Here is a 72,089-nt window from a genome sequence, read left to right as displayed (position 1 = left end):
ATACATCGAGTGTAACTTAGCGTTCGCAAACTCAGGATTAAGATCCATCACATAAATGGGATCGCGAATGCATTTGAAAGTTTTCATATCGGTTTCTCTCTGAGAGCCTAGTGTGGCTGTCGACACAGCATTTAGCACCACCTGATGGACGTGTAGCTGATCTTCGAAGCAATACAATGAGTGTAACTTAGCGTTCGCACCTTCAGGATGAAGATGCAACACAGAAATTCCGATGCGTTTCAATACGTAAGTTTCCATGGCGGCTTCTCTCCGACAGACTAGTGTGGCTGCTGTCACAGCATGTAGCACCACCTAATGGTCGTCTATCTGAACTCCGATGCAATACAACAAGTGTAACTTAGCGTTCGCAAACTCAGGATTAAGATCTAACACATAAATTGCTTCGTGAATGCACACGTAAGTTTTCTTATCGGTTTCTCTCCGAGAGGCTAGTGTGGCTGTTGACACAGCATTTAGCACCACCTGATGGTCGTCTAGCTGATTTTCGAAGCAATACAATGAGTGTAACTTAGCGTTCGCACCCTCAGGATGAAGATGCAACACAGAAACTCTGCCGAGATTCAATACATAAGTTTCCATGGCGGCTTCTCTCCGACAGACTAGTGTGGCTGCTGTCACAGCATGTAGCACCACCTAATGATCGTCTATCTGAACTCCGATGCTATACAACGAGTGTAACTTAGCGTTCGCAATCTCAGGATTAAGATCCAACACATAAATTGCGTCGCGAATGAATACGTAAGTTTTCATATCGGTTTCTCTCCGAGAGGCTAGTGTGGCTGTTGACACAGCATCTAGCACCACCTGATGGTCGTCTGGCTGATCTTCGAAGCAATAGAATGAGTGTAACTTAGTGTTCGCACCCTCAGGATGAAGAAGCAACACAGAAATTCCAACGCGATTCAATACGTAGGTTTCCGTGGCGGCTTCTCTCCGACAGACTAGTGTGGCTGCTGTCACAGCATGAAGCACCACCTAATGGTCGTATATCTGAACTCTGATGCAATACAACGAGTGTAACTTAGCGTTCGCAAACTCAGGATTAAGATCCAACACATAAATTGCGTCGCGAATGCATACGTAAGTTTTCAGATCGGTTACTCTCCGAGAGGCTATTGTGGCTGTTGACACAGAATTTAGCACCACCTGATGGTCGTCTAGCTGCTCTTCGAAGCAATAAAATGAGAGTAACTTAGCGTTCGCACCCACAGGATGAAGATGCAACACAGAAATTCCGCCGCGATTCAATACGTAAGTTTCGATGGGTTCTTCTCTCCGACAGACTAGTGTGGCTATACCACTTAATGGTCGTCTATCTGAACTCCGATGCAATACAACGAGTGTAAATTAGCGTTCGCAAACTCAGGATTAAGATCCAACACATAAATTGCGTCGCGATGAATACGAAAGTTTTAATATCGGTTTGTTTCCGAGAGGCTAGAGTGGCTGTTCACACAGCACTTAGCACCACCTGATGGTCGTCTAGCTGACCTTCGAAGCAATACAATTAGTGTAACTTAGCGTTCGCACCCTCAGGATTAAAATGCAACACAGAAATTTCACCGCGATTCAATATGTAAGTTTGAATGGGGGCTTCTCTCCGACAGACTAGTGTGGCTATACCACTTAATGGTCGTCTATCTGAACTCCGATGCAATACAACGAGTGTAAATTAGTGTTCGCAAACTCAGGATTAAGATCCAACACATAAATTGCGTCGCGAATGCATATGTAAGTTTACAAATCTTTTTTTCTCCGAGAGGCTGGTGTGGCTGTTGACACAGCATTTAGCACCACCTGATGGTCGTCTAGCTGATCATCGAAGCAATACAATTAGTGTAACTTAGCGTTCGTACCCTCAGGATGAAGATGCAACACAGAAATTCCGCCGCGATTCAATACGTAAGTTTACAAGGCGTCATCTCTCCGAGAGAATAGTGTGGCTGCTGTCACGGCATGTAGCACCTCCTAATGGTCGTCTATCTGAACTCCGATGCAATACAACGAGTGTAGCTTAGCGTTCGCAAACTCAGGATTAAGATCCAACACATAAATTGCGTTGCGAATGCATTTGTAAGTTTTCATATAGGTTTCTCTCCGAGAGGCTAGTGTGGCTGTTGACACATCGTTTAGCACCACCTGATGGTCGTCTAGCTGATCTTCGAAGCAATACAATGAGTGAAACTTAGCGTTCGCATCTTCAGGATGAAGTTGCAACACAGAAATTCTGCCGCGATTCAATACGTAAGTTTCCACGGCGGCTTCTCTCCGACAAACTAGTGTGGCTGCTGTCACATCATGTAGCACCACCTAATGGCCGTCTATCTGAACTCCGATGCAATACAACGATTGTAACTTATCGTTCGCAAACTCAGTATTAAGTTCCAACACATAAATTGCGTCACGAATGCATACGTAAGTTTTCATATCGGTTTCTCTCCGAGAGGCTAGTGTGGCTGTACACACAGCATTTAGCACCACCTGATGGTCGTCTATCTGAGTCCGATGCAATACAACGAGTGTAACTTTGAGTTCGCAAACTCAGGTTTAAGATCTAACACATAAATTGCGTCGCGAATACATACGAAATTTTTCAAATCGGTTTTCTCCGAGTGACTAGTGTGGCTGTTGACACAGTATTTAGCACCACCTGATGGTCGTCTAGCTGATCTTGGAAGCAATACAATGAGTGTAACTTAGCGTTCGCACCCTCAGGATGAATATGCCACACAGAAATTCCGTCGCGATTCAATACGTATGTTTCCATGGCGGCTTATCTCCGACAGACTAGTTTGGCTGCAGTCACAGCATGTAGCACCACCTAATGGTCGTCTATCTGAACTCCGATCCAATACTACGAGTGAAACTTATCGTTCGCAAACTCAGGATTAAGATCCAACACATAAATTGCGTCGCGAATACATACGTAAGTTTTCATATGGGTTTCTCTCCGAGAGGCTAGTGTGGCTGTTGACACAGCATTTAGCACCACCTGATGGTCGTCTAGCTGATCTTCGAAGCAATACAATGAGTGTAACTTAGCGTTTGCAGCCACAGGATGAAGATGCAACACTGAAATTCCGCCGTGATTCAATACGTAAGTTTCCATGGCAGCTTCTCTCCGACAGACTAGTGTGGCTGCTGTCACAGCATGTAGCTGTCTATCTGACTCCGATGCAATACAACGAGTGTAACTTAGAGTTCGCAAACTCAGGTTTAAGATCCAACACAGAAATTGCGTCGCGAATGAATACGTAAGTTTTAATATCGGTTTCTCTCCGAGAGGCTAGAGTGGCTGTTCACACAGCATTTAGCACCACCTGATGGTCGTCTAGCTGATCTTCGAAGCAATACAATGAGTGTAACTTAGCGTTCGCATCCTCTGGATGAAGATGCAACACTGCAATTCCACCGCGATTCAATACGTATGTTTCCATGGCAGCTTCTCTCCGACAGACTAGTTTGGCTGCTGTCACAGCATGTAGCACCAACTAATAGTCGTCCACCTGAACTCCGATGCAATACAACGAGTGTAAATTAGCGTTCGCAAACTCAGGATTAAGATCCAACACATAAATTGCGTCGCGAATGCATGTGTAAGTTTTCATATCGGTTTCTCTCCGAGAGGCTGGTGTGGCTGTTGACACAGCATTTAGCACCACCTGATGGACGTCTAGCTGATCTTCGAAGCAATACAATGAGTGTAACTGAGCGTTCGCACCCTCAGGATGAAGATGCAACACAGAAATTCAGCCGCGATTCAATACGTAAGTTTCCATGGCGGCTTCTCACCGACAGACTAGTGTGGCTGCTGTCACAGCATGTAGCACCACCTAATGGTCGTCTATCTGAACTCCGATGCAATACAACAAGTGTAACTTAGAGTTCGCAAACTCAGGATTAAGATCTAACACATAAATTGCTTCGTGAATGCACACGTAAGTTTTCATATCGGTTTCTCTCCGAGAGGCTAGTGTGGCTGTTGACACAGCATTTAGCACCACCTGATGGTCGTCTAGCTGATTTTCGAAGCAATACAAGGAGTGTAACTTAGCGTTCGCACCCTCAGGATGAAGATGCAACACAGAAACTCTGCCGAGATTCAATACATAGTTTTCCATGGCGGCTTCTCTCCGACAGACTAGTGTGGCTGCTGTCACAGCATGTAGCACCACCTAATGGTCGTCTATCTGAACTCCGATGCTATACAACGAGTGTAACTTAGCGTTCGCAATCTCAGGATTAAGATCCAACACATAAATTGCGTCGCGAATGAATACGTAAGTTTTCATATCGGTTTCTCTCCGAGAGGCTAGTGTGGCTGTTGACACAGCATTTAGCACCACCTGATGGTCGTCTGGCTGAACTTCGAAGCAATAGAATGAGTGTAACTTAGCGTTCGCACATTCAGGATGAAGATGCAACACAGAAATTCCAACGCGATTCAATACGTAGATTTCCGTGGCGGCTTCTCTCCGACAGACTTGTGTGGCTGCTGTCACAGCATGAAGCACCACCTAATGGTCGTATATCTGAACTCTGATGCAATACAACGAGTGTAACTTAGCGTTCGCAAACTCAGGATTAAGATCCAACACATAAATTGCGTCGCGAATGCATACGTAAGTTTTCAGATCGGTTACTCTCCGAGTTGCTATTGTGGCTGTTGACACAGAATTTAGCACCACCTGATGGTCGTCTAGCTGCTCTTCGAAGCAATAAAATGAGAGTAACTTAGCGTTCGCACCCACAGGATGAAGATGCAACACAGAAATTCCGCCGCGATTCAATACGTAAGTTTCGATGGGTTCTTCTCTGCGACAGACTAGTGTGGCTATACCACTTAATGGTCGTCTATCTGAACTCTGATGCAATACAACGAGTGTAAATTAGCGTTCGCAAACTCAGGATTAAGATCCAACACATAAATTGCGTTGCGAATGCATTTGTAAGTTTTCATATAGGTTTCTCTCCGAGAGGCTAGTTTGGCTGTTGACACAGCATTTAGCATCACCTGATGGTCGTCTAGCTGATCTTCGAAGAAATACAATGAGTGTAACTTAGTGTTCGCACACTCAGTATGATGATGCCACACAGAAATTCCGTCGCGATTCAATACGTAAGTTTCCATGGCGGCTTCTCTCCTACAGACAAGTGTGGCTGCTGTCACAGCATGTAGACCCACCTAATGGTCGTCTATCTAAACTCCGATGCAATACAACGTGTGTAACTTAGCGTTAGCCAACTGAGGATTAAGATCCAACACATAAATTGAGTCGCGAATGCATACGTAAGTTGTCATATCAGATTCTTTCCGGGAGGCTAGTGTGGCCGTTGACACAGCATTTAGCACCACCTGATGGTCGTCTAGCTGATCTTCGAAGAAATACAATGAGTGTAACTTAGCGTTCGCACCCTCAGGATGAAGATGCCACACAGATATTCCGTCGCGATTCAAAACGTAAGTTTCCATGGCGGCTTCTCTCCGAAAGACAAGTGTGGCTGCTGTCACGGGATGTAGCACCACCTAATGGTCGTCTATCTGGACTCCGATGCAATTCAACGAGTGTAACTTAGTGTTCGCAAACTCAGGATTAAGATCCAACACATAAATTGCGTCGCGATGAATACAAAAGGTTTAATATCGGTTTGTTTCCGAGAGGCTAGAGTGGCTGTTCACACAGCATTTAGCACCACCTGATGGTCGTCTAGCTGACCTTCGAAGCAATACAATTAGTGTAACTTAGCGTTCGCACCCTCAGGATGAAGATGCAACACAGAAATTCCGCCGCGATTCAATACGTAAGTTTGAATGGGGGCTTCTCTCCGACAGACTAGTGTGGCTATACCACTTAATGGTCGTCTATTTGAACTCTGATGCAATACAACGAGTGTAAATTAGCGTTCGCAAACTCAGGATTAAGATCCAACACATAAATTGCGTCGCGAATGCATATGTAAGTTTAAAAATCGGTTTTTCTCCGAGAGGCTGGTGTGGCTGTAGACACAGCATTTAGCACCACCTGATGGTCGTCTAGCTGATCTTCGAAGCAATACAATGAGTGTAACTTAGCGTTCGCATCTTCAGGATGAAGTTGCAACACAGAAATTCCGCCGCGATTCAAAACGTAAGTTTCCATGGCGGCTTCTCTCCGACAAACTGGTGTGGCTGCTGTCACAGCATGTAGGAGCACCTAATGGCCGTCTATCTAAACTCCGATGCAATACAACGATTGAAACTTATCGTTCGCAAACTCAGGATTAAGATCCAACACATAAATTGCGTCACGAATGCATACATAAGTTTTCATATCGGTTTCTCTCCGAGAGGCTAGTGTGGCTGTAGACACAGCATTTAGCACCACCTGATGGTCGTCTATCTGACTCCGATGCAATACAACGAGTGTAACTTTGAGTTCGCAAACTCAGGTTTAAGATCTAACACATAAATTGCGTCGCGAATACATACGTAAGTTTTCATATCGGTTTTTTCCGAGAGGCTGGTGTGGCTGTTGACACAGTATTTAGCACCACCTGATGGTCGTCTAGCTGATCTTGGAAGCAATACAATGAGTGTAACTTAGCGTTCGCACCCTCAGGATGAATATGCCACACAGAAATTCCGTCGCGATTCAATCGTATGTTTCCATGGCGGCTTATCTCCGACAGACTAGTTTGGCTGCTGTCACAGCATGTAGCACCACCTAATGGTCGTCTATCTAAACTCCGATCCAATACTACGAGTGAAACTTATCGTTCGCAAACTCAGGATTAAGATCCCACACATAAATTGCGTCGCGAATGCATACGTAAGTTTTCATATGGGTTTCTCTCGGAGAGGCTAGTGTGGCTGTTGACACAGCATTTAGCACCACCTGATAGTCGTCTAGCTGATCTTCGAAGCAATACAATGAGTGTAACTTAGCGTTCGCACCCACAGGATGAAGATGCAACACTGAAATTCCGCCGCGATTCAATACGTAAGTTTCCATGGCGGCTTCTCTCCGACAGACTAGTGTGGCTGCTGTCACTGCATGTAGCTGTCTATCTGACTCCGATGCAATACAACGAGTGTAACTTAGAGTTCGCAAACTCAGGTTTAAGATCCAACACAGAAATTGCGTCGCGAATGAATACGTAAGTTTTAATATCGGTTTCTCTCCGAGAGGCTAGAGTGGCTGTTCACACAGCATTTAGCACCACCTGATGGTCGTCTAGCTGATCTTCGAAGCAATACAATGAGTGTAACTTAGCGTTCGCATCCTCTGGATGAAGATGCAACACCGCAATTCAACCGCGATTCAATACGTATGTTTCCATGGCAGCTTCTCTCCGACAGACTAGTTTGGCTGCTGTCACAGCATGTAGCACGACCTAATGGTCGTCTATCTGATCTCCGAAGCAATAAAACGACTGTAACTTAGCGTTCGCAAACTCAGGATTAAGATCCAACACATAAATTGCGTCGCGAATGCATTCGTAAGTTTTCATATGGGTTTCTCTCCGAGAGGCTAGTGTGGCTGTTCACACAGCATTTAGCACCACCTGATGGTCGTCTAGCTGATCTTCGAAGCAATACAATGAGTGTGACTTAGCGTTCGCACCCTCAGGATGAACATGCAACCCAGAAATTCCGCCGCGATTCAATACGTAAATTTCCACGGCGGCTTCTCTTCTCAGACTAGTGTGGCTGCTGTCACAGCATATAGCACCAACTAATAGTCGTCCACTTGAACTCCGATACAATACAACGAGTGTAAATTAGCGTTCGCAAACTCAGGATTAAGATCCAACACATAAATTGCGTCGCGAATGCATATGTAAGTTTTCATATCGTTTTCTCTCCGAGAGGCTGGTGTGGCTGTTGACACAGCATTTAGCACCACCTGATGGACGTCTAGCTGATGTTGGAAGCAATACAATGAGTGTAACTTAGCGTTCGCACCCTCAGGGTGAAGATGCCACACAGATATTCCGTCGCGATTCAAAACGTAAGTTTCCATGGCGGCTTCTCTCCGACAGACTAGTGTGGCTGCTGTCACAGCATGTAGCACCACCTAATGGTCGTCTATCTAAACTCCGATGCAATACAACGAGTGTAACTTAGCGTTCGCAAACTCAGGATAAAGATCCAACACATAAATTGCGTCGCGAATGCATACGTAAGTTTTCTTATCGGTTTTCTCCGAGAGGCTAGTGTGGCTGTTGACACAGTATTTAGCACCACCTGATGGTCGTCTAGCTGATCTTCAAAGCAATACAATGAGTGTAACTTAGCGTTCGCAACCTCAGGATGAAGATGCAACACAGAAATTCCGCCGCTATTCAATACATAAGTTTCCATGGCGGCTTCTCTGCGACAGACTAGTGTGGCTGCTGTCACAGCATGTAGCACCACCTAATGGTCGTCTATCTGAACTCCGATGCAATACAACAAGTGTAACTTAGCGTTCACAAACGCAGGATTAAGATCCAACACATAAATTGCGTCGCGAATGCATACGTAAGTTTTCGTATCGGTTTCTTTCCGGGAGGCTAGTGTGGCTGTTGACACAGAATTTAGCACCACCTGATGGTCGTCTAGCTGATCTTCAAATAAATACAATGAGTGTAACATAGCGTTCGCACCCTCAGGATGAAGATGCCACACAGAAATGCCGTCGCGATTCAATACGTAAGTTTCCATGGCGGCTTCTCTCCGACAGACAAGTGTGGCTGCTGTCACAGCATGTAGCACCACCTAATGGTCGTCTATCTGAACTCCGAAGCAATACAACGAGTGTAACTTAGCGTTCGCAAACTCAGGATTAAGATCCAACACATAAATTGCGTCGCGAATGCATACGTAAGTTTTCGTACCGGTTCTCTCCGAGCGGCTAGTCTGGCTGTTGACACAGCATTTAGCACCATCTGATGGTCGTCTAGCTGATCTTCAAAGCAATACAATGAGTGTAACTCAGCGTTCGCACCCTCAGGGTGAAGATGCAACACTGAAATTCCGCCGCGATTCAATACGAAAGTTTCCATGGCGGCTTCTCTCCGACAGACTAGTGTGGCTGCTGTCACAGCATGTAGCACCATCTAATGGTCGTCTATCTGAGTACGATGCAATACAACGAGTGTAAGTTAGAGTTCGCAAACTCATTTTTAAGATCCAACACAGAAATTCAGCCGCGAATCAATACGTAAGTTTCCAGGGCGGCTTCTCTCCGACAGATTAGTGTGGCTGCTGTCACAGCATGTAGCAGCACCTAATGGTCGTCTATCTGAACTCCGATGCAATTCAACGAGTGTAATTTAGCGTTCGCAAACTCAGGATTAAGATCCAACACATAAATTGCGTCGCGAATGTTTTAGTATAGGTTTCTCTCCGAGAGGCTAGAGTGGCTGTTGACACAGCATTTAGCACCACCTGATGGTCCTCTAGCTGAACTTCGAAGTAATACAATGAGTGTAACTTAGCGTTCGCACCCTAAGGATGAAGATGCAAGGCTGAAATTCCGCCGCGATTCAATACGTAAGTTTCTATGGCAGCTTCTCTCCGACAGACTAGTTTGGTTGCTGTCACAGCATGTAGCACCACCTAATGGTCGTCTATCTGAACTCCGATGCAATAAAACGAGTGTAACTTAGCGTTCGCAAACTCAGGATTAAGATCCAACACATAAATTGCTTCGCGAATGCATACGTAAGTTTTCATATCGATTTCTCTCCGAGAGGCAAGTGTGGCTGTTGACACAGCATTTAGCACCACCTGATGTTCGTCTAGCTGATCTTCAAAGCAAAACAATGAGTGTAACTTATCGTTCGCACCCTCAGTATGAAGATGCCACACAGAAATTCCGTCGGGATTCAATACGTAAGTTTCCATGGCGGCTTCTCTCCGACAGACTAGTGTGGCTGCTGTCACAGCATGTAGCACCACCCAATGGTCTTCTATCTGAACTCCAATGCAATACAACGAGTGTATTTTAGCGTTCGCAAACTCAGGATTAAGATCCAACACATAAATTGCGTCGCGAATGCATTTGTATGTTTTCATATCGGTTTCTCTCCGAGAGGCTAGTGTGGCTGTTGACACAGTTTTAAGCACCACTTGATGGACGTGTAGCTGATCTTCGAAGCAATACAATGAGTGTAACTTAGCGTTCGAACCTTCAGGATGAAGATGCAACACAGAGATTCCGCCGCGATTCAATACGTAAGTTTCCATGGCGGGTTCTCTCCGACAGACTAGTATGGCTGCTGTCACAGCATGTAGCACCACCAAATGGTCGTCTATCTGAACTCTGATGCAATACAACAAGTGTAACTTAGCGTTCGCAAACTCAGGATTAAGATCCAACACATAAATTGCGTCGCGAATGAATACGTAAGTTTTCATATCGGTTTCTCTCCGAGAGGCTAGTGTGGCTGTTGACACAGCATTTAGCACCACCTGATGGTCGTCTAGCTGATCTTCGAAGCAATACAATAAGTGTAACTCAGCGTTCGCACCCTCAGGATGAAGATGCAACACAGAAACTCTGCCGCGATTCAATACGTAAGTTTCCATGGCGGCTTCTCTCCGACAGACTAGTGTAGCTGCTGTCACAGCATGTAGCACCACCTAATGGTCGTCTATCTGAACTCCGATGCAATACAACGAGTGTAACTTAGCGTTCGCAAACTCAGGATTAAGATCCGACACATAAATTGCGTCGCGAATGAATACGTAAGTTTTCATATCGGTTTCTCTCCGAGAGGCTAGTGTGGCTGTTGACACATCGTTTAGCACCACCTGATGGTCGTCTAGCTGATCTTCGAAGCTATACAATGAGTGTAACTTAACGCTCGCACCCTCAGGATGAAGGTGCAACACAGAAATTCCGTCGCGATTCAATACGTAAGTTTCCATGGCTGCTTCTCTCCGAGAGACTAGTCTGGCTGTTGTCACAGCATGTAGCACCACCTGATGGTCGTCTAGCTGAAATCCGATGCATACAATGCTTGAAACTTAGCCTTCAGACCCTCAGGATGAAGATGCAACACAGAAATAGCGTCGCGATTGAATACGTAAGTTTCCATGGCGGCTTCTCTCCGACAGAGAGACATGCTGTTGTCACGGCATGTAGCACCACCCGATGGTCGGCCAGTTGATCTCCGAGGCAATACAAAGAGTGTAACTTAGCCTTCACACCCTCAGGATGAAGATGCAACACAGAAATAGCGTCGCGATTTAATTCGTAAGATTCCACGGGGGCTTCTCTCCGAGAGACTACTGTCTCCGTTGTCACAGCAAGTAGCATCACCTGGTGGTCCTATCTCTTGACTCCGATGCAATAAAGTGAGTGTAACTTAGCCTTCACACCCTCAGGATGAAGATGCAACACAGAAATCGAGTCGCGAATGAATTTGTAAGTTTCCATGGCGGCTTCTCTCCGAGAGACAAGTGTGAATGTTGTTACTGCATGTAGAACCACCTGATGGTTGTCTAACTGAACTCCGATGTCATACAATGAGTGTAACGTAGCCTTCGCATCTTCCGGATGAAGATGCAAAACAGAAATTGGGTCGCGATTGACTACCTAAGTTTCCATGGCGGCTTCTCTCCAGAGCGTAGTGTGGCAGTTGTCACAGAATGTAGCATCAACTGGTGGTACTCTATCTGGGCTCCGATGCAATACAGCGAGCGTAACTTAGTCTTCGCAACCTCAGGATGAAGATGCAAAACAGAAACTGAGAAACCAATGGATACGTAACATTTTTTGGCTGCTTCTCTCCGAGAGACTAGTGTGGCTGTTGTCACAGCATGTAGCACCTCCTGTAGGTCGTCTAGCTGAACTCCGATGCAATACAGTGAGTGTAACATCGCCTTCGCACCCTCAGGTGAAGATGCAACACAGAAAATTCCTCGGGATTGGATACGTATGTTACTACGGGGCTTCTATCCGAGAGCGTAGTGTGGTTGTAGTCCCAGCACGAAGCATCACCTGGTTGTACCCTATCTTGACTCCGATGCAATACTGTGATCGTAAAATAGTCTTCGCACCCTCAGGATAAAGATCCAACACAGAAATTCCGTCCCTATTCAATACGTAAGTTTCCATGGCGGAGTCTCTCCGAGAGACTAGTGTGGCTCTAGTCAAAGCATGTAGCACCACCTGGTGGTCGTCTAGCTGAACTCCGCTCTATACAATGAGTGTAACTTAGCCTTCGCACAATCAGGCTGAACATGCAACACTGAATTTGCGTCGCGATTTAACACGTACGTTTCCAAGGCGGCTTCTCCCCGAGAGACTAGTGTGTCTGCTGTCACAGCATGTAGCACTACGTGATGATTGTCTAGCTCAACTCCGATTCAATACAATGACAGTAACGTAGCCTTCGCAAACTCAGAATGAAGATGCAACACAGTAATTGAATCGAGATTGGAATGAAACTTACTATGGGGCTTCCATCCGAGAGCGTTGTGTGCTTGTTGTCACAGCATGTAGCATCACCTGGTGGTCCTATATCTGGACTCCGGTGGAATACAGTGAGTGTAACTTAGCCTTCGCACCCTCAGGATGAAGATGCAACACAGAAAGTGCGTTGCGATTGAATACGTAATCTTTCATGGCGGCTTCTCCCCGAGAGACAAGTGTGGCTGTTGTCTCAACATGTAGCACCACCTAATGGTCATGTATCTGAACTCCGATGCAATACAACGAGTATAACTTAGCGTTCGCAAACTCAGGATTAAGATCCAACACATAAATTGCGTCGTGAATGAATACGTAAGTTTTCATATCGGTTTCTCTCCGAGAGGCTAGTGTGGCTGTTGTCAAAGCATGTAGCACCACCTGATGGTCCTCTGACTGAACGTAGATGTAATACAATGAGTGCACTGAACCTTCGCTACTACACAGAAATTCATCGCGATTCAATACATTGGTCATTAGCCGACTTATCTCCGAGGGTCTAACGCTGCCTTATACCAGATGGACGTACTCTTTGGGAGTCAAGTTTCTCTTCTCCCTATCATAACCCACAGTTAATTCTTACCGTCCCATCCAGGTATTGACCAAGGAACACACAAATAGCGTCGCGATTCAATACGTCGAACTCCAGCAGAATTATCTACGAGGGTCTATTGGTGCCTCGGTCACCCGATTGTCGCGTTATGTCAGTCCAGTTTTCGATTCCGACGAGAAACTGACAGTTAATTGTAACCCTCCCATCCTCTCAATGACGATGTAACACATATACTGCGATGCGATTCAATACATCGTCTTGCAGCAGAATTATCTCCAAGCATCTATTACTGCCTGGGTCACCACATGATCGTTCTCCTGCGAGTAAAGTCTCAGGAATCCGACGCAAAACTGATCGATGTATTTAATCGCGACGCTATTTGTGTGTTCCATCGTCAGTACCAGGATGGGACGGTAGGAAGTTTTGGGGACGGAGACAAGAAACTTGGCTGCCAAATAGTTCATCCATCGGGTGATCGACGCAACGTTAGACCTTCGGAAATAAGTCGGCTGCGGACCAATGTATTGAATCGCGACGCAATTTGTGTGTTGCGTCGACATTAGGAGGGCGGGAACGTTGCAATTAACTGTCAGTTTTCCGTCGGATTCCTGTAACTTTACTCGCAGAAGAAGGATCATGTGATGACCCAGGCAGTAATAGATGCTTGGAGATAATTCTGTTGGAAGACGATGCATTCAATCGCATCGCTGTATGATGTGTGTTCCATCTTCATTGAGTGGATGGGAGGATTACAATTGACTCTCAGTTTGGCGTCGGATTCGTGATACTAGACTCACATGAAATCAACCATCCGTTTACCGAGGCACCAATAGACCCTTGTAGATAAGTCAGCTGGAGATCGATGTATTGAATCGCGACGCTATTTGTGTGTTCCATCGTCGTTGTTAGTGTGGTATCGTCGCGGTGGTATTGTGCGTGGTATTGTGCGTCCGATTCCTGAAACATTACTCGTAGGAGAACGATCATGTGGTGACCCAGGCAGTAATAGATGCTTGGAGATAATTCTGCTGCAGGACAAAGTATTGAATCGCAGCGCAGTATGTGTGTTCCATCGTCATTGAGAGGATGTGAGGATTACAATTAACTGTCAACATCGCGTCGGAATCGAAAAGTAGGCTGACAAAACGCGACCATCCGGTGACCGAGGCACCAATAGACCTTTGCAGAGAATTCGGCTGGAGTTCGATGTACTGAATCGCGACGCTATTTGTGTGTTCCATTGTCAATACCAGAATCGAACGATAAGAATTAACTTTGAGTTATGAATCGGAGACCAGAAACCTGACTGCCAAGAGTACGTCCATCTAATGACAGATTCAGCGTTAGAACTACTGAGATAAGTGTGCTGAGGACCAATGTATTGAATCGCGTCGCAATTTGTTTGTTCCATGGTCATTATGACGGTGGTATCGTCGCAATTAAGTGTCAGTTTTGCACCAGATTCCTGTAAATTTACTCGCAGCAGAACGATCATGTGGCGACCCAGGCAGTAATAGATCCTTGTAGATAATCCTGCTGGGAGACGATGTATTGAATCGCATCGCAATATTGGTGTTCCATCGTCATCGTGAGATTGTGAGGATTACAATTGACTATCAGTTTCGCGTCGGAATTGAAAACTAGACTGACAAAACGCTACCATCCGGGACCGAGGCACCAATAGACCCTTGTAGATAAGTCTGCTGGAGTTCGAAGTACTGAAACGTGACGCATTTTGTGTGTTCCATCGTCGATACCATAATGGGACGGTAAGAATTAACTGTAAGATATGAGACGGAGAGAAGAAACTTGACTGCCAAATAGTACGTCCATCTGGTGTTCGAGGCAGCGTTAGACCCTCGGAGATAAGTCGGCTGCGGACCAATGTATTGAATGGCGACGCAATTTGTGTGTTGAATCGACATTTGGAAGGCGGGAACTGTCAGTTTTGCGTCGGATGACTTAAACTTTACTCTCAGGAGAACGATTATGTGGTGAACCAGGCAGTAACAGATGCTTGGAGATTATTCTGCTGCAAGACGATGTATTTAATCGCATCGCAGTATGTGTGTTCCATCGACATTGAGTTGATGGGAGCATTACAATTAACTGTCAGTTTTGCGTCGGAATCGAGAACTAGTTTGACATAACGCGACCATCCGCTGACGGAGGCACACATAGAACCTTGTAAACAAATCGGCTGGAGTTCGGTGTATTGAATCCCAACTCTATTTGTGTGTTCCATCGTCAATACCGGGACGGGGCGGTAAGAGATAACTGAGTTTTTAGACGGAGAAACTTACTGCCAAATACTTCGTCAATCTGCTGATCGAGGCAGCGTTAGACCCTCGGAGATATTTGCGCTGGGGTAGAATCTATTGAATCGCGGCGCAATTTGTGTGCGGCATCGAAATTAGGAGAGCGTGAAAGTCATAATTAACTGAAAGTTTTGCGTCGGATTGGTGAAACTTTACTCACAGCTGAACGATCATGTGGTGACCCAGGCAGTAATAGATGCTTGGAGATAATTCTGCTGCAAGACGATGTACTGAAGTCAACGCAGTATGTGTGCTCCATCGTCATTGAGAGGATGGGAGGATAAAATTAACTGTCAGTTTTTCGTCGGACTTGAAAACTAGACTGACAAAACGCGACCATCCGGTGACCGAGGCACTAATAGACCCTTGCAGATAATTATGATGGACGCTATTTGTGTGTTCCATCGTCAATACCAGGATGGGACGGTAGGAAATAACTGTGAGTTTTGGGACGGAGACAAGAAACTTGACTGAAAAAGAGTACGTCCATCTGGTGATCGACGCAGCGTTAGAACCTCGGAGATAAGTCGGCTGCGGACCAACGTATTGAATCGCGACGCAATTTGTGTGTTGCATCGACATTAGTAGGTCGGGAACGTCGCAATTAACTGTCAGTTTTGCGTCGGGTTCACACATTTACTCACAGGAGAACGATCATGTGGTGACCCAGGAAGTAATAGATGCTTGGATATAATTCTGCTGGAAGATGATGTATTGAATCACTTTACAATATGTATGTTCCATCTTAATTTAGAGGGCAAGAGGAATTAAATTAAATGTCAGTTTTGCGTCGGATTCGAGAAACTAGACTCACATGAAAACAACCGAGGCACCAATAGACCTTTGTAGATATGTTGTCTGGAGTTCGATGTAGTGAATCGCATAGCTATTCGTAAGCTCCATCGACATTGAGAGGGTAGTAAAGTCGCAATTAACTGTCAGATTTGACTCGGATTCCCGAAACTTCACTCGCAGGAGAACGATTATGTGGTGACCCAGGCAGTAACATGTGCTTGGAGATTATTCTGCTACAAGACGATGTATTTAATCGGATCGCAGTTTGTGTGTTCCATCGTCATTGGGATTACAATTAACTGTCAGTTTTACGTCGGATTCAAGAAACTAGATTGACGAGAAACGACAATCCGGCGACCGAGGCACCAATAGACCCTTGTAGAAAAGTCGTCTGGAGTTCGATGTAGTGAATCGCGACGCTATTTGTGTGTTCCATCGTCAATACCAGAATTAACTGTGAGTTTTGAGACGGAGTCAAGACACTTGACTGGCAGAGAGTACGTCCAACTAGTGATGGAGGCAACGTTAGACCCTCGGAGATAAGTCCCCTGGTGACCAATGGATTGAATCACGAATTTGTGTGTTCCATCGTCATTAAGAGTGTTGTAACGTCGCAATTAACTGTAAGCTTTGCGTCGGATTCCCGAAACTTTCCTCGCAGTTAGCGATCATGCGGTGACCCAGGCAGTAATAGGTGCTTGGAGATAATTCTGCTGGAAGACCATGTATTGAATTGCGTCGCAATATGTATGTTCCTTCTTAATTGAGAGTGTGGGAGGAATACAATTAAATGTTAGTTTTACGTCGGATTCGACAAAGTAGACTCTCAGGAAAACGACTATCAAGATGACCTAGGCACCAATAGACCCTTGTAGATAAGTCGGCTGGATTTCGATGTATTGAATCGCGACGCTATTTGTGTGTTCCATCGTCAATACCAGGATCTGACGGTAAGAGTTAACTGTGAGTTATGAGACGGACAAGAAACTTTACTGCAAAGAGTTCGTCAGTCTGGTAATCGAGGCAGTGTTAGACCCTCGGAGATAAGTCGGCTGCGGACCAATGTATTGAATCGCGACGCAATTTGTGTGTTGCATCGACAATAGTATGGTGGGAATGTCGCAAATAACTGCCAGTTTTGCGTCGGATTCCCGAAACTTTATTCACAGGAGAACGATCATGTGGTGACCCAGGCAGTAATAGATGCTTGGAGATAATTCTGCTGGAAGACGATGTATTGAATCGCATCGCAGTATGTGTGTTCATTCGTCATCGAGAGGATGGGAGGATTACAAGTAACGTCTGATTCGAGACACTAGATTGACAAAAAACGACTATCCCGCGACCGAGACAGCAATAGACCCTTGTAGATAAGTTGTCTGGAGTTCGATGTAGTGAATCGCGACGCTATTTGTGTGTTCCATCGTAAATACCAGGATCGGACGGTAAGAATTAACTGTCATTTATGAGATGGAGACAAGAAACTTGTCTGCCAAAGAGTAAGTTCATCTGGAGATCGACGCAGCATTAGACCTTCGGTGATAACTGTGCTGGTGTCCAATGTTTTCAATCGCGACGCAATTTGTGTGTGGCATCGTCATTAGTAAGACGGAGAAGTCGCAATTAACTGTCAGTTTTGCGTCGAAATCGAGGAACTAGACTCACATGAAAACGACTATAAAACGACGAGGTGCCAATAGGCCCAGGTATATAAATCGTTGTGGAGATCGATGTATTGAATCGCGACGCTATTTGTGTGTTCCATCGTCAATACAAGGATGGGACGATAAGAATTAACTGTGCTTTTTAAGACGTAGACAAGAAACTTGACTGCCAAGAGCACGTCTATCTGGTTATGGAGGAGGCGTTAGAACCTCGGAGATAAGTCGGCTGGGGAACAATGTATTGAATCGCGACGCAATTTGTGTGTTCCATCGTCATTAGGAGGGCGGCAACGTCGCAATTAACTGTCAGTTTGCGTCGGATTCGCGAAATTTTACTCACAGGAGAATGATCATGTGGTGATCCAGGCAGTAATAGATGCTTGGAGATAGTTCTGCTGCAAGATCATGTATTGAATCGCATGGCAGAATGTGTGTTCCATAGTAATTGAGAGGTTTTGAGGAATACAAATAAATGTCAGTTCTGCGTCGGATTCGAGAAACTAGACTCCCATGAAAACGATTATCAAATGACCAAGGTAGCAATATTACCTTGTAGATAAATCGGCAGGATATCGATGTATTGAATCGCGACGCTATTTGTGTGTTCCATCGTCAATACCAGGATGGCACGGTAAGAAATAACTGTGAGTTTTGTGACGGAGACCAGAAACTTGCTTGCCAGAGAGTACGTCCATCTGGTGATCGAGGCAGCGTTAGACCCTCGGAGATAAGGCGGCTGGTGACCAATGTATTGAATCGCGACGCAATTTCTGTGTTGCATCGTCATTAGGATTATGGTAACGTCGCAATTAACTGTCAGTTTTGCGTCGGATTCCTGAATCTTTACTCGCGAGAGAACGATCATGTGGTGACCCAGGCAGAAACGGATGCTTGGAGATAATTCTGCTGCAAGACGATGTATTGAATCGCATCGCAGTATGTGTGTTCCATCGTCTTCGAGAGGATGGGAGGATTACAATTAACTGTCAGTTTTACGTCTGATTCGACAAAGTAGATTGACAAAAAACGACTATCCGGCGACCGAGGCACCAATAGACCCTTGTAGATAAGTCGGGTGGAGTTCGGTGTATTGAGTCGCGACGCTATTTGTGTGTTCACTCGTTAATACCAGGATGGGACGGTAGGAAATAACTGTGAGTTTTGGGACGAAGACAAGAAACTTGACTGCCAAAGAGTTCCGCTATCTGCTGTTCGAGGCAGCGGACGTAAGTCAGCTGGGGAAGAATGTATTGAATCACGACGCAATTACTGTGTTGCATCATCATTAGAATGGCGGAATGTCGCATTTACTGTCAGTTTTGCATCGGAATCAAGAATCTTTACTCACAGGAGGACGATCATGTGGTCACCCAGGCAGTAATAATTGCTTAGAGATAATTATGCTGGAAGACGCTGTACTGAATCGCATCGCAAGTTTGGTGTCCCATCTTAAACGAGAGGATGGGAGGATTACAACTAACTGTCAGTTGTTGTTGTTGTGTTGTTGTGGTCTTCAGTCCTGAAACTGGTTTGATGCAGCTCTCCATGCTACTCTATCCTGTGCAAGCTTCTTCATCTCCCAATACCTCCTGCAACCTACGTCCTTCTGAATCTGCTTAGTGTAGTCATCTCTTGGTCTCCCTCTACGATTTTTACCCTCCACGCTGCCCTCCAATACTAAATTGGTGATCCCTTGATGCCTCAGAACATGTCCTACCAACCGATCCCTTCTTCTGGTCAAGTTGTGCCACAAACTTCTCTTCTCCCCAATCCGATTCAATACTTCCTCATTAGTTATGTGATCTACCCATCTAATCTTAAGCATTCTTCTGTAGCACCACATTTCGAAAGCTTCTATTCTCTTCTTGTCCAAACTATTTATCGTCCATGATTCACTTCCATACATGGCTACACTCCATACAAATACTTTCAGAAATGACTTCCTGACACTTAAATCTTTACTCGATGTTAACAAACTTCTCTTCTTCAGAAACGCTTTCCTTGCCATTGCCAGTCTACATTTTATATCCTCTCTACTTCGACCATCATCAGTTATTTTGCTCCCAAAATAGCAAAACTCCTTTACAACTTTAAGTGTCTCACTTCCTAATCTAACTCCCTCAGCATCACCCGACTTAATTCGACTACATTCCATTATCCTCGTTTTGCTTTTGTTGATGGTCATCTTATATCCTCCTTTCAAGACACTATCCATTCCGTTCAACTGCTCTTCCAAGTCCTTTGCTGTCTCTGACAGAAATCCGATGTCATCGGCGAACCTCAAAGTTTTTATTTCTACTCCATGGATTTTAATACCTACTCCGAATTTTTCTTTTGTTTCCTTTACTGCTTGCTCAATATACAGATTGAATAACATCGGGGATAGGCTACAACCCTGTCTTACTCCCTTCCCCACCACTGCTTCCCTTTCATGTCCCTCGACTCTTATAACTGCCATCTGGTTTCTGTACAAATTGTAAATAGCCTTTCGCTCCCTGTATTTTACCCCTGCCACCTTCAGAAGTTGAAAGAGGGTATTCCAGTCAACATTGTCAAAAGCTTTCTCTAAGTCTACAAATGCTAGAAACGTAGGTTTGCCTTTTCTTAATCTAGATTCTAAGATAAGCCGTAGGGTCAGTATTGCCTCACGTGTTCCAACATTTCTACGGAATCCAAACTGATCTTCCCCGAGGTCGGCTTCTACCAGTTTTTCCATTCGTCTGTAAAGAACTCGCGTTAGTATTTTACAGCTGTGACTTATTAAACTGATAGTTCGGTAATTTTCACATCTGTCAACACCTGCTTTCTTTGGGATTGGAATTATTACTGCCGGCCGCGGTGGTCTCGCGGTTCTAGGCGCGCAGTCCGGAACCGTGCGACTGCTACGGTCGCAGGTTCGAATCCTGCCTCGGGCATGGATGTGTGTGATGTCCTTAGGTTAGTTAGGTTTAAGTAGTTCTAAGTTCTAGGGGACTAATGACCACAGCAGTTGAGTCCCATAGTGCTCAGAGCCATTTGAACCATTTTTGAATTATTACATTCTTCCTGAAGTCTGAGGGTATTTCGCCTGTCTCATACATCTTGCTCACCAGATGGTAGAGTTTTGTCAGGACTGGCTCTCCCAAGGCCGTCAGTAGTTCCAATGGAATGTTGTCGACTCCGGGGGCCTTGTTTCGACTCAGGTCTTTCAGTGCTCTGTCAAACTCTTCACGCAGTATCGTATCTCCCATTTCATCTTCATCTATATCCTCTTCCATTTCCATAATATTGTCCTCAAGTACATCGCCCTTGTACAGACCCTCTATATACTCCTTCCACCTTTCTGCTTTCCCTTCTTTGGTTAGAACTGGGTTTCCATCTGAGCTCTTAATATTCATACAAGTGGTCCTCTTTTCTCCAAAGGTCTCTTTAATTTTCCTGAAGGCAGTATCTACCTTACCTCTAGTGAGATAAGCCTCTATATCATTACATTTGTCCTCTAACCATCCCTGCTTAGCCATTTTGCACTTCCTGTCGATCTCATTTTTGAGACGCTTGTATTCCTTTTTGCCTGCTTCATTTACTGCATTTTTATATTTTCTCCTTTCATCAATTAAATTCAATATTTCTTCTGTTACTCAAGGATTTCTAGCAGCCCTCGTCTTTTTACCTACTTGATCCTCTGCTGCCTTCACTACTTCATCCCTCAAAGCTACCCATTCTTCTTCTATTGTATTTCTTTCCCCCATTCCTGTCAATTGCTTCCTTATGATCTCCTTGAAATTCCGTACAACCTCTGGTTCTTTTAGTTTATCCAGGTCCCATCTCCTTAAATTCCCACCTTTTTGCAGTTTCTTTAGTTTTAATCTACAGGTCATAACCAATAGATTGTGGTCAGAGTCCACATCTGCCCCTGGAAATGTCTTACAATTTAAAACCTGGTTCCTAAATCTCTGTCGTACCATTATATAATCTATCTGAAACCTGTCAGTATCTCCAGGCTTCTTCCATGTATACAGCCTTCTTTTATGATTCTTGAACCAAGTATTACCTATGATTAAGTTGTGCTCTGTGCAAAATTCTACCAGGCCTCTTTCATTTCTTTGCCCCAGTCCATATTGACCTACTACGTTTCCTTCTCTCCCTTTTCCTACTAACGAATTCCAGTCACCCATGACTATTAAATTTTCGTCACCCTTCACTATCTGAATAATTTCTTTTATTTGATCATACATTTCTTCAATTTCTTCGTCATCTGCAGAGCTAGTTGGCATATAAACTTGTACTACTGTAGTAGGTGTGGGCTTCGTATCTATCTTGCCCACAATAATGCGTTCACTATGCTGTTTGTAGTAGCTTACCCGCATTCCTATTTTCCTATTCATTATTAAACCTACTCCTGCATTACCCCTATTTGATTTTGTGTTTATAACCTCCCTTTTTAAATTTTCTAACCTACCTGCCCGATTAAGGGATCTGACATTCCACGCTCCGACCCGTAGAACACCAGTTTTCTTTCTCCTGATAACGACATCCTCTTGAGTAGTCCCCGCCCGGAGATCCGAATGGGGGACTATTTTACCTCCGGAATATTTTACCCAAGAGGATGCCATCATCATTTAATCTTACAGTAAAGCTGCATGCCCTCGGGAAAAATTACGGCTATAGTTTCCCCTTGCTTTCAGCCGTTCGCAGTACCAGCACAGCAAGGCTGTTTTGGTTATTGTTACAAGGCCAGATCAGTCCATCATCCAGACTGTTGCCCCTGCAACTACTGAAAAGGCTGCTGCCCCTCTTCAGGAACCACACGTTTGTCTGGCCTCTCAACAGATACCCCTCCGTTGTGGTTGCACCTACGGTACGGCTATCTGTATCGCTGAGGCACGCAAGCCTCCCCACCAGCGGCAAGGTCCATGGTTCATGGGGGGGAGGTAACTGTCAGTATTACATCTGATTCAAGAAACTAGAGTGACAAAATACGACTACCCTTCTTCCGAGACACCAATAGAACCTTGCAGATAAGTCGTCTGGATTTCGATGTAGTGAATCGCGACGCTATTTGTGTTTTCCATCGCCCTAAACCAGGATTGCACGTTAAGAATTAACTGTTAGTTTTGAGACGGAGACAATAAACTTGACTGCCAGAGAGTACGTCCATCTGGTGATCGAGGAAGCGTTAGAACCTCGGAGATAAGTCGGCTGGTGAGCAATGGATTGAATCGCGACGAAATTTGTGTATTCCATCGTCATTAAGAGGGTGGTATTGTCGCAATTAACTGCGAGATTTGCTTCAGATTCCCGAAACTTTACTCGCAGGAGAACGATCATGTGGTGACCCAGGCAGTAATAGAGGCTTGGAGATAATTCTGCTGCAAGACGATGTACTGAAAAGCATCGCAGTAAGTGTGTTCCATCGTCATTGATAGGACGGGAGGAATAAAAGTAAATGTCAGTTTTACGTCGGATTCGACAAATTAGACTCTCAGGAAAACGACTATCAAGGTGACCGAAACACCAATAGACACTTGTAGATAAGTCGGCTGGAATCCGATGTATTGAATCGCGACGCTATTTGGGTGTTCCATCGTCAATAGCAGGATCTAACGGTAAGAATTAACTGTTAGTTATGAGACGGAGACATAACTTGACTGCCAGAGAGTACTTCCATCTGGTGATGAGGCAGTGTTAGACCCTCGGAAATGAGTCGGCTGCGGACCAATGTATTGAATCGCGACGCAATTTGTGTGTTGCATGGACATTAGGAAGGCGGGAACGTCACAATTAATCGCCAGTTTTGCATCGGATTCCCTAAACTTTACTTACAGGAGAACGATCATGTGGTGACCCATTCAGTAATAGAATTACAATTAACTGTCAGTTTTACTTCGGATTCGAGAAACTAGATTGACAAAAAACGACTATCCAGCGACCGAAGGAACAATAGACCTTTGTCGATAAGTCGTCTGGAGTTCGATGTAGTGAATCGCGACGAAATTTGTGTGTTGCATCGTCATTAGGAGGGCGGGAACGTTGCAATTAACTGTCAGTTTTGCTTCGGAAACGAGAAACTAGACTCACATGAAAACAACCATTTATTGACGAAGCACCAATAAAACCTTGTAGGTAATTGTGCTGGAATACGATGTATTGAATCGCGAAGCTATTTGTGTGTTACGACATCAATACCGGGATCGGACTGTAAGAATTAACTGTGAGTTATGAGACGGAGACAAGAAACTTGACTGCCAAAGAGTACGTCGATCTGGTGATCGAGGCACCGTTAGACCCTCGGAGACAAGTCACCTGCGGATCAATGTATTGAATCGCGACGCAATTTACATATTTCATCGACATTAGGAAGGCGGGAACTTCGCAATCAACTGTCAGATTTGCGTCGAATTCCCGAAACTTTACTCGCTGGAGAACGATCGTGTGGTGGCCCAGGCAAAAATAGATGCTTGGAGACATTTCTGTGGGAAAACGATGTATTGAATCACGTCGCTATGTGTGTTCCATCCTCATTGAGTGGATCGGAGAATTACAATTAACTGTCAGTTTTGCGTCGAATTCGAGGAACTTCACTCACATTTGGTGATCCAGGCAGTAGTAAATGCTTGGAGATAATTCTGCTCGAAGACGATGTATTGAATCGCATCGCAATATGTGTGCTCCTCCGCAATTCAGAGGATGGGAGGATTACAATTAACTGTCAGTTTTACGTCGGATTCGAGAATCTAGATTGACAGAAAACGGCTATCCGGCGACCGAGGTACCAATAGACACTTGTAGATAAGTCGTCTGGATTTCGATGTAGTGAATCGCGACGCTATTTGTGTGTTCCATCGTCAATACCAGGATCGGACGGCAAGAATTAACTGTGAGTAATGAGACGGAGACAAGAAACTGCCAAGGAGCACGTCCAATTGGTGATCGGGGCAACGTTAGCCTCTTGGAGATAAGTCGGCTGCGGACCAATGTATTGAATCGCGACCCAATGTCTAAGTTTTATATAAATTAGGATGATGGGAATGTCGCAATGAACTGCCAATTTTGCGTCGGATTGCCGAAACTTTAGTCAGAGGAGAACGATCATGTGGTGCCCCAGGCAGTAATAGATGCTTCGAGCTAATTCTGCTGGAAGACGATGTATTGAATCTTATCGGAATATTGGTGTTCCATCGTCATCGAGAGGATGAGAGGATTACAATTAACTATCAGTTTTACGTCTGATTCGATAAAACTTGTTTGACAAAAAACGACTATACGGCGACCGAGGCACCAATAGACCCTTGCAGATAAGTCGTCTGGTGTTCGATGTAGTGAATCGCGACGCTATTTGTGTGTTCCACTGTTAATACCAGGATGGGACGGTGAGAATTAAGTGTGAGTTTTGAGACGGAGTCAAGACATTTGACAGGCAGAGTGTACCTCCATTTGGAGATCGAGGCAGCGTTAGACCGTAGGAGAAAAGTCGGCTGGTGTCGAATATATTAAATTGCGACGCAATTTGTGTATTCTATCGTCATTAGGACGGCGGGAATGAAGCAATAAATTGTCAAATTTACTTCGGATTCGCGAAACTTTACTCACAGGGGAACAGAGAATGTGCTGACCCAGGCGGTAATAGATGTGTGGAGATGAATCTGCTGCAAGACGATGTACTAAAGAGCGTCGCAGAATGTGTTCCATCGTCATTGAGAGGATGGGAGGAATAAAATTAACTGTGAGTTTTGCGGCGGATTTGAAAACTAGACTGACAAAACGCGACCATCCGGTGACTGAGGCACCAATAGACCCTTGTAGATAGTTATGCTGGACTTCGATGTATTGAATCGCGACGCAATTTGTGTGTTCCACCGTCAATACCAGGATCCCACGGTAAGAATTAACTGTGAGTTATGAGACGGAGACAAGAAACTTGACTGCCAAAGAGTACGTCCTTCTGGTGATGAGGCAGCGTTAGACCCTCGGAGATAAGTCGGCTGGTGACCAATGTATTGAATCGCGACGCAATTTCTGTGTTGCATCGTCATTAGGATGGTGGTAATGTCGCAATTAACTGTCAGATTTGCGTCGGAATCCTGAAACTTTACGTGCAGGAGAACGATCATATGGCGACCCAGGCTGTAATGGATGCTTTTAGAGTATTTCTGCTGCAGTGCGTTGTTTTGAATCGCATCGCAGTATGTGTGTTCCATCGTTATTGAGAGGTTGGGAGGATTACAATTGATAGTTTCGCGTCGGAATCGAAAACTAGACTGACAAAACGTGACCATGCGGTGACAGAGGCACCAATAAGACCTTTGTAGAGAATTCGCATGGAGTACGATGTACTGAATCGCGACGCTATTTGTGTGATCCATTGTCAATACCAGAATCGAAAGATAAGAATTAACTGTGACTTTCGAATCGGAGACAAGAAACTTGAGTGCCAAGAGTATGACCATCTAGTCGCCGATTGAGTGTTAGAACTTCTGAGATAAGTGTGCTGGGTACAAATGTATTAAATCGCGTCGAAATTGGTTTGTTCCATCGTCTGTATGAGGGTGGTATCGTCGCAATTAAGTGTCAGTTTTGCGCCAGATTCCTGTAACTTTACTCGCAGGAGAACGATCATGTGGTGACCCAGGCATTAATAGATGCTTGGAGATAATTCTGCTCCAAGACGATGTATTGAATCGCATCGCAGTATGTGTGTACCACCGTCCTTGAGAGGATGAGAGGGTTACAATTAACTGTCAGTTTTGCGTCGGATTCGAAAACTAAACTGACAAAACGCGGACATCCGGTGACCGAGGCACCAATAGATCCTCGTAGATAATTCTGCTGGAGTTCGATATATTGATTCGCAACGTTAGTTGTGTGTTCCATTCAGGGTCGAACGATAAGAATTAACTGTGAGTTTTGAGTCGGAGACAAGAAAACTCACTGCCAAGGGTACGTCCATCTGGTGACCGATTCAGCGTTAGAACTTCTGAGATAAGTGTGCTGGGGACCAATGTACTGAATCGCGTCGAAATTTGTTAGTTCCATCGTCATTATGAGGGTCATATCGTCGCAATTAAGTGTCAGTTTTGCGCCAGATTCCTGAACCTTCATCGCAAGAGAACGATCATATGGTGACCCAGGCAGTAATGGTTGCTTGGAGATAATTTTGCTGCAAGACGGTGTATTGAATCGGATCGCCGTATGTGTGTTCCATCGTCAACGAGAGGTTGGGAGGATTACAATTAACCGTCAGTTTTGCGTCCGAATCTAAAACTAGACTGACAAAACGCTACCATCCGTGACCGAGGCACCAATAGACCCTTGTAGATAAGTCGTCTGGAGTTCGATGAACTGAATCGCGACGATATTTGTCGGTTCCACCGTCAATACCAGGATGGGAAATAACTGTGAGTTTTGGGACGGTGAAAAGAAACCTGACTGTGAAATAATACGTCCATCTGGTGATCGAGGCAGCGTTAGAAGCTCGGAGGTAAGTCGGCTGGGAACCAATGTATTGAATCGAAACGCAATTTGTGTGTTCCATCGACATTTTGAACGCGGGAACGTCGCAATTAAGTCTCAGTTTTGCGTCAGATTCTTGCAACTTTACTCGCAGGAGAACGATTATGTGGTGACCCAGGCAGTAACAGATGTACCAGGCATTAATAGATGTTTGGAAATAATTCTGCTGCAAGACGATCTTTTGAATCAACTAGAGGTTGGGAGGATTACAATTGACTGTCAGTTTCGCGTCGAAATCGAAAATTATATTGACAAAATGATACATTCCGGTGACCGAGGCACCAATAGACCCTTGTAGATAAGTCGGCTGGATTTCGATGTATTGAATCGCGACGCTATTTGTGAGTGGCATCGTCATTAGCAGGTCGGGAATGTCGCCATAAACTGTCAATTTTGGTTCGGATTCGGGAAACATTCCTCGCTGGAGAACGATCATGTGGTGACCCAGGAAGTAACAGATGCTTGGAGATTAGTCTGCTGCAAGACGACGTATTGAATCGCATCGCAGTATGTGTGTTCCATCGACATTGAATTGATGGGAGGTTTACTGTTAACTGTCAGTTTTGCGCCGGATTCGAAAACTAGATTGACAAAACGCGACCATCCGGTGACAGATTAACCCAAAGACCCTTGTAGATAAGTCGGCTGGAGTTCGATGTATTGAATCGCAAAGCTATTTGTGTGTTCCATCGTCAATACCAGAAGTAACTGTGAGTTTTGAGACGGAGTCAAGAAATTTGACTGCCAGAGAGTACGTCCATCTGGTGATGGACGCAGCGTTAGACCCTGTGTTTCATCGTCATTAGGAGGGCGGTAACGTCGCTATTAACTGTCAGTTTTGCATCGGGTTCGTGACTTTCCTTACAAGAGAACGATCATGTGGTGACCCAGGCAGTAATAGATGCTTGGACATAATTCTGCTGCAAGACGATGTACTGAAGATCTTCGCAGTATGTGCGTTCCATCGTAATTGAGAGGGTGGGAGGAATACAATTAAATATCAGTTTAGCGTCGGATTCGAGTAAACTAGACTCTCAGGAAAACGACTATCATGGTGACCGAGACACCAATAGACACTTGGAGATAATTCGGCTTGAGATCGATGTATCGAATCGGGACGTTATTTGTGTGTTCCATCTTCAATACCAGGATTAGATGGTAAAAATTTACAGTGACGTTTGAGTCGGTGACATGAAACTTGACTGTCAAGAGTACTTCTATCTGGCGCCGAGGCAGCGTTAGACTCTCGGAGATAGGTCGGCTAGGGACCAATGGATTGAATCGCGACGAAATTTGTCTGATCCATCGCTGTTAAGACGGTGGTAAAGTCGCTATTACCTGTCCGTTTTGCGTCGGATTCGAGAATCTTTACTCAGAGGAGGACGATCGTGTGGTATGTTCCATCGTAATTAGGAGGGTGGGAGGAATACAAATAAAAGTCAGTTTTGCGAAGGATTCGAGAAACTAGACTCTGAGGAAATCGACTATCAAGGTGACCGAGGCACAAATATACCCTTGTAGATAAGTCTGCTTAAGATCGATGTATTGAATCGTGACGCTATTTGTGTGTTAGATGGTAAATACCAGGATGGGCCGGTAAGAATTAATGGTGAGATTAGAGACGGAGACAAGAAACTTGACTGCCAAAGAGTACGTCCATCTGCTGATAGAGGCAGCAATAGACCCTCGCAGATAATTCGGCTGCGGACCAATGTATTGAATCGCGACGCTATTTGTGTGTTCCATCATCATTAGGAGGGCGGGAATGTTGCAATAAACTGTCAATTTTGTTTCGGATTCGCGAAACTTTACTCACAGGAGAACGATCATGTGGTGACCCAGGCAGTAATAGATGCTTACAGATAATTCTGCTGCAAGACGATGTACTGAAGAGCTTCGCAGTATCTGTGTTCCATCGTCATCGAGAGGTTGGGAGGATTACAATTGACTGTTAGTTTCGCGTCGGATTTGAAAACTAAACTTTCAAAACGCGACCATCCGGTGACCGAGGTAATAATAGACCGTTGTAGATAATTATGCTGGACTTCGATGGATTGAATCGGGGCGCTATTTATGTGTTCCATCGTCAATACCAGGATCTGATGGTAAGAATTAACTGTGAGTTATGAGACGGAGACGAGAAACTTGACTGCAAAAGAGTACGTCCATCTGGTGATGAGGCAGCGTTAGACCCTCGGAGATAAGTCTTCTGGAGACTAATGTATTTAATCGCGACGTAATTTCTGTATTGCATCGCCATTAGGATGATGGGAATGTCGCATTTAACTGTCAGTATTGCGTCGGATTCTCGACACTTTACTCACAGGAGAACGATCATGTGGTGACGCAGGCAGTAATGGATGCTTGTAGACAATTCTGCTGGAAGACGATGTACTGAATCGCATCGCAGTATGTGTGTTCCATCGTCATTGAGAGGTTGGGAGGATTCATTTGACTGTTAGTTTCGCGTCGGAAACGTAAACTAGACTGACAAAACCCTACCATCCACTGACCGAGGCACCAATAATAGACCCTTGTAGATAAGTCGGCTGGATTTCGATGTATTGAATCGCGTGGCTATTTGTATGTTCCATCGTCAGTACCAAGATGGGACAGTAGGAAATAACTGTGAGTTTTGGGACGGAGACAGGAAACTTGACTGAAAAATAGCACGTCCATCGGGAGATCGACATAGCGTTAGACCTACGGAGATAAGTCAGCTGGTGACCAATGTATTGATTCGCGACGCAATTTCTGTGTTGCTTCGTCATTAGGATGGTGGGAATGTCACAATTAACTGATAGCTTTGCTCGGATTCCCGAAACTTTACTCACAGGAGAACGATCATGTGGTGTGCCAGGAAGTATATGATACTTGGAGATAATTCCGCTGGAAGGCGTTGTATTGAATCGCGTCTCCATATGTATGTTCAATCTTAATTGAGAGGGAGCGGGGAATACAATTAAATGTCAGTTGGAGTTCGATATATTGAATCACGACGATATTTGTGTGTTCCATCGTCAATACCAGGATTGGACGGTAAGAATTAACTGTGAGTTTTGAGACGGGGACAAGAAATTTGACTGCGAAAGAGTACGTCCATCTGGTAATCGAGGTAGCGTTAGACCCTCAGAGATAAGTTGGCTGTGGACCAATGTTTTCATTCGCGACGCAATTTGTGTGTTGCATCGTCATTAGAAGGGCGGTAACGTAGCAATAAACTGTTAATTTTGCGGCATGTTCGCGACTTTACTCACAGGAGTACGATCATGTGGTGTCCCATGAAGTAATAGATGCTTGGAGACAATAATGCTCGAGGACCATGTATTCAATCGCGTCGCATTGTGTATGTTCCATCTTAATTGAGAAGGTGGGAGAAATACAATTATGGTCAGTTTTGCGAAGGATTCGACAAACTAGACTGTCAGGATAACGACTATCAAGGCTTGTAGATAAATCGTCTGGAGTTCGATGTATTGAATCGCCACGTTATTTGTATGTTCCATCGCCAGTACTAGGATGGGACGTTAGGAAAAAACTATGAGTTTTGAAACGGAGAAAAGAAACTTGACTGCCAAACATAACGTCCATCTGACGATCGAGGCAGCATTAGCATTAGATACTCGGCTGGTGACGCGATGCAATACATCGTCCACCAACAGAACTATCTCCAAGCTCCGATTACTGCCAGGGTGACGACATGACCGTTCTCCTGTGAGTAAAGTTTCAGGAATCCGACGCAAAACTAGCTGTTAATTGCGATATTCCCACCATGGTAATGACGATGAGAAACAGAAATTGGGTCGCGATTATGTAGATTGGTCACCAGCCGACTTATCACCGAAGGTCTAACGCTGCGTCTAACACCTGATGGACATAATATTTGGCAGTCAAGTTTCTTGTCTCCGTCCCAAAACTCACGGATTCGAGAACTTTAATCACAGGAGAACGATCATGTGGTGACCCAGGGCGTAATGGATGTTTGGAGATAATTCTGGTGCAAGACGATGTATTGAATCGCATCGCAGTATGATTGTTCCATCGTCATCGAGAGGTTGGGAGGAATACAGTTGACTCTCAGTTTCGCGTCGGAATCGAAGACTAGACTGACAAAGCGGTAACATGCGGTACCCGAGGACATTGTAGATAGTAATGCTGGACTTCGATGTATTGAATCGCGACGCTATTTGTGTGTTCCATCGTCAATACCAGGATCTGACGGTAATAATTAAGTGTGAGTTATGAGACGACAAACTTGACTGCCAAAGAGTACGTCCATCTGGTATGAGGCAGCGTTAGACCCACGGAGATAAGTCGGCTGGTGACCAATGTATTGAATCGCGACGCAATTTCTGTGTTGCATCGTCATTAGGATGGTGGGAATGTCACAATTAACTGCTAGCTTTGCTCGGATTCCCGAAACTTTACTCACAGGCGAACGATCATGTGGTGTGCCAGGAAGTATATGATACTTGGAGGTAATTTTGCTGGAAGACGATGTATTGAATCGCATCGCAATATTGGTGTTCCATCGACATCGTGAGGATGGGAGGATTACAATTAACTATCAGTATTACGTCTGATTCGAGAAACTAGACTCTCAGGAAAACCACTATCAAGGTGTTCGATACACCAATAGACCCTTGTAGATAAGTCGGCTGGATTTCGATGTATTGAATCGCGACGCTTTTTGTGTTTTCTATCGTCAATATCAGGATTGGACGGTAAGAATTATCTGTGAGTTTTGAGACGGACTCAAGACGCTTGACTGGCAGGATGGAGACCGGGACAAGAAACTTTACTGCCAAAAGAGTACGTCTATCTGCTGATCGAGGCAGTGTTGGACCCTCGCAGATAAGTATTGAATCGCGACGCAATTTGTGTGTTGCATCGACATTAGGAAGGCGGGAATGTCGCAATTAACTGTACTTTCATCCCCATCGACGCACAAGTCGCCGAAGAAGCGTCAAATCGAAAGACTTGCACCAGGCGAACGGTTTACCCGACGGGAGGCCCTCGTCACACGACATTTGATTTTGACTGTCAATTCTGCATCGGATTCCTAAAACTTTACTCGCAGGAGAACGATCATCTGGTGACCCAGGAAGTAAAAGATGCCTGGAGATATTTCTGTTGCAAGACGATGTAATGAATCGCATTGCAATATGTGTGCTGCATCGTCATCGAAAGGATGGGATGGTAAGAAATAGCTGTGAGTTTTGAGACGGAGACAAGAAACTTGATTCCCAGAGAGTACGTCCATCTGGTGATCGAGGCAGCGTTCGACCCACGGGGATGAGTCGTGTGGCGACCAATGGACTGAATCGCGACGAAATTTGTGTATTCCATCGTCATTAAGACGGTGGTAACGTCGGAATTAAATGTCAGATATCCGTCGGATTCCCGAAACTTTACTCGCAGAACGATCATGTGGTGACCCAGCTAGTAAAAGATACTTGGAGATAAATCTGCAGGAAGACGATGTATTGAATCGCGTCGCAATATGTATAATCCATCTTCATGAGATAGTGGGTGGGATACAATTAAATGTTAGTTTTACGTCGGATTCGACAAACTATACTCTCAGGAAAACGACTATCAAGGTGACCGAGGAATCCTGCGAGTAAAGTTTCGGGAATCCGACGCAAATCTGACAGTTAATTGAGACCTTACCAGCCTCTTAATGACGGTGGAACACACAAATTTCGTCGCGATTCAATACATTGGTCACCAGCCGACTCATCCCGAGGTTCCAACGCTGCCTGGATCAACAGATGGACGTACTCTTTGGTAGTGAAGTTCCTTTTCTCCGTTTCAAAACTCACAGTTAATTCTTACGGTCCGATCCTGCTAATGACGATGGAACACATAAAGTGCTTCGCAAATCATACATCGAACTCCAGCCCAGTAATCTACAAGGGTCTATTATTGGTGCCTCGGTCACCTTGATAGTCGTTTTCATGAGAGTCTAGTTTGTAGAATCCGACGCAAAACTTAATTGTATACCTCCCAACCTCTAAATTAAGATGGAACATAAATATTGCGACGCGATTCAATACATCATTTTCCAGCAGAAGTATCTCCAAGCATCTGTTACAGCCTGGGTCACCACATGACCGTTCTCCTGTGAGTAAAGTTTCAGGAATCCGACGCAAAACTAGCTGTTAATTGCGATATTCCCACCATGGTAATGACGATGAGAAACAGAAATTGGGTCGCGATTATGTAGATTGGTCACCAGTCGACTTATCTCCGAAGGTCTATAGCTGCATCGATCACCTGATGGACGTACTATTTGGCAGTCAAGTTTCTTGTCTCCGTTCCAAAAGTCACAGTTGTTTCTTACCGTCCCATCCTGGTATTGACGAAGGAACAAACAAATAGCGTCGCGAATCAATCCATTGGTCACCAGCCGACTTATCACCGAAGGTCTAATGCTGCGTCGATCACCTGATGGACATACGATTTGGCAGTCAAGTTTCTTGTCTCCGTCCCAAAACTCACGGATTCTAGAACTTTAATCACAGGAGAACGATCATGTGGTGACCCAGGGCGTAATGGATGTTTGGAGATAATTCTGGTGCAAGACGATGTATTGAATCGCATCGCAGTATGATTGTTCCATCGGCATAGAGAGGTTGGGAGGATTACAGTTGACTCTCAGTCTCGCGTCGGAATCGAAGACTAGACTGACAAAGCGGTAACATGCGGTACCCGAGGCACCAATGGACATTGTAGATAGTAATGCTGGACTTCGATGTATTGAATCGCGACGCTATTTGTGTGTTCCATCGTCAATACCAGGATCTGACGGTAATAATTAAGTGTGAGTTATGAGACGACAAACTTGACTGCCAAAGAGTACGTCCATCTGGTATGAGGCAGCGTTAGACCAACGGAGATAAGTCGGCTGGTGACCAATGTATTGACTCGCGACGCAATTTCTGTGTTGCATCGTTATTAGGATGGTGGGACTGTCGCAATTAACTCTCAAATTTGTGTCGGATTCCCGAAACATTACTCGCAGGAGAACGATTATGTGGTGACACAGGCAGTAATAGATGATTGGATATAAATCTGCTGGAAGACGACGTAGTGAAAACCATTGCAGTATGTGTGTTACATCGTCATTGAGAGGTTGCTTGGAAAAAAATTAACCGTCAATTTTGCGTAGGATTTGTAAACTAGACTGACAAAACGCGACCATCCGGTGACCGAGGCACCAATAGACCCTTGTAGATAAATCGTCTGGAGTTCGATGTAGTTAATCGGGACGCTATTTGTGTGTTCCATCGTCAATACCAGGATGGGACGGTAAGAATTAACTGAGAGTTATGAGACGGAGACAAGATGCTTGACAGCGAAGGAGTACGTCCATCTGGTGATGAGGCAGCGTTAGACCCTCGGAGATAAGTCTTCTGGAGACCAATGTATTAAATCACGACGAAATTTCTGTATTGCATCGTCATTAGGATGGTGGGAATCTCGCGATTAACTGTCAGATTTGCGTCGGATTCACCGACACTTTACTCATAGGAGAACGATCATGTGGTGTCCCACGCAATAAATGATGCTTGGAGGTGATTCTGCTGCAAGACAATGTATTGAATCGCATCGCAGTATGTGGTTACCATCATAATTGAGTTGATGTTAGGATTACAAACAACTCTCAGTTTTACGTCGGTTTGAAAACTATATTGACAAAATTCGACCATCCGGTGACAGAGGCACCAATAGACCCTGGTAGATATATCGGCTGGAGTTCGATGTATCGTATCGCAACACTATTTGTGTGTTCCATCGGTAGTACCGGGATGGGACGGTAACAAATAACTGTGTTTTTTTAGACGGAGGCAAGAAACTTGACTGCCACAGATTACGTCCACCTGGTGATCGAGGCAGCAATAGACCATCGGAGATAAGTCATCTAGGGATCAATGTACAGAATCGCGACGTAATTAGTGTGATCCATCGCTATTAAGAGGGTGCTAAAGTCGCTATTACCTGTCCGTTTTGCGTCGAATTCGAGATACTTTACTCACAGGAGAACGATCATGTGGTGACCCAGGCAGTAATAGATGCTTGGAGATAATTCTGCTGGAAGACGATGTACTGAAAAGCATCGCAGTATGTGTGTTCCATCGTCATTGAGAGGATGGGAGGAATAACATTAACTGTCAGTTTTGGGTCGGATTCCTGAAACTTTCCTCGCAGGAGAACGATCATGTGGTGCCCAGGCAGTAACAGATGCTTGGAGATAAATCTGCTGGAAGACGATGTATTGAGTCGCATAGCAATATTGGTGTTCCATCGTCATGGAGAGGAAAGGAGTATTACAATTAACTGTCAGTTTTAGGTCGGATTCGAGAAACTAGATTGATAAAAAACGACTATCCGGCGACCGATGTACCAATAGACCCTTGTTGATAAGTCGGCTGGAGTTCGATTTATTGAAGCGCGACGCTATTTGTGTTTTCCTTCGTAAACTTGGATCGGACGGTAAGAATTAACTGTGACTTATGAGACGGAGACAACAAATTTGACTGCCAAATAGTACGTCCATCTGGTGATCGAGGCAGCGTTAGACCCTCGGAGATAAGTCGGCTGCGGACCAATGAATTGACTCGCGACCCAATTTATGTGTTCCATCGACATTTGGTAGAGCGAGAACGTCGCAATTAACTGTCAGTTTTGAGTCGTGTTTGAAAACTAGACAGACAAAACGCGACCATCCGGTGACCGAGGTACCATTAGACATTTGTAGATAATCATGCTAGAGTTCAATATATTGAAGCGAGACGCTATTTGTGTGTTCCATCGTCAATACCAGGATCGGACGGTAAGAATTAACTGTGAATTATGTGACGGAGAAAAGAAACTTGACTGCCAACGAGTACGTCTATCTGCTGATCGAGGCAGCGTGTGACCCTGAGAGATAAGTCAGCTGGGGACAATGTATTGAATCACGACGCAATCTGTGTGTGGCATTGTCATTACGAAGGCCGGAACGTCGCAAACAACTGTCAGTTTGGCGTCGGGTTCGCGATTTTACTCACAGGTAAACGACTACTTTGTGACCCAACAAGGCATAGATGCTTGGAGATAATTATGCTGCAAGACGATGTATTGAATCGCATCGCAGCATGTGTGTTCCATCGTCATCGAGAGGTTGGGAGGATTACAATTGATTGTTAGTTACGCGTCGAAATCGTAAACTAGACTGACAAAACGCGACCATCCGGAGACCGAGAATCGCGTCAGAATTTGCTTGTTCCGTCGTCATTATGAGGGTGGTATCGTCGCAATTAACTGACAGTGTTACGTCTGATTCGAGAAACTAGATTGACAAAAAACGACTATCCGCCAACTGAGGCACCAATAGACAAATGTAGATAAGTCGGCTGGATTTCGAAGATTTGAATCGCGACTCTATTTGTGTGTTCCATTGTCAATACCAGGATCGGTTATTTAGAATTAGCTGTGAGTTATGAGACGTGGACAAGAAACTTAACTACCAAAAGAGTACGTCTAATTGTTGATCGGGACAGCGTTAGACCCTCGCAGATAATTCGGCTGCCGACCAATGTATTGAATCGCAATCCAATTTGTGTGTTGCATCGTCATTAGGATAGCGGGAACGACGCAATTAACTGTCAGTTTTGCGTCGAATTCCTGAAACTTTACTCGTAGGAGAACTTTTATGTGGTGTCCCAGTCAGTAACAGATGCTTTGAGATAATGTTGCTGGAAGACGATGTATTGCATCGCGACGCAATATGTATGTTCCATCTTAATTGAGAGGGTGGGAGGAATATAATTAAATGTCAGTTTTACGTCGGATTCGACAAACTAGACTCTCAGGAAAACGACTACCAAGGTGACCGAAGCACCAATAAACCCTTGTAGATAAGTCGGCTGGATTTCGATGTATTGAATCTCGACGCTTTTTGTGTGTTCCATCGTCAATACCAGGATTGGACGGTAAGAATTAACTGTGTGTTATGACACGGAGACAAGAAACTTGACTGACACAGAGTACGTAAATCTGGTGATGAGGCAGCGTTAGACCCTCGGAGATTAGTCGGCTGCGGACCAATGTATTGAATCGCGACGCATTTTGTGTGTTGCATCGATAATAGGAGGGCGGGAACGTTGCAATTAACTGCCAGTTAATTTACTCAAAGGAGAACGATCAAGTGGTGACCCAGGCAGTAGTAGATGCTTGGAGGTAATTCTGTTGGAAGACGATTTATTGAATCGCGACGCTATCCATCGGCAACACCAGCATCTGACGGTAAGAATTAACTGTAAGTTTTGAGACGGAGCCAAGAAACTTGACTGCCAAATTGTACATCCATCTGGTGATGGAGGTAGATAAGACAGTTGGTGACCAATGTATTGAATCGCGACGCAATTTCTGTGTTGCATCGTCATTAGGATTGTGGGAATGTCGCAATTAACTGCCAGTTTTGCGTCGGGTTCCCGAAACTTTACTCACAGGAGAAATATCATGTGGTGTCCCAGGCAATCATAAATGCTTGGAGGTAATTCTGCTGGAAGACGATGTATTGAATCGCGACGCTATTTGTGTGTTTCATCGTCAATACCAGGATCGGACGGGAAGAATTAACTGTGAGTTATGAGACGGAGACAAAAAACTTGGCTGCCAAAGAGTACGTCTATCTGGTGATGAGGCAGCGTTAGACCCTCACAGATAAGTCGGCTGCGGACCAATGTATTGATTCGCGACGAAATTTCTCTGTTGCATCGTCATTAGGATGGTGGGAATGTCGCAATTACCTGCCAGTTTTGCGTCGGATTCTCGAAACTTTACTCACAGGAGAACGATCATGTGGTGTCCCAGGCAGTAATAGATGCTTGGAGGTAATTCTGCTGGTAGACGATGTATTGAATCGCGAAATTATTTGTGTGTTCCAACGTCAATACCAGGATTGGACGGTAAGAATAAACTGTGATTTATGAGACGGAGACAATAAAACTGACTGCCAAGAGTACGTCCATCTGGTGACCGATTCAGTGTTAGAACATCTGAGATAAGTGTGCTGGGGACCAATGTATTGAAATGCGACGCTATTTGTGCGTTGTATCGACATTAGGAGAGGGGGAACGTCGCAATTAACTGTTTTCCATCGGATTCCAGAAACTTTACTCGCAGGAGAATGATCATGTGATGACCCACGAAGTAAAAGATGCTAGGAGATAATTCTGCTCCAAGACGATGTATTGAATCCTATCGCAGTGTGTGTGTTCCATCGTCATTGAGAGGATGGGAGGATTACAATTAACTGTCAGCTTCGCGTCGGATTCGATAACTAGACTGACAAAAGGTGACCATCCGGTGACAGAGGCACCAATAGACCTTTGTAGAGAATTCGGATGGAGTTCGATGTACTGAATGGCGACGCTATTTGTGTATACCTTTGTCAATACCAGGATCGAACGATAAGAATTAACTGTGAGTTTTGAGTCGAAGACAGAAAAACTGACTGCCAAGAGTACGTCCATCTGGTGACCGATTCAGCGTTAGAACTTCTGAGATAAGTGTGCTGGGGACCAATGTATTGAATTGCGTTGAAATTTGTTAGTTCCATCGTCATTATGAGGGTGGTATCGTCGCAATTGTCAGTTTTGCGCCAGATTCCTGAAACTTTACTCGCAAGAAAAAGATCATGTAGTGACCCAGGCAGTAATAGATGGTTGGAGATAATTCTGCTGCAAGACGATGTATTGAATCGGATCTACACATACATCTACATCCGTACTCTGCAAGCCACCTGACGGTGTGTGGCAGAGGGTATCCTGAGTACGTCTATCGGTTCTCCCTTCTATTCCAGTCTCGTATTGTACGTGGAAAGAAGGATTGTCGGTATGCTTCTGTGTGGGCTCTAATATCTCTGATTTTTTCCTCATGGTCTCTTCGCGAGATATACGTAGGAGGAAGCACGGAATGACTCTTCGGTGAAGGTATGTTCTCGGAAGTTTAACAAAAGCCCGTACCGATCTACTGAGCGTCTCTCCTGCATCGCAGTATGTGTGTTCCACCGTCATTCAGAAGATTAGTGTTACAATTAACTTTCAGTTTTGCTTTGGATTCGAAACTAAACTTATAAAACGCGACCATCCGGTGACAGTGACCAAGGCACCATAGACCCTTGTAGATAAGTCGGCTGGAGTTCGATGTATTGAATCGCGACGCTATTTGTGTTTTACACCGTCAATACCAGCATGGGACGGTAAGAAATAAATGTGAGTTTTTAGTCGGAGACAAGAAACTTGACTGCCACATAGTCCGCCCTCCTCATGATCGAGGCAGCGATAGACCTACGGAGATAAGTCGGCTGGTGACCAATGGATTGAATCGCTGTGTCTTCTGTCGTTATTAGGACAGCGGGAATGTCCCAATAAACTGTCAATTTTACTTCGGATTCGCGAAACTTTACTCACAGGAGAACAGAGAATGTGGTGACTCAGGCAGTAATAGATGCTTGGAGATAATTCTGATGCAAGCCCATGTATTGAATCGAATAGCAGTATGTGTGTTCCATCGTCATCGAGAGGTTGTAAGGATTACAATTGACTATCGGTTTTGCGTCGGAATCAAAAACTAGACTGACAAAACGCTACCATGCGGATCGAGGCACCAACCAATAGACCCTCGTAGATAAGTCTGCTTGAGTTCAATGCATTGAATCGCGATGCTATTTGTGTGTTACATCGTCAAAACCAGGATCTGACGGTAAGAATTAACTGTGAGTTTTTTTAGACCTACGGAGGTAAGTCGGCTGGTGACCAATGTATTGAATCGCGACGCAATTTCTGTGTTGAATGGTGATTAGGAGGTGGGGAATGTAGCAATTAATTGAGAGTTTTGCGTCGGATTACAGAAACTTTACTCACAGTATAACGATTATGTGGTGACCCAGGCAGTGCTTGGAGATAATTCTGCTGGAAGACGATGTATTGAATCGCAATTAACTGTCAGTTTTGCGTCGGATTCAAAACTAGATTGAGAATACGCGACCAATCGGTGACCGAGTCGGCTGGAGTTCGATGTATTGAATCACGACGCTTTTTGTGTGTTCCATCGTCAATACCAGGATTGGGCGGAAAGAATTAACAGTAAGTTTTGAGACGGAGTCAAGACACACGACTGGCGGAGAGTACGCCCATCTGGTGATCGAGGCAGCGTTAGACCCTCGGAGATAAGTCGGCTGGTGACCAATGGATTGAATCGCGACGAAGTTTGTGTGTTCCATCGTCATTAAGATTGTGGTAACATCGCAATTAACTGCCAGATTTCCATCGGATTCCCAAAACTTTACTCACAGGAGGACGATCAAGTGGTGTCCCACGCAGTAATAGATGCTTGGAGGTAATTCTGCTGGAAGACGATGTATTGAATCGCGACGCTATTTGTATGTTCCATTGTCAATACCAGGATCGGAAGGGAAGCATTAACTGTGAGTTATGAGACGGAGACTTTACTTGACTTCCAAAGAGTACGTCTATCTGGTGATGAGGCTGCGTTAGACCCTAGGAGATAAGTCGGCTGCGGACCAATGTATTGAATAGCGCCGCAATTTCTGTGTTGCATCGTCATTAGAATGGTATGATTGTCGTAATTAACTGCCAGTTTTGCGTCCGGTTCACGACTTCACTCACAGGAGAACGATCATGTGGTGCCCCAGGCAGTAATAGATGCTTGGAAATAATTCTGCTGCAACACGATGTATTGAATCGCATCGCAGTACGTGTGTTCCTTCGTAATTGAGAGGTTGGGAGGAATACAAATTAATGTCAGTTTTGCGTCGGATTCGAGGAACTAGACTGTAATGAAAACGATTATCAAATGACCAAGGTAGCAATTGGACCTTGTAGGTAAATCGGCAGGAGATCGATCTATTGAATCGCGACGCTATTTTTGTGTTCCATCGTCAATACCAGGATCTGACGTTAAGAATTAACTGTGAGTTATGAGAGGGGGAAGAGAAACTTGACTGCCAAAGAGTGCGACCATCTGGTATTAGGAAGCGTTAGACCTTCGGAGATGGCCTAACGGTGCTGGTGACCAATGTATTGAGTCGCGACGCAATTTGAGTGTTCCATCGTCATTAGGATGGTGGGAATGTCGCAATTAATTGCAAGTTTTGCGTCGGATTCCCGTAACTTTACTCACAGGAGAACGATCATGTGGTGTCCCAGGCAGTAATAGATGCTTGGAGATAATTATGCTGGAGGACGATGTATTGAATCGAGTCGCAAAACTATGTTCCATCTTAAATGACAGGGTGGGAGGAATAAAATTTGAATGTCACTTTTACGTCGGACCGACAAACTAGACTCTCAGGAATACGACTATCAATGTGACCGAGGCACTAATGGACAAGTGTAGATAAGTCGGCTGGTTTTCGATGTATTGAATCGTGACGCTATTTGTATGTTCCATACCAGGAACTGACGGTAAGAATTCACTGTGAGTTATGAGACGGAGACAAGAAACTTGTTCGCCAAAGAGTACGTCTATTTGCTGATCGAGGCAGCGTTAGACCCTCGGAAATAAGTCGGCTGAGGAATAACGTATTGAATCCCGACGCAATTTATGCAATGCATCGTCATTAAGAGGGTGGTATTGTCGCAGTTCACTGTCAGTTTAGAGTCGGATTCCTGAAAATTTAATGGCAGGAGAACGATCATGTGGTGACCCAGGCAGTAGTAGATACTTGGAGATAATTCTGCTGCAAGACGATGTATTAAATCCCATCGCAGTATGTGTGTTCCATCGTAATTGAGAAGTTGGGAGGAATAGACACAAATGTCAGTTTTGCGTCGGATTCGAGAAACTAGACTGTAATGAAAACGATTATCAAATGACCAAGGTAGCAATAGGACCTTGTAGATAAATCGGCAGGAGATCGATGTATTGAACCGCGACGCTATTAGTGTGTTCCATCGTCAATACCGTAATGGGACGGTAAGAATTAACTGTGAGTATTGAGACGGAACAAGAAACTCGATCGAGGATCGAGGAAGCGTTAGACCCTCGCAGATAAGTTTGCTGCGGACAATGTATTGAATCGCGCCGCCATTTGTGTGTTCTATCGTCATTAGGAGGGCGGGAACGTCGCATTTAACTTTCAGATTTGCGTCGGGTCCGCGACTTCACCCACAGCAGAAAGGTCATGTGATGACCCAGTTAGTATTAGTTATTTGGAGATAATTCTCTTGGAATACGATGTACTGAATCACATCGCAATGTGGGTTTTCCATCGTCATTGAGAGAATGAGGGGATCACAACTGACTGTCAGTTTCGCGTCGGAATCGAGAACTGGACTGACCAAACGCGACCAACCCGTGACCGGGTCTACAAGGGTCCATTGGTGCATTGTACCCTTGTAGATAACTCGGCTGGAGTTCGATATATTGAATCGCGACGATAATTGTGTGTTTCATAGTCAATACCAGGATGGCACAGTAAGACTTTACTGTGAGTTTTTAGACGGAGACAAGAAACTTGACTGCCAAACATTACGTCCATCTGCCGATCGAGGCAGCGTTAGAACGTTGGAGATTAGTCGGCTGGTCACCAGTGTATTGAATCGCGATGCAATTTGTGTGTTGCATCGACATTAGGAAGGCGGGAACGTCGCAATTAACTGCCACTTTTGCGTCGGATTCCTGAAACTTTACTCATAGGAGAACGATCATGAGGTGACCCAGGCAGTAAAAGATGCTTGTAGATAATTCTGCTGCAAGACAATGTACTGAAATGTATCGCAGTATGTGTGTTCGATCGTCACTGAGAGGATGGGAGGAATAAAATTAGCTGTCAGTTTTACGTCGGATTTGAAAACTAGACTGACAAAACGCGATTATCCGGTGACCGAAGCACCAATAGACCCTTGTAGATAGTTATGCTGGACATCGATGTATTGAATCGCGACGCTATTTGTGTGTTTCGCTCATATGTTGACCCAGGCAGTAACAGATGTTTGGAGACAATTCTGCTGCAAGACGATGTATTGAATCGCATCGCAGTATGTGTGTTCCATCGTCATAGAGTTGATTGGAGAATTACAATTACCTGTCAGTTTTGCGTCGGGTTCACGACTTCACTCACAGGCGAACGATCATATGATGACCCAGACAGTAATAGATGCTTGGAGATAATTCTGTTAGAAGACGATTCATTGAATGGCGTCGCCCTATGTGTATTCCATCCTCATTGAGAGGTTGGGAGGATTACAATTAACTGTCAGTTTTGCGTCGGATTCGATATCTAGATTGACAAAATGCGACCAACCGGTGACCGAGGCACCAATAAACCCTTGTAGTTAAGTCGACTGGAGTTCGATGTACTGAATGGCGACGCTATTTATGTGTTCGAAGGTCAATACCTGGAAGCAACGATAAGAATTAACTGTGAGTTTTGAGTCGGAGACAAGAGACCTGACTGCCAATAGTACGTCCATATGGTGACCGAGTGAGCGTTAGAATTTCTGAGATAAGTCTGCTGGGGTCCAATGTATTGAATCGCGTCAAAATTTATTTGTACCATCGTCATGAGAGTATCGTCGCAATTAGCTGTCAGTTTTGCGTCCGGTTCACGACTTCACTCACAGGAGAACGATCATGTGATGACCCAGACAGTAATAGATGCTTGGAGATAATTCTGTTAGAAGACGATTCATTGAATGGCGTTGCTCTTTGTTTGTCAGTTTTGCGTCGGATTCGAGATACTAGACTAACATCAAAACGACTATCAAATGACCGAGGTAGCAATAGGCCCTTGTGTATAAATCGGCTGGAGATCGATATATTGAATCACGACGCTATTTGTGTTTTACATCGTCATTGTCAGAATGGCACGATAAGAAATAACTATGAGTTTTAGGATGGACACAAGAAACTTGACTGCCAAATAGTACGTCCATCTGGTGACCGACGCAGCGTTACACATTCGTGACGAAATTTGTTTGTTCCATCGTCAGTACCAGGATCGTACGGTAAGATTTAACTGTGAGTATTGAGACCGAGACAAGTAACATGACTGCCAAAGAGTACGTCCATCTGGTGATCGAGGCAGCGTTAGAACGTTGGAGATAAGTCGGCCGGTGACCAATGGACTTAATCGCGACTAAATTTGTGTGTTCCATCGTCATTAAGAGGGTGGTAACGTCGCAATTAACTGTCAGATTTGCGTCGGATTCCCGAAACCTTACTCGCAGGAGAACGATCATGTGGTGACCCAGGCAGCAATAGATGCTTGGAGATAATACAACTGCTAGACGAAGTACTGAATATTGGTGTTCCATCGTCATCGAGAGGATGGGAGGATTACAATTAACTGTCACTATTACGTCTGATTTGAGAAACTAGACTATCCGGCGACCGACGCACCAAGAGACCCTTGTAGATACGCGGAACATCGATGTATTGAATCGCGACGCAATTTGTGTGTTCCATCGTCAATACCAGGATCTTACGGTAAGAATTAACTTTGAGTTATGAGACGGAAACAAGAAACGTGACTGCCAAAGATTACGTCTATTTGTTGATGAGGCAGCGTTAGACCCTCGTAGGTAAGTCGGCTGGTGTCCAGTGTACTAAATCGCGACGCAATTTGTGTGTTCTATCGTCTTTAGGAGTGGGGGAATGTCGCAATAAATTGTCAAATTTAAATCGGATTCGCGAAACTTTACTCTCTGAAGAACAGAGAATGTGGTGACACAGGCAGTAATAGATGTTTGGAGATAATTCTGCTGCAAGACGATGTTCTGAAGAGTATCGCAGAATGTGTTCCATTGTCATTGAGATAATGGGAGGAATAAAATTAACTGACAGTTTTGCGTCGGATTTGAAAACTAGACTGACAAAAAGGCGACCATCCGGCGACAGAGGCAGCAATAGATCCTTGTAGATAGTTTTGCTGGACTTCGATGTATTGATTCGCGACGCTATTTGTATGTTCCATCGTCATTACCAGGATCGGACGGTAAGAATTAACTGTGATTTATGAGACGGAGAGAAGAAACTTTACTGCCAAAGAGTACGTCCATCTGGTGAACGATGGAGCGTTAGAACCTGGGAGATTAATCACCTGGTGACTAATGTATTGAATCGCGACGCAATTTGTGTGTTCCATCGGCATTATTAGGGCGTGAATGCCCCAATAAACTGTCAATTTTGCTTCGGATTCGCGAAACTTTACTCACAGGAGAACGATCATGTGGTGACACAGGCAGTAATTAATGCTTGGAGATAATTCTGCTGCAACACGATGTACTGAAGAGCGACGCAGTGTGTTCCATCGTCATTGAGAGGATGGTAGGAATAAAATTAACTTTTAGTTTTGCGTCGGATTTGAAAACTAGACTAACAAAACGCGACCATCCGGTACCGAGGCACCAATAGACACTTGTAGATAATTATGCAACAGTTCGATGTACTGAATCGCGACCTTATTTGTGTGTTCCATCGTCAATACCAGGATCGGACGGTAAGAATTAACTGTGAATTATGTGACGGAGACAAGAAACTTGAATGCCAAAGACTACGTCAATCTGGTTATCGAGGCAGCGTTAGACCCTCGGAGATAAGTCGGCTGAGGACCAATGTATTTAATAGCGACGCAATTTATGTGTCTCATCGACTTTTGGAAGGTGGGAACGTCCCATTTACCTGTCAGTTTTGATCGGATTCTTGAAACTTTACTCGCAGGACAACGATTATGTGGTCACCCAGGCAGTAACAGATGCTTGGAGATTATTGTGCTGCAACAAGATTTATTGAATCGCATCGCAGTATGTGTGTTCCATCGTCATTGAGTTGATGGGAGGTTTACAATTACCTGTCAGTTTTGCGTCGGATTCGAAAACTAGACTGACAAAACGCTACGATCCCGACCCTGACTCCAATAGACCGTTGCAGATAAGTCGGCTGGAGTTCGATGTATTGAATCGCGACACTATTTGTGTGTTCCGTCATCATTACCAGGATCGGAAGTTAAAAATTAACTGTGAAATTTGAAGCGGAGAGAGGAAACATGAATGCCAAGGAGTACGTAAATCTGGTGATCGATTCAGCGTTAGAAACTCGGAGATAAGTCGGCTGGTGACCAATGTATTGTATCGCAACGGAATTTGTGTGTTCCATCGTCACTAGGAGGGCGGGAATGACGCAATAAACTGTCAATTTTGCTTCGGATTCGCGAAACTTGACTCACAAGAGAACGTTCATTTGGTGACCGAGGCAGTACTCGATGATTGTGGTGACGCAGGCAGTATTGAATCGCATTGCTTCGCGTCGGATTCGATAACTAGACTGACAAAACGCGACTATCCGGTGACAGAGGCACCAATAGACCTTTGTAGAAAATTCGAATGGAGTTCGATGTGCTGAATCGCGACGTTATTTGTGAGTTCCATTGTCAATACCAGGATCGAACGATGACAGTTAACTGTGAGTTTTGAATCGGAGACAAGAAACCTGACTGCCAAGAGTACGTCCATCTGGTGACCGATTCAGCGTTAGAACGTCTGAGATAAGTGTGCTGGGGACAAATGTATTGAATCGCGTCGAAATTTGTTCCATCGTCATTATGAGTGTGGTATCGTCGTAATTAAGTGTCAGTTTTGCGCCAGTTACCTGTAACTTTACTCGCAGGAGAACGAACATGTGGTGACCCAGGCACTAATACATGCTTGGAGATAATTCTGCTGCAAGACGATGTATTGAATTGCATCTGTATCTACATCTACATTCATACTCCGCAAGCCACCTGATGGTGTGTGGCAGAGGGTACCCTGAGTAATTCTGTCGGTTCTCCCTTCTATTCCAGTTTCGTTTTGTGCGTGGAAATAAGGATTGTCGGTATGCTTCTGTGTGGGCTCAAATGTCTCTAATTTTATCCTCATGGTCTCTTCGCGAGATATACGTAGGAGGGAGCAATATACTGCTTGACTCTTCGGTGAAGGTATGTTCTAGGAGCTTTAAGAAAAGCCCGTACCGAGCTACTGAGCGTCTTTCCTGCATCGCAGTATGTGTGTTCCACCGTCATTGAGAGTATGGGAGGGTCACAATTAACTGTCAGTTTTGCGTTGGATTCGAAAACTAAACTGATAAAACGCGACCATCCGGTGACCGTGGCACCTAGATCCTCGTAGATAATTCTGCTGGATTTAGATGCATTGAATCGCGACGCTACTTGTGTGTTCCATGGTCAATACCTGAATGGGACGGTAAGAATTAACTGTGAGTTTTGAGACGAGACAAGAAATTTGACTGCCAAAGAGTACGTCCACCTGGTGATCGACGCAGCGTTAGACTCTCTGAGATAAGTCGGCTGCGAACCAATTTTTTAATCTATTTAATCGCGACGCAATTTGTGTGTGGCATTGTCATTACGAGGGCGGGAACGTCGCAATCAACTGTCAGATTTGTGTCGGGTTCGCGATTTTACTCACAGGTAAACGACTATTTGGTGACCCAGGAAGTCATAGATGCTAGGTGATAATTCTGCTGCAAGACGATGTATTGAATCGCATGGCACTATGTGTGTTCCATCATCATCGAGAGGGTGGGAGGATTACAATATACTGTCGGATTTGCGTCGGAATCGAAAATTAGACTGAAAAATGCTACCATCCGGGACCGAGAATCCAATAGACCGTTGCTGACCCTTGTATATAATCCTGCTGAAGTTCGATGTATTGAATCGCGACACTATTTGTGTGTTCCATCAACATTACCAGGATCGGACGGTAAAAATTAACTGTGAATTTTGACACGGAGGAAGGAATCGTGACTGCCAAGGAGTTCGTCCATCTGGTGATCGATTCAGCGTTAGAACCTCGGAGATGTCGGCTGGTGACCAATGTATTGAATCCCAACGCAATTTGTGTGTTCCTTCGTCACTAGGAGAGCGTGAATGTCGCAATAAACTGTCAATTTTGCTTCGGATTCGTGAAACTTGACTCACAGGAGAACGATCATGTGGTGACCCAGGCAGTAATCGATGCTAGGAGATAATTCTACTGCAAGACGATGTTTTGAATCGCATTGCTGTATGTTTGTTCCATCGTGGAAGGGAGGGTTACTATTAACTATAAGTTTTGCGTCGGATTCGAAAACTACACTGACAAAATGAGACCATCCGGTGACCGAGGCACCAATAGGCCCTTGTACATAAGTCGGCTGGAGTTCGATGTATTGAAGCGCGACGCTTTTTGTGTGTTCCATCGTCAATACCAGGATCGGACAATAAGAATTAACTGAGTTATGAGACGGAGACAAGAAACTTGAATGCCTAAGAGTTCGTCTATCTGCTGATGGAGGCAGCGTTAGACCCCCGGAGATAAGTCGGCTGGGGAACAATGTATTGAATCGGCTCGCAATTTGTGTGTGGCATCGTCATTAGGAGCGCGGAAATGTCGCAATTAACTGCCAGTTTTGCGTCGGATTCACGAAACTTTACTCTCAGGAAAACGATCATGTGGTGACCCAGGCAGTAATGGATGCTTGGAGATAATTCTGCTGCAAGACGATGTATTGAATCGCATCGCAGTTTGTGTTCCACAGTCATTGAGAGGATGGGAGGATTATAATTAACTGACAGTTTTACGTCTGATTCGAGAAACTAGATTGACAAAAAACGACTATCCGGCAACCGCGGCACCAATAGACCATTGTAGGTAGGTCGGGTGGATTTCGATGTATTAAATCGCAACGCTATTTGTGTGTTATATCGTCGATACCACGATCTGACGGTAAGAATTATCTGTGTGTTTTGAGACGGAGACAAGAAACTTGACTGTTAAATTGTACATCCATCTGGTGATCGAGGCAGCGTTAGAACGTCGGAGATAAGTCGGCTGGTGTCCAATGTATTAAATCGCGACGCATTATGTGTTTTATCGTCATTAGGAGGACGGGAATGTAGCAGTAAATTGTCAATTTAACTTCGGATTCGCGAAACTCTACTCACAGGACAACAGAGTATGTGGTGACCCAGGCAGTAATAGATGTTTGGAGATAATTCTGCTTCAAGGCGATGTACTGAAGAGCATCGCAGAATATGTTCCATCGTCATTGAGAGGATGGGAGGATTAAAATTAACCGTCAGTTTTGCGTCGGATTTGAAAACTAGACTGACAAAACGCGCCCATCCGCTGACCGAGGCACCGATAGACCCTTGTAGATAGTTACGATGGACATCGATGTATTGAATCGCGACGCTATTTGTGTGTTCCATCGTCAATACCAGGATCTGACGGTAAGAATTAACTGTGAGTTATGAGAGGGAGAAAAGAAACTTGACTGCCAAAGAGTACGTCCATCTGGAATGAGGAATCGTTAGACCCTTGGAGATAAGTCGGCTAATGACCAATGTATTGAATCGTGACGCAATTTCTGTGTTGCAACGTCATTAGGATGGTGGGAATGTCGCAATTAACTGTCAAATTTGGGTCGGATTCCCGAAACTTTACTCGCAGAAGAACGATCAAGTGGTTGACCCAGGCAGTAATAGATGCTTGGAGATAAATCTGCTGGAAGACGATATTCTGAAAACCATCGCAGTATGTGCGTCCCATCGTTATTGAGAGGATGGTAGGAATAAAATTAACTGTCAGTTTTGCGTCGGATTTGAAACCTAGACAGACAAAACACGACCATCCGGTGACCGAGGCACCAATAGACACTTGTAGATAGTTACGCTACACATCGATGTATTGAATCGCGACGCTATTTGTGTGTTCCATCGTCAATACCATGATCTGACGGTAAGAATTAACTGTGAGTTATGAGAGGGAGAAGAGAAACTTGATTGCTGAAGAGTACGTCCATCTGGTATGAGGCAGCGTTAGACCCTCGGAGAAATGTCGGCTAATGCCAATGTATTGAATCGCGACGCAGTTTCTGTGTTGCAACGTCATTAGGATGGTGGGAATGTCGCAATTAACTGTCAAATTTGCGTCGGATTCCCGAAACTTTACTCGCTGGAGAACGATCGTGTGGTGACCCAGGCATGCTTGGAGATCAATGTGCTGGAAGACGATGTTCTGAAAAACATCGCAGTATGTGTGTTCCATCGTCATTGAGGGGATGGGAGGAATAAAATTAACTTTCAGTTTTGCGTCGGATTGGGAAACTAGATGACAAAACGCGACCATCCGGTGACCGAGGCACCAATAGACCCTTGTAGACAGCTACGCTAGACATCGATGTATTGATCCGCGACGCTATTTGTGTGTTCCATCGACAATACCAGGATCTGACGGTAAGAATTAACTGTGAGTTTTGAGACGAAGACAAGAAACTTGACTGCCAAATTGTACATCCATTTGGTGATCGATGCAGCATTAGAACGTCGGAGATAAGTCGGCTGGTGTCCAATGTATTGAATCCCAACGCAATTTGTGTGTTCTATCGTCATTAGCAGGGCGGGAATATCGCAATAAATTGTCAATTTTACTTCGGATTCGCGAAACTTTACTCACAGTAGAACAGACCCAGTGCAGTAATAGACGTTTGAGGATAATTCTGCTGCAAGACGATGTACTGAAGAGCATCGCAAATGTGTTCCATCGTCATTGAGAGGATGGGAGGAATAAAATTAACTGTCAGTTTTGCGTCGGATTTGAAAACTAGACTGACAAAACGCGACCATCCCGTGACCGATTCACCTACAGACCCTTGTAGATAGTAACGCTGGACATCGACGTATTGAATCGCGACGCTATTTGTGTGTTTTATCGTCAATACCAGGATCCGACGGTAAGAATCATCTGTGAGTTATGAGAGGGAGAAGAGAAACTTGACTGCCAAAGAGTACTTCCATCTGGTATGAGGCTGCGTGAGACCCACGGAGATGAGTCGGTTAGTTACAAATGTATTGAATCGCGACTCAATTTCTGTGCTGCATCGTCATTAGGATGGTGGGAATGTCGCAATTAACTGTCAAATTTGCGTCAGATTCCCGAAACTTTACTCACAGGACAACGATCATGTGGTGACACAGGCAGTAATAGATGCTTGGAGATAAATCTGCTGGAAGACGATGTTCTGAAAACCATCGCAGTATGTGTGTTCCAAAGTCATTGAGAGGATGGGAGGATTAAAATTAACCGTCAGTTTTGCGTCCGATATGAAAACTAGATGACAAAACGCGACCATCCGGTGACCGAGGCACCAATAGACCCTTGTAGATAGTTACGCGGGACATCGATGTATTGAATCGCGACGCTATTTGTGTGTTCCACCGTCAATACCAGGATCGGACGCGAAGAAGTAACTGTGAGTTATGAGACGGAGACAAAGAGTACGTCTATCATGTGATGAGGCAGCGGTAGGACCTCGCAGATAAGACGGCTGCAGACAAATGTATTGATTCGCGACGCAATTTCTGTGTTGCAGCGCTATTAGGATTGTGGGAATGTCGCAATTAACTGTCAAATTTGCGTCGGATTCCCGAAACTTTACTAGCAGAAGAACGATCATGTGGTGACCCAGGCAGTAATAGATGCTTGGAGATAAATCTGCTGGAAGACGATGTTCTGAAAACCATCGCATTATGTGTATTACATCTTAATTGAGAGGATGAGAGGAATAAAATTTACTGTCAGTTTTGCGTCGGATTTGAAAACTAGATGACAAAACTCGACCATCCATTGACCGAGGCACCAATAGACCCTTGTAGATAGTTACGCTGGACATCGATGTATTGAATCGCGACGCTATTTGTGTGTTCCATCGTCAATACAAGGATCTGACGGTAAGAATTAACTGTGAGTTATGAGAGGGAGAAGAGAAACTTGACTGCCAAAGAATACGTCCATCTGGTATGAGGCATCGATAGACCCACGTAGATAAGTCGGCTGGTGACCAATGTATTGAATCGAGACGCAATTTCTGTGTTGCAACGTCATTAGGATGGTGGGAATATCGCAAATAACTGTCAAATTTGCGTCGGATTCCCGAAACTTTACTCGCAGGAGAACGACCATGTGGTGACCCAGGCAGTAATGGATGCTTGGAGATAAATCTGCTGGAAGACGATGTACTGAAAACCATAGCAGTATGTGTGTTCCATCGTAATTGAGAGGATGGCAGGTATAAAATTAACTGTCAGTTTTTCGTCGGATTTGAAAACTACACTGACAAAACGGGACCATCCGGTGACCGAGGCACCAATAGACCCTTGTAGATAGTTACGCTAGACATCGATGTATTGAATCGCGACGCTATTTGTGTGTTACATCGTCAATACCACGATCTGACGGTAAGAATTTACTGTGAGTTTTGAGACGGAGACAAGAAACTTGACTGCCAAATTGTACATCCATCTGGTGATCGAGGCAGCATAAGAACGTGTGAGATTAGTCGGCTGGTGTCCAATGTATTGAATCGCGACGCAATTTGTGTGTTCTATCGTCATTAGGAAGGCGGGAATGTCGCAATAATTTTCGGATTCGCGATACTTTTCTCTCAGAAGAACTGACCGAGGCAGTAATAGATGTTTGGAGATAATTCTGCTGCAAGACAATGTAGTGAAGAGCATCGCAGAATGTGTTCCATCGTTATTGAGATGATGGGAGGAATAAAATTATCTGTTAGTTTTGCGTCGGATTTGAAAACTAGATGACAAAAGCAAAACGCGACCATCCGGTGACCGAGGCACCACTAGACCCTTGTAGATAGTTACGCTGGACATCGATGTATTGATTCGCGAAGTTATTTGTGTGTTCCATCGTCAATACCAGGATCTGACGGTAAGAATTAACTGCGAGTTATGCGAGGGAGAAAAGAAACTTGAATGCCAAAGCGTACGTCCATCTGGTATGAGGCAGCGTTAGACCCTCGGAGATAAGTCGTCTAGTGACCAATTTATTGTATCGCGACGCATTTTCTGTGTTGCAACGTCATTAGGATGGTGGGAATGTCGCAATTAACTGTCAAGTTTGCGTCGGATTCCCGAAATTTTACTCGCAGGAGAACGATAATGTGGTGACCCAGGCAGTAATAGATGCTTGGAGATAAATCTGCTGGAAGACGATGTTCTGAAAACCATCGCATTATGTGTGTTCCATTGTAATTGAGAAGATGGGAGGAATAAAATTAACTGTCAGTTTTGCGTCGGATTTGAAAACTACACTGACAAAACGCGACCATCCGGTGACCGAGGCACCAACAGACCCTTGTAGATAGTTACGCTAGACATCTATGTATTGAATCGCGACGCTATTTGTGTGTTCCATCGTCAATACCAGGATCTGACTGTAAGAATTAACTGTGAGTTTTGAGACGGAGACAAGAAACTTGACTGCCAAATTGTACATCCATCTGGTGATCGAGGCAGCATTAGAAAGTCGGAGATAAGTCGGCTGGGGTCCAATGTACTGAATCCCAACGCAATTTGTGTGTTCTATCGTCATCAGGAGGGCGGTAATGTCGCAATAAATTGCCAATTTTACTTCGGATTCGCGAAACTTTACTCACTGGAGAACACACCCAGGCAGTAATAGATGCTTGAAGATAATTCTACTGCAATACGATGTACTGAAGAGCATCGCAGAATGTGTTCCGTCGTCACGAAGAGGTTGGGAGGATTACAATTGAGTGGTAGTTTCGCGTCGGAATCGTAAACTAGACTGACAAAACGCTACCATCCGCTGACCGAGGCACCAATAGACCCTTGTAGATAAGTCGGCTGGATTTCTATGTATTGAATCGCGACGCTATATGTTTGTTCCATCGTCAGTACCAGGATTGGACGCTAGGAAATAACTGTGAGTTTTGGGACGGAGACAAGGAACTTGACTGCCAAATAGTACGTCCATCGGGTGATCGACGCAGCGTTAGACCTACGGAGATAAGTCGGCTGGTGACTAATGGATTGAATCGCGACGCAATTTCTGTGTTGCATCTTCATTAGGATGGTGGGAATGTCGCAATTAACTGTCAAATTTGTGTCGGATTAGCGGAACTTTACCCGCAGGAGGACGATCATGAGACTCAGGCAGTAATAGATGCTTAGACATAATTCTGCTGGAAGACGATGTATTGCATCGCGTCGCAATTTGTATGTTTAATCTTAATTGAGGGGGTGGGAGAATACAATTAAATGTCAGTTTTACGTCGGATTCGACAAACTAGACTCTCAGGAAAACGACTATCAAACTGACCGAAGCACCAATAGACCCATGTATATAAGTCGCCTGGATTTCGATGTATTGAATCGCGACGCTTTTTGTGTGTTCCATCGTCAATACCAAGATCTGACGGTAAGAATTAACTTTGAATTATGAGACGGAACAAAAAACTTGACTGCCAAAGAGTACGTCCAACTGGTGATGAAGCAGCGTTATACCCTCGGAGATAAGTCCACTACGGACCAATGTATTAAATCGCGAAACAATTTGTGTATTGCATCGACATTAGGAGGGCGAGAACGTCGCAATTAACTGCCAGTTTTGCGTCGCATACCCGAAACTTTACTCAGAGGAGAACGATCATGTGGTGACCCAGGGAGTAATAGATGCTTGGAGAAAATTCTGATGCAAGGCGATGTATTGAATCGCATCGCAATATTAGTGTTCCATCGTCATAGGATTACAATTAACTGTCACTATTACGTCTGATTCGAGAAACTAGAGTGACAAAAAACGACTATCTGCCGACCGAGGCACCAATAGACCCTTGTAGATAAGTCGGTTGGAGTTCGATGTATTGAATCGCGACACTATTTGTGTGTTCCATCGTCAATACCAGGAACTGACGGTAAGAATTAACTGTGAGTTATGAGACAGAGACAAGAAACTTGACTGCCAAAGAGAAGGTATGAATTAACTGTGACTTTTGAGACGGAGACAAGAAACTTGACTGCCAAATTGTACATCCATCTATATGAACGAAAAACGACTTATAGGCGACCGAGGCACCAATAGACCCTTGAAGATAAGTCGTCTGGAGTTCGATGTAGTGAATCGCGGCGCAATTTGTGTGTTCCATCGTCAATACCAGGATGGGACGGTAAGAATTAACAGTGAGTCTTCAGACGGAGTCAAAAAACTTGACTGCCAAATAGCACGTCCATCGGGTGATCGACGCAGCGTTAGACCTTCGGAAATAAGTCGGCTGGTGACGAATGTATTGAATCGCGATGCAATTACTGGGTTGCATCGTCATTAGGATGGTGGGAATATCGCAATTAACTGTCCAATTTGCGTCGGGTCGCGACTTTACTCACAGGAGAACGATCATGTGGTGACCTAGGAAGTAATAGATGCTTGGAGATAATTCTGGTGCCAGACGATGTACTGAATCGCATCCAAGTATGTGTGTTCCATCGTCATTGAGAAGATTGAAGGATTACAATTTACTGTCAGATTTGCGTCCGATTCGAGAAACTAGACTCACATGAGAACGACCATCAAATGACCGAGGTAGCAATAGGCCCTTGTAGATAAGTCGGCTGAAGTTCGATGTATTGAATCGCGACGCTATTTGGCTGTTCCATCGTCAATACCAGGATCTGAAGGTAAGAATTAACTGTGAGTTTTGAGACGGAGACAAGAAACTTGACAGCCGAATTGTACATCCATCTGGTGATCGAGGCAGCGTTAGACCCTCGGAGATAGGTCGTCTGCGGACCAGCTATTGAATCGCGACGCACTTTGTGTGTTGCATCGACATTAGGAAGGCGGAAACGTCGCAATTAATTGTCAGTTTTGCGTCGGATTCGAGAAACTTTACTCACAGGAGAACGATCATGTGGTGACCTAGGCAGTTATAGATGCTTGCAGCTCATTGTGCTGCAAGACGACGTATTGATTGCATCGCAGTATGTGTGTTCCATCGTCATTGAGAGAATGGGAGGAATAAAATTAACTGTCAGTTTTGCGTCGGATTTGAAATCTAGACTGACAAAACGCGACTATCCGGCAACCGAGGCAGCAATAGACCCTTGTAGATATGTTGGTTGGAGTTCGATGTAGTGAATCGCGACGCTATTTGTGTTTTCCATAGTCATTAAGGGGGTGGTAAGGTCGCAATTTACTCCCAGATTTGTGTCGGATTTCCGAAACTTTACTCACAGGAGTTCGATCATGTGGTGACCCAGGCAGTAATAAATGTTTGAAGATAATTCTGCTGCAAGATGATGTACTGAACAGCTTCGCAGTATGTGCGTTCCATCATCATTGAGAGGATGGGAGGAAAAAAATTAATTGTGATTTTTGCGTCGGATTTGAAAACTAGACTGACTAAACGCGACCATCCGGTGACCGAGGCACCGTTAGACCCTTGTAGAAAAGTCGGTTGGAGTTCGATGAATCGCGACGCAATTTGTGTGTTGCATCGTCATTAGGAGGGCGGGAAAGTCGCAATTAACTGTCAATTTTGTTTCGGATTCGCGAAACTTTACTCACAAGAGAACAATCAAGTGGTGTCCCAGGCAGTTATAGATGCTTAGAGATAATTCTGATGCAAGACGATGTATTGCATCGCGTCGCAATATGTATGTTCCATCTTAATTTAGAGATTGGGGAGAATACAATTAAATGTCAGTTTTGCGTTGGTTTCGACAAACTAGGCTCTCATGAAAAAGACTATCAAGGTGACCGAGGCACCAATAATAGACCGTTGTAGATTAATCGGCTGTAGTTCGATGTATGACTCGCGACGCCGTCTGTGTGTTCCATCGTCAATACTAGGATAGGGGACCGTAAGAATTAACTGTGAGTTTCAAAACGGAGACAAGAAACTTGAAATCCAATGAGAACAACCATCTGTTGATCGAGACAGCGTTGGAACCTCGGAGATAAATCGGCTGGTGACCAATGTATTGAATCGCGATGCAATTTCTGTGTTGCATCGTCATTAGGATGATGGGAATATGGCAATTAACTGTCAGTTTTCCGTCGGGTCGCGACTTTACTGACAGGAGAATGATCATGTGGTGACCGAGGCAGTAATAGATGCTTGGATATAATTCTGTTCGAAGGCGAATATTGAACCGCCTCGCAATATGGGTCTTCCATCCTCATTGGGAGTATGGAAGGATTGCAACTTAATTTCAGTTTTGCGTCGGATTCGACAAACTTGACTCACATTAAAAAGTCAATCACATTCCCAAAATAGCAATAGGCCATTATTGATAAGACGGCTAGAGATCAATGTATAGAATCGCGAAGCAATTTGTGTGTTGCATCTTCATTAGGAAGGCGGGAATGACGCAATTAACTGTCAATTTTGTTTCGGATACGCGAATCTTTACTCACAGGACAACGATCATGTGGTGACCCAGGCAGTAATAGATGTTTGGAGATAATTTTGCTGCAAGACGATACACTGAAGAGCATCGCAGAATGTGTTCCATTGTCATTGAGAGGATGGGAGGAATAAAATTAACTGTCAGTTTTGCGTCGGATTTGAAAACTAGACTGACAAAACGCGACCATCCTGTGACCAAGGCACCAATAGACACTTGTAGATAGTTACGCTAGACATCGATTTATTGAATCGCGACGCTATTTGTGTGTCCATTGTCAATACCAGGATCTGACGGTAAGAATTAACTTTGTGTTATAAGACGGAGACAAGAAACTTGACTGACAAAGAATACGTAAATCTATTCATGAGGCAGCTTTAGACCCTCGAAGATAAGTCAGCTGCGGACCAGTGTATTGAATCGCGACGCAATTTGTGTGATGCATCGACATTAGGAGGGCGGTAACGTCGCAATTAATTGCCAGGTTTGCGTCGGATTCCTGAAACATCACTCATAGGAGAACGATCATGTGGTGACACAGGAAGTAATAGATGCTTGGAGATAATTGTGCTGGAAGACGATATATTGAATCGCCAGAATTCGATGTATTGAATCTCGAAGCTATTTGTGTGTTCCATAGTCAATACCAAAATTAACTGTATGTTTTGAGACGGAGTCAAGAAATTTGACTGGCAGAGAGTACGTCCATCTGGTGATGAGGCAGCGTTAGAACATCGGAGATAAGTCGGCTGGTGACCAATGTATTGAATCGCGACGCAATTTTTGTGTTGCATCGTCATTAGGATGGTGGGAATGTCGCAATTAACTGTCAAATTTGCGTCGGATTCCCGAAACTTTACTCGCAGGAGAACGATCATATGGTGACCCAGGCAGTAATAGATACTTGGAGATAAATCTGCTGGAAGACGATGTTCTGAAAATCATCGCAGTATGTGTGTTCCATCGTGATTGAGAGTATGGGAGGAATAAAATTAACTGTCAGTTTTGCGTCGGAGTTGAAAATTAGACTGACAAAGCGCGAACATCCGGTGACCGAGGCACCAATAGACCCTTGTAGATAGTTACGCTAGACATCGATGTATTGAATCGCGACGCTATTTGTGTGTTCCACCGTCGATACCAGGATCTGACGGTAAGATTTAATTGTGACTTTTGAGACGGAGACAAGAAACTTGACAGCCAAATTGTACATCCATCTGGTATGAGGCAGCGTTAGTCCCTCCGAGATAAGTCGGCTAGTGACCAATGTATTAAATCGCGACGCAATTTCTGTGCTTCATCGTCATTAGGGTGGTGGGAATGTCGCAAGTAACTGTCAAATTTGCGTCGGATTTGAAAACTAGACTGTCAAAGCGCGAACATCCGGTGACCGAGGCACCGATAGATCCTTGTAGATAGTTACGCTAGACATCGATGTATTGAATCGCGACGCTATTTGTGTGTTCCGTCGTCGATACCAGGACCTGACGGTAAAAATTAACTGTGAGTATTGAGAAGAACACAAGAAACTTGCCAAAGTGGTGACCCAGGCAGTAATAGATACTTGGAGATAAATCTGCTGGAAGACGATGTTCTGAAAACCATCGCAGTATGTGTGTTCCATCGTAATTGAGAGTATGGGAGGAATAAAATTAACTGTCAGTTTTCCGTCGGATTTGAAAACTAGACTGACAAAGCGCGAACATCCGGTCACCGAGGCACCAATAGACCCTTGCAGATAGTTACGCTGGACATCGATGTATTGAATTGCGACGCTATTTGTGTGTTCCATCGTCAATACCAGGATCTGACGGTAAGAGTTAACTGTTAGTTTTGAGTCGGAGACAAGAAACTTGACAGTCAAATTGTACATCCATCTGGTATGAGGCAGCGTTAGACCCTCCGAGATAAGTCGGCTAGTGACCAATGTATAAGTCGGCTAGTGACCAATGTATTGAATCGCGACGCAATTTCTGTGCTTCATCGTCATTAGGGTGGTGGGAATGTCGCAAGTAACTGTCAAATTTGCGTCGGATTTGAAAACTAGACTGTCAAAGCGCGAACATCCGGTGACCGAGGCACCAATAGATCCTCGTATTTAGTTACGCTAGACATCGATGTATTGAATCGCGACGCTATTTGTGTGTTTCATCGTCAATACCAGGATCTGACGGTAAGAATTAACTGTGAGTTATGAGAGGGAGAAAACAAACTTGACTGCCAAAAGAGTACGTCCATCTGGTATGAGGCAGCGTTAGACCCTCTGAGATAAGTCGGCTAGTGACCAATGTATTGAATCGCGACGTAATTTCTGTGTTGCATCGTCATTAGGATGGTGGGAATGTCGCAATTAAGTGTCAAATTTGCGTCGGATTCCCGAAACTTTACTCGCAGGAGAACGAACATGTGGTGACCCAGGCAGTAATAGATGCTTGGAGATAAATCTGCTGGAAGACGATGTTCTGAAAACCATCGCAGTATGTGTGTTCCATCGTAATTGAGAGTATGGGAGGAATAAAATTAACTGCCAGTTTTGCGTCGGATTTGTAAACTAGACTGACAAAACGCGACCATCCGGTGACCGTGGCACCAAATAGAACCTTGTAGATAGTTACGCTGGACATCGATGTATAGAATCGCGACGCTATTTGTGTGTTCCATCGTCAATACCAGGATCTGACGGTAAGATTTAACTGTGAGTTATGAGAGGGAGAAAACAAACTTGACTGCCAAAGTACGTCCATCTGGTATGAGGCAGTTTTAGACCCTCGGAGATAAGTCGGCTAGTGACCAATGTATTGAATCGCGACGCAATTTCTGTGTTGCATCGTCATTAGGATGGTGGGAATGTCGCAATTAACTGTCAAATTTGCGTCGGATTCCCGAAACTTTACTCACAGGACAACGATCATGTGGTGACACAGGCAGTAATAGATGCTTGGAGATAAATCTGCTGGAAGACGATGTTCTGAAAACCATCGCAGTAAGTGTGTTCCAAAGTCATTGAGAGAATGAGAGTAAAGGATGAGAGGAAATAAAATTAACTGTCAGTTTTGCGTCGGATTTGAAAACTAGATGACAAAACGCCACCATCCGGTGACCGAGGCACCAATAGACCCTTGTAGATAGTTACGCTGGACATCGATCTATTGAATCGCGACTCAATTTGTGTGTTCCATCGTCAATACCGGGATCTGACGGTAACAATTAACTGTGAGTTATGAGAGGGAGAAAACAAACTTGACTGCCAAACAGTACGTCCATCTGGTATGAGGCAGCGATAGACCCTCGGAGATAAGTCGGCTAGTGACCAATGTATTGAATCGCGACGCAATTTCTGTGTTGCATCGTCATTAGGGTGGTGGGAATGTCGCAATTAACTGTCAAATTTGCGTCGGATTTGAAAACTAGACTGACAAAGCGCGAACATCCGGTGACCTAGGCACCAATAGACCCTTGTAGATAGTTACGCTAGACATCGATGTATTGAATCGCGACGCTATTTGTGTGTTCCATCGTCGATACCAAGATCTGACGTTAAGAATTAACTGTGAGTTTTGAGACGGAGACAAGAAACTTCACTGCCAAATTGAACACACATCTGGTATGAGGCAGCGTTAGACCCTCGGAGATAAGTCGGCTAGTGACCAATGTATTGAAACGCGACGCAATTACTTTGTTGCATCGTCGTTAGGATGGTGGGAATGCCGCAATGGACTCTCAAATTTGCGTCGGATTCCCGAAACTTTACTCGCAGGAGAACGATCATGTGGTGACCCAGGCAGTAATAGATACTTGGAGATAAATCTGCTGGAAGACGATGTTCTGAAAACCATCGCAGTATGTGTGTTCCATCGTAATTGAGAGTATGGGAGGAATAAAATTAACTGTCAGTTTTGCGTTGGATTTGAAAACTAGACTGACAAAGCGCGAACATCCGGTGACCGAGGCACCAATAGACACTTGTAGATAGTTACGCTAGACATCAATGTATTGAATCGCGACGCTATTTGTGTGTTCCACCGTCGGTACCAGGATCTGACGGTAAGAATTAACTGTGACTTTTGAGACGGAGACATGAAACTTGACTGCCAAATTGTACATCCATCTGGTATGAGGCAGCGTTAGACCCTCGGAGATAAGTCGGCTAGTGACCAATGTGTTGAATCGCGACGCAATTTCTGTGTTGCATCGTCATTAGGATGGTGGGAATGTCGCAATTAACTGTCAAATTTGCGTCGGATTCCCGAAACTTTACTCGCAGGACAACGATCATATGGTGACACAGGCAGTAATAGATGCTTGGAGATAAATCTGCTGGATGACGATGTTCTTAAAACCATCGCAGTATGTGTGTTCCATCGTCATTGAGAGGATGAGAGGAAAGGATGAGAGGAAATAAAATTAACTGTCAGTTTTGCGTCGGATTTGAAAACTAGGTGACAAAACGCGAACATCCGGTGACTGAGGCAACAATAGACCCTTGTAGCTAGTTACGCTGGACATCGATCTATTGAATCGCGACGCTATTTGTGTGTTCCATCGTCAATACCAGGATCTGACGGTAAGAATTAATTGTGAGTTATGAGAGGGACAAAACAAACTTGACAGCCAAACAGTACGTCCATCTGGTATGAGGCAGCGATAGACCCTCGGAGATAAGTCGGCTAGTGACCAGTGTATTGAATCGCGACGCAATTTGTGTGATGCATCGACATTAGGAGGGCGGTAACGTCGCAATTAATTGCCAGGTATGCGTCGGATTCCTGAAACTTCACTCATAGGAGAACGATCATGTGGTGACACAGGAAGTAATAGATGCTTGGAGATAATTGTGCTGGAAGACGATATATTGAATCGCGTCGCAGTATGTATGTTACATCTAAATCGAGAGGGTGGGAGGAATACAATTAAAACTCAGTTTTACGACGGATTCGACAAACTAGACTCTCAGGAAAACGACTATCAAGGTGACAAGGCACCATAGACCCATGTAGATAAGTCCGCCAGAATTCGATGTATTGAATCTCGAAGCTATTTGTGTGTTCCATAGTCAATACCAAAATTAACTGTATGTTTTGAGACGGAGTCAAGAAATTTGACTGGCAGAGAGTACGTCCATCTGGTGATGAGGCAGCGTTAGAACATCGGAGATAAGTCGGCTGGTGACCAATGTATTGAATCGCGACGCAATTTTTGTGTTGCATCGTCATTAGGATGGTGGGAATGTCGCAATTAACTGTCAAATTTGCATCGGATTCCCGAAACTTTACTCGCAGGAGAACGATCATGTGGTGACCGAGGCAGTAATAGATACTTGGAGATAAATCTGCTGGAAGACGATGTTCTGAAAATCATCGCAGTATGTGTGTTCCATCGTGATTGAGAGTATGGGAGGAATAAAATTAACTGTCAGTTTTGCGTCGGAGTTGAAAACTAGACTGACAAAGCGCGAACATCCGGTGACCGAGGCACCAATAGACCCTTGTAGATAGTTACGCTAGACATCGATGTATTGAATCGCGACGCTATTTGTGTGTTCCACCGTCGATACCAGGATCTGACGGTAAGATTTAATTGTGACTTTTGAGACGGAGACAAGAAACTTGACAGCCAAATTGTACATCCATCTGGTATGAGGCAGCGTTAGTCCCTCCGAGATAAGTCGGCTAGTGACCAATGTATTAAATCGCGACGCAATTGCTGTGCTTCATCGTCATTAGGGTGGTGGGAATGTCGCAAGTAACTGTCAAATTTGAGTCGGATTTGAAAACTAGACTGTCAAAGCGCGAACATCCGGTGACCGAGGCACCGATAGATCCTTGTAGATAGTTACGCTAGACATCGATGTATTGAATCGCGACGCTATTTGTGTGTTCCGTCGTCGATACCAGGACCTGACGGTAAAAATTAACTGTGAGTATTGGGAAGGAGACAAGAAACTTGCCAAAGTGGTGACCCAGGCAGTAATAGATACTTGGAGATAAATCTGCTGGAAGACGATGTTCTGAAAACCATCGCAGTATGTGTGTTCCATCGTAATTGAGAGTATGGGAGGAATAAAATTAACTGTCAGTTTTCCGTCGGATTTGAAAACTAGACTGACAAAGCGCGAACATCCGGTGACCGAGGCACCAATAGACCCTTGTAGATAGTTACGCTGGACATCGATGTATTGAATTGCGACGCTATTTGTGTGTTCCATCGTCAATACCAGGATCTGACGGTAAGAGTTAACTGTTAGTTTTGAGTCGGAGACAAGAAACTTGACAGTCAAATTGTACATCCATCTGGTATGAGGCAGCGTTAGACCCTCCGAGATAAGTCGGCTAGTGACCAATGTATAAGTCGGCTAGTGACCAATGTATTGAATCGCGACGCAATTTCTGTGCTTCATCGTCATTAGGGTGGTGGGAATGTCGCAAGTAACTGTCAAATTTGCGTCGGATTTGAAAACTAGACTGTCAAAGCGCGAACATCCGGTGACCGAGGCACCAATAGATCCTCGTATTTAGTTACGCTAGACATCGATGTATTGAATCGCGACGCTATTTGTGTGTTTCATCGTCAATACCAGGATCTGACGGTAAGAATTGACTGTGAGTTATGAGAGGGAGAAAACAAACTTGACTGCCAAAAGAGTACGTCCATCTGGTATGAGGCAGCGTTAGACCCTCTGAGATAAGTCGGCTAGTGACCAATGTATTGAATCGCGACGTAATTTCTGTGTTGCATCGTCATTAGGATGGTGGGAATGTCGCAATTAAGTGTCAAATTTGCGTCGGATTCCCGAAACTTTACTCGCAGGAGAACGAACATGTGGTGACCCAGGCAGTAATAGATGCTTGGAGATAAATCTGCTGGAAGACGATGTTCTGAAAACCATCGCAGTATGTGTGTTCCATCGTAATTGAGAGTATGGGAGGAATAAAATTAACTGCCAGTTTTGCGTCGGATTTGTAAACTAGACTGACAAAACGCGACCATCCGGTGACCGTGGCACCAAATAGAACCTTGTAGATAGTTACGCTGGACATCGATGTATAGAATCGCGACGCTATTTGTGTGTTCCATCGTCAATACCAGGATCTGACGGTAAGATTTAACTGTGAGTTATGAGAGGGAGAAAACAAACTTGACTGCCAAAGTACGTCCATCTGGTATGAGGCAGTTTTAGACCCTCGGAGATAAGTCGGCTAGTGACCAATGTATTGAATCGCGACGCAATTTCTGTGTTGCATCGTCATTAGGATGGTGGGAATGTCGCAATTAACCGTCAAATTTGCGTCGGATTCCCGAAACTTTACTCACAGGACAACGATCATGTGGTGACACAGGCAGTAATAGATGCTTGGAGATAAATCTGCTGGAAGACGATGTTCTGAAAACCATCGCAGTATGTGTGTTCCAAAGTCATTGAGAGAATGAGAGTAAAGGATGAGAGGAAATAAAATTAACTGTCAGTTTTGCGTCGGATTTGAAAACTAGATGACAAAACGCCACCATCCGGTGACCGAGGCACCAATAGACCCTTGTAGATAGTTACGCTGGACATCGATCTATTGAATCGCGACTCAATTTGTGTGTTCCATCGTCAATACCGGGATCTGACGGTAACAATTAACTGTGAGTTATGAGAGGGAGAAAACAAACTTGACTGCCAAACAGTACGTCCATCTGGTATGAGGCAGCGATAGACCCTCGGAGATAAGTCGGCTAGTGACCAATGTATTGAATCGCGACGCAATTTCTGTGTTGCATCGTCATTAGGGTGGTGGGAATGTCGCAATTAACTGTCAAATTTGCGTCGGATTTGAAAACTAGACTGACAAAGCGCGAACATCCGGTGACCTAGGCACCAATAGACCCTTGTAGATAGTTACGCTAGACATCGATGTATTGAATCGCGACGCTATTTGTGTGTTCCATCGTCGATACCAAGATCTGACGTTAAGAATTAACTGTGAGTTTTGAGACGGAGACAAGAAACTTGACTGCCAAATTGAACACACATCTGGTATGAGGCAGCGTTAGACCCTCGGAGATAAGTCGGCTAGTGACCAATGTATTGAAACGCGACGCAATTACTTTGTTGCATCGTCGTTAGGATGGTGGGAATGCCGCAATGGACTCTCAAATTTGCGTCGGATTCCCGAAACTCTACAGTCTAGTTGAAAACTAGACTGACAAAGCGCGAACATCCGGTGACCGAGGCACCAATAGACCCTTGTAGATAGTTACGCTAGACATCGATGTATTGAATCGCGACGCTATTTGTGTGTTCCACCGTCGATACCAGGATCTGACGGTAAGATATAATTGTGACTTTTGAGACGGAGACAAGAAACTTGACAGCCAAATTGTACATCCATCTGGTATGAGGCAGCGTTAGTCCCTCCGAGATAAGTCGGCTAGTGACCAATGTGTTAAATCGCGACGCAATTTCTGTGCTTCATCGTCATTACGGTGGTGGGAATGTCGCAAGTAACTGTCAAATTTGCGTCGGATTTGAAAACTAGACTGTCAAAGCGCGAACATCCGGTGACCGAGGCACCGATAGATCCTTGTAGATAGTTACGCTAGACATCGATGTATTGAATCGCGACGCTATTTGTGTGTTCCGTCGTCGATACCAGGACCTGACGGTAAAAATTAACTGTGAGTATTGAGACGGAGACAAGAAACTTGCCAAAGTGGTGACCCAGGCAGTAATAGATACTTGGAGATAAATCTGCTGGAAGACGATGTTCTGAAAACCATCGCAGTATGTGTGTTCCATCGTAATTGAGAGTATGGGAGGAATAAAATTAACTGTCAGTTTTCCGTCGGATTTGAAAACTAGACTGACAAAGCGCGAACATCCGGTGACCGAGGCACCAATAGACCCTTGTAGATAGTTACGCTGGACATCGATGTATTGAATCGCGACGCTATTTGTGTGTTCCATCGTCAATACCAGGATCTGACGGTAAGAATTAACTGTGAGTTTTGAGTCGGAGACAAGAAACTTGACAGTCAAATTGTACATCCATCTGGTATGAGGCAGCGTTAGACCCTCCGAGATAAGTCGGCTAGTGACCAATGTATAAGTCGGCTAGTGACCAATGTATTGAATCGCGACGCAATTTCTGTGCTTCATCGTCATTACGGTGGTGGGAATGTCGCAAGTAACTGTCAAATTTGCGTCGGATTTGAAAACTAGACTGTCAAAGCGCGAACATCCGGTGACCGAGGCACCAATAGATCCTCGTGTTTAGTTACGCTAGACATCGATGTATTGAATCGCGACGCTATTTGTGTGTTCCGTCGTCGATACCAGGACCTGACGGTAAGAATTAACTGTGAGTATTGAGAGGGAGACAATAAACTTGCCAAAGTGGTGACCCAGGCAGTAATAGATCCTTGGAGATAAATCTGCTGAAAGACGATGTTCTGAAAACCATCGCAGTATGTGTGTTCCATCGTAATTGAGAGTATGGGAGGAATAAAATTAACTGTCAGTTTTCCGTCGGATTTGAAAACTAGACTGACAAAGCGCGAACATCCGGTGACCGAGGCGCCAATAGACCCTTGTAGATAGTTACGCTGGACATCGATCTATTGAATCGCGACGCTATTTGTGTGTTTCATCGTCAATACCAGGATCTGACAATAAGAATTAACTGTGAGTTATGAGAGGGACAAAACAAACGTGACAGCCAAACAGTACGTCCATCTGGTATGAGGCAGCGATAGACCCTCGGAGATAAGTAGGCTAGTGACCAATGAATTGAATCGCGACGCAATTTCTGTGTTGCATCGTCGTTAGGATGGGGGGAATGTCGCAATTAACTGTCAAATTTGCGTCGGATTCCCGAAACTTTACTCGCAGGACAACGATCATGTGGTGACCCAGGCAGTAATAGATGCTTGGAGATCAATCTGCTGGATGATGATGTTCTTAAAACCATCGCAGTATCTGTGTTCCATCGTCATTGAGAGGATGAAAGGAAAGGATGAGAGGAAATAAAATTAACTGTCAGTTTTGCGTCGGATTTGAAAACTAGATGACAAAACGCGAACAACCGGTGACAGAGGCAACAATAGACCCTTGTAGCTAGTTACGCTGGACATCGATCTATTGATTCGCGACGCTATTTGTGTGTTCCATCGTCAATACCAGGATCTGACGGTAAGAATTAATTGTGAGTTATGAGAGGGACAAAGCAAACTTGACAGCCAAACAGTACGTCCATCTGGTATGAGGCAGCGATAGACCCTCGGAGATAAGTAGGCTAGTGACCAATGAATTGAATCGCGACGCAATTTCTGTGTTGCATCGTCGTTAGGATGGGGGGAATGTCGCAATTAACTGTCAAATTTGCGTCGGATTCCCGAAACTTTACTCGCAGGAGAACGATCATGTGTGACCCAGGCATGCTTGGAGATAAATCTGCTGGAAGACGATGTTCTGTAAACCATCGCAGTAAGTGTGTTCCATTTAATAGAGAGTATGCGAGGAATAAAATTAACTGTCAGTTTTACGCCCGATTTGAAAACTAGACTGACAAAACGCGACCATCCGGTGCCCGAAGTACAAATAGACCTTTGTAGATATTTACGCTTTACATCGATGTATTGAATCACGACGCTATTTTTGTGTTCCATCGTCAATACCAGGATCTGACGTTAAGTATTAACGGTGAGTTATGAGAGGGAGAAGAGAAACTTGACTGTCAAATGGTATATCCATCTGGTATGAGGCAGCGTTAGACCCTCGGAGATAAGTCGGCTAGTGACCAATTTATTGAATCGCGACGCAATTTCTGTGTTGCATCGTCATTAGGATGGTGGGAATGTCGCAATTATCTCTCAAACTTGCGTCCGATTCCCGAAACATTACTCGCAGGAGAAGATCATGTGGTGACCCAGGCAGTAATAGATACTTGGAGATAAATCTGCTGGAAGATGATGTTCTGAAAACCATTGCAGTACGTGTGTGCCATCGTAATTGAGAGTATGGGAGGAATAAAATTAACTGTCAGTTTTGCATCGGATTTGAAAACTAGACTGAAAAAGCTCGAACATCCAGTGACCGAGGCACCAATAAACCCTTGTAGATAATTACGCTAGACATTGATGAATTGAATCGCGACGCTATTTGTGTGTTCCATCGTCGATAACAGGATCTGACGGTAAGAATTAACTGTGACTTTTGAGACGGAGACAAGATACTTGACAGCCAAATTGTACATCCATCTGGTATGAGGCAGCGTTAGACCCTCGGAGATAAGTCGGCTAGTGACCAATGTATTGAATCGCGACGCAATTTCTGTGTTGCATCGTCATTAGGATGGTGGGAATGTCGCAATTAACTCTCAAATTTGCGTCGGATTCCCGAAACTTTACTCGCAGGACAACGATCATGTGGTGACCCAGGCAGTAATAGATACTCGGAGATAAATCTGCTGGAAGACGATGTTCTGAAAACCATCGCAGTATGTGTGTTCCATCGTAATTGAGAGTATGGGACGAATAAAATTAGCTGCCAGTTTTGCGTCGGATTTGTAAACTAGACTGACAAAACGCGAATGTCCGGTTAGCGAAGCACAAATAGACCCTTGTAGATAGTTACGCTGGACATCGATGTATAGAATCGCGACGCTATTTGTGTGTTCCATCGTCAATACCAGGATCTGCCGGTAAGTATTAACTGTGAGTTATGAGAGGGAGAAGTGAAACTTGGCTGCCAATTTGTAGATCCATCTGGTATGAGGCAGCGTTAGACCCTCGGATATTAGTCGGCTAGTGACCAATGTATTGAATCGCGACGCATTTTCTGTGTTGCATCGTCATTAGCATGGTGGGAATGTCGCAATTAACTGTCAAATTTGCGTCGGATTCCCGAAACTTTACTCGCAGGAGAACGATCATGTGGTGACCCAGGCAGTAATAGATGCTTGGAGATAAATCTGCTGGAAGACGATGTTCTGAAAACCATCGCAGTATGTGTGTTCCATCGTAATTGAGAGTATGGGAAGAATAAAATTATCTGTCAGTTTTGCGTCGGATTTGAAAACTAGATGACAAAACGCGACCATCCGGTGACCGAGGCACCAATAGACCCTTGTAGATAGTTACGCTGGACATCGATCTGTTGAATCGCGACGCTATTTGTGTGTTCCATCTCAATAACAAGATCTGACGGTAAGAATTAACTGTGAGTTATGAGAGGGAGAAAACAAACTTGACTGCCAAAGTACGTCCATCTGGCATGAGGCAGTTTTAGACCCTCGTTGATAAGTCGGCTAGTGACCAATGTATTGAATCGCGAAGCAATTTCTGTGTTGCATCGTCATTAGGATGGTGGGAATGTCGCAATTAACTGTCAAATTTGCGTCGGATTCCCGAAACTTTACTCGCAGGACAACGATGATGTGGTGACACAGGCAGTAATAGATGCTTGGAGATAAATCTGCTGGATGACGATGTTCTTAAAACCATCGCAGTATGTGTGTTCCATCGTCATTGAGAGGATGAGAGGAAAGGATGAGAGGAAATAAAATTAACTGTCAGTTTTGCGTCGGATTTGAAAACTAGATGACAAAACGCGAACATCCGGTGACTGAGGCAACAATAGACCCTTGTAGCTAGTTACGCTGGACATCGATCTATTGAATCGCGACGCTATTTGTGTGTTCCATCGTCAATACCAGGATCTGACGGTAAGAATTAATTGTGAGTTATGAGAGGGACAAAACAAACTTGACAGCCAAACAGTACGTCCATCTAGTATGAGGCAGCGATAGACCCTCGGAGATAAGTCGGCTAGTGACCAATGAATTGAATCGCGACGCAATTTCTGTGTTGCATCGTCGTTAGGATGGGGGGAATGTCGCAATTAACTGTCAAACTTGCGTCGGATTCCCGAAACTTTACTCGCAGGAGAATGATCATGTGTGACCCAGGCATGCTTGGAGATAAATCTGCTGGAAGACGATGTTCTGAAAACCATCGCAGTAAGTGTGTTCCATCGTAATAGAGAGTATGCGAGGAATAAAATTAACTGTCAGTTTTACGTCCGATTTGTAAACTAGACTGACAAAACGCGACCATCCGGTGCCCGAAGCACAAATAGACCTTTGTAGATAGTTACGCTGGACATCGATGTATAGAATCACGACGCTATTTTTGTGTTCCATCGTCAATACCAGGATCTGACGTTAAGTATTAACGGTGAGTTATGAGAGGGAGAAGAGAAACTTGACTGTCAAATGGTATATCCATCTGGTATGAGGCAGCGTTAGACCCTCGGAGATAAGTCGGCTAGTGACCAATGAATTGAATCGCGACGCAATTTCTGTGTTGCATCGTCATTAGGATGGTGGGAATGTCGCAATTATCTCTCAAACTTGCGTCCGATTCCCGAAACTTTACTCGCAGGAGAAGATCATGTGGTGACCCAGGCAGTAATAGATACTTGGAGATAAATCTGCTGGAAGATGATGTTCTGAAAACCATTGCAGTACGTGTGTTCCATCGTAATTGAGAGTATGGGAGGAATAAAATTAACTGTCAGTTTTGCATCGGATTTGAAAACTAGACTGAAAAAGCTCGAACATCCAGTGACCGAGGCACCAATAAACCCTTGTAGATAATTACGCTAGACATTGATGAATTGAATCGCGACGCTATTTGTGTGTTCCATTGTCGATAACAGGATCTGACGGTAAGAATTAACTGTGACTTTTGAGACGGAGACAAGATACTTGACAGCCAAATTGTACATCCCTCTGGTATGAGGCAGCGTTAGACCCTCGGAGATAAGTCGGCTAGTGACCAATGTATTGAATCGCGACGTAATTTCTGTGTTGCATCGTCATTAGGATGGTGGGAATGTCGCAATTAACTCTCAAATTTGCGTCGGATTCCCGAAACGTTACTCGCAGGACAACGATCATGTGGTGACCCAGGCAGTAATAGATACTCGGAGATAAATCTGCTGGAAGACGATGTTCTGAAAACCATCGCAGTATGTGTGTTCCATCGTAATTGAGAGTATGGGACGAATAAAATTAGCTGCCAGTTTTGCGTCGGATTTGTAAACTAGACTGACAAAACGCGAATGTCCGGTGACCGAAGCACAAATAGACCCTTGTAGATAGTTACGCTGGACATCGATGTATAGATTCGCGACGCTATTTGTGTGTTCCATCGTCAATACCAGGATCTGCCGGTAAGTATTACCTGTGAGTTATGAGAGGGAGAAGAGGAACTTGACTGCCAAATGGTATATCCATCTGGTATGAGGCAGCGTTAGACCCTCGGAGATAAGTCGGCTAGTGACCAATGTATTGAATCGCGACGCAATTTCTGTGTTGCATCGTCATTAGGATGTTGGGAATGTAGCAATTAACTGTCAAATTTGCGTCGGATTCCCGAAACTTTACACGCAGGAGAACGATCATATGGTGACCCAGGCCTTAATAGATGCTAGGAGATAAATCTGCTGGAAGACGATGTTCTGAAAACCATCGCAGT

Source organism: Schistocerca gregaria, unplaced genomic scaffold (genome assembly GCF_023897955.1).
Source record: "Schistocerca gregaria isolate iqSchGreg1 unplaced genomic scaffold, iqSchGreg1.2 ptg000246l, whole genome shotgun sequence".
Lineage (NCBI taxonomy): Eukaryota > Metazoa > Arthropoda > Insecta > Orthoptera > Acrididae > Schistocerca > Schistocerca gregaria.
This window is presented reverse-complemented; position numbering follows the sequence as displayed.